The following is a 72,089-nucleotide window of genomic DNA, read 5'->3' as shown; positions in this document are numbered from 1 at the left end:
CTATCGTGGTGTTGCGCTGTACTGAGAGTGAACTGCGGCGCGGGTGCACTGGTTTTGCACCTTTTAGTGTTTTTTGTTAGCCCATAATCAATGGTGTTGTATGCTGCTTGTGGCGTATATGGGATAAAAGAGATCACTTGGCCTTTTCGGTGAAAACCCATTTTGGAATTCTTAGACCGCAACTAAAACCCGAAAAGGTTTATCCTCCAGGCATCAGTTCCCATTTACGATCCCCTCGGTCTTACCTCTCCAGTGACTGTGACAGCTAATTTGATGTTCCAGACACTTTGGGAACTAGGCGTTGACTGGGATGCATGTTGCCTGAAGAGGTACAAACAATATGGCCGAAGTGGCACACAACGCTGCACAACTTAACAGAGAGAACTGTTCCCAAGATGGTGCCATAATGCCGCTGATGACGAATTGGAGATCCACAACTTCACAGATGCAAGCCCCAAGGCATATGGAGTCGTTGCATACGTGCGTTCATGTGGACAGGGCAGGCTGACACTGATCTTGTCCATCCAAATCGAGGGTGGCCCCACTGAAGCAGCTTTCCCTCCAAATATTTTAATTAATGTTAATGCTAATGGGTACCAGGCTAGAAGACTACTTTGACTTGATCGCACAGCCTCAAAGTGGAAAATTGGTTTCTCTGCACAGATTCAACAATCGCACTTCACTGGGTGAGGGGTTCTGCTAAACAGCGAAAACCTTTCGTCACCAACCGCGTGTTGGAAACCCAGACATCTGATCCAGATCCATACTCCTGGAACTACTGTTCAGGAGCAGAAATCGCGGCTGACCTCCTTACTCGGCGAATTTCCCCCGAGGTGCTCATATCAACAACGATTTGGTGGTGAGGGACTCCTTGGCTCCATGAACCCACTACTAACTGGCCACATTACTAAATCATCAGTGAGAATAAAACCGCAGATGAAGAAAAGAAGCCAGTTCATGTTTACAGTGTGACACAAAAGGCGGGAGAATCTGTTTTGCTTTTTAAACAAAAGAGCTCCCCTGTCCAAGCTGGTCTGAGTTGTCACCTCGGTGAGATGATTTCTACACAACTAGAGGCATGCTACCAAGAGAAAGAAGGGAAATCTGACAGCAGAAGACAGCACTCAAATATATCTGATCAGAGAGGTACAATGCGAGGACTTCTTCGAAGAACCGCGTTGAATTCATAGCTCAGCACAAATACCGAACTGCTTTCCAAAGCATGACCTCAATGTCTTCTTAGATAGTTATGAAATATTAAGAGTTGGGGAACGTCTCAAGTATGCCGAGCTTTCCTACAATGCAAAGCATCTGGTTGTTCTCCCAACACACCATCTGTTCATCGAGCGATTAGTTCATGGAATGCACAGACACCGTTTACATGCTCGTCTACAGAGAGCAGCTCTGGGTAAATAAGGGTAGTCAAATGGTAAAAAAGGTGCTCAAAAAATGTGTGACCTGTGACCGCCGAAAGAAACAGTAGAGCAGTCACTGAAGCAGCTGCTCCTTTACCTCTCGAAAGAGTAACACAATCGCTGCCTTTCTAGGGGACAGGCACATACATTGCCTTGCTGGTCCACTCAACTATAAAGATCAAGGCAGAAACGAATAGCCACACATTCTCCTCTTCACATGTGCTGTCACATGAACAACACGTCTTGAACAAGTAACAAATGTGTCGACTGCCAGCTTCCTTCAAGCGTTCAGGAGATTTGTGATTTCTCTTCTCTGTCCACAGGGTTAATTGGAGAGACATTGAAGAGGCCTTTGCCCTGCAGTGGGCGTAGTCAGACTGACGATAATTATGATTCCCTGATAATCTCACCAAGCATGCCAATGTATTCATGACCAATGCATCCACTTTTGTGTCAGCTGATGTCTTTTTATTGACTTTGCATGTAAGACCAGCAAGTTCAATGTCAGTTCCTCCTAACACATTTGAGTCTTTCTACTGAACCATGTCACCTTGAATGCTCTAATAGTGTCTCAGGCCCATTCACAAGGAATGAATTGTCATATGCAGATGACAAAACAGCAAATGGATCCTCACTGACTGGCTCATGAACTGTTTCATCCCTTTTCCACAGACCCTACTGCACAACCGCATGCATATGATGTCCAGTCGTGCGCATAAGAAAAAATCCGTACATGTGCACTGGAGATTTCCACACCTGCAGCATGCTTCTTGAAACAGACTGCTATGTCATGGTCTGCTCCGCGCTTTTACTGCTGTAATCTCGTTTTTGGCTCGTTGCAAATGGAAGGTTGGCATACACCAGCATCAAAAAACAAAATAAATGTGCCTGAACTTACGCAAAACTGCATTATGTGTCTATTTTCTTTATAACAACCCTTTCGCCAACTTCCTGCAAAATTGTCTCCTAGTCGGACCAATCACAACAAATGCGCAGCTTGTGCAGTCTTCTCTACTACCGTACATTACTACAACCTATTGACACAAAACACTGGGGGGCCTTCTTGCACAAGATGAACATTATTTTTATAGCTTACATGCCAAGGAAGAGAACTTGAGCTTGATATACACCTAAGAACAAGCCCGTGGACCTACTCGGGGTGCCGCAACAAGCCACCACGGTGGAGAGCAAATACCACATGCTAACGAGGCAACGTCAAGATGCTGTTTTCGTACGTGCCGCCTCCGTGTGCTCTTATAGGTGAACACAGCATTGCACACCAGGCAGAGGTACTTATCTTGTTCAGCAGAGTTCACAGCAGTGCATTCCGCACTGCTTGAACTTCAACGACAACGATGACGACGGAAACGGCAGCAGAGACGACCAGCCGAAGGGCCAAATCATGGAGCCAAAGGAACGTAGTCACATGGCAAACGTATTTACTACCTCGCCGATAGCCAATAATTTGTTATTTAGAATATATGGCGCAAAAAAAGAACTCAGATGTTGAGATAAGATATAAAACATTACCTTTACGCACCTTTGTGGATACTTATAGTAAGCAAAATACAACAGACATAAGAACGCAGGGACGGCCGGGACGGCCAGGGCACGCCTCCTCTATGGATATCCGCGACTGAGCCGAACCTAAGTATTCTTCAGCAGCCGTGGGGAAAGAAGGCGGAGCCTCGCGGGTTCAGCTTGGTTCAGCTCGGTTTTTAAGAGCACGTTTTTCGCGTCCTTGGGGTCTGCTACCACCTCCATTCGGCGTGAAATTTTTCAAGTCCGAGGAATTCAAGATGGCGGCGCCCATAGTAAATCGATATAGCAACCTAATTGGCGATTGTTTGGTGACGTCATCAGTATATCGAATTGGTGATTGATTGGTGAGGTCACTGATTTTGTGGCGTCATAATTAACTAGCCACGTGACTATGTTTGCTCGCTTATAGCTTAGTAATTAATGAAGTCATCATAAAACGAATTAGATATTTGGAATCCCCCGGATGAATCGAACACGTTAGACACCAATGTTAATTAATGAAGTTAACATTTAGTTACGGTTAGGTTTCACTGCATATAATTAAGTGACCGATGACGTCATGGTATAATTATTAGCTATTCGTAACGGGCTCTATGAGTACATGTTAGGCACTAATATCGCCTAATTAGGTTAATATTTAGGTATTGTTAGGCTTAACATGGCGCCTGCGACGTCAGCCATAGCCGCCGATATTTTGGACCGCATGGACGATAGATTACGCTATCAAACAGCTAACGCTCGTTACTTCAACGTCTTCCAGACAGTGGCGGCATATTTTCATTACGCTCCGGAGGTATTCTAGGCACTGTACCGGAGGCATGACCGCAGTATGTGTACGTTCATTTGTCTGTTCGTTTTGAAGCGAAAAGCTTCACTACGCCAGCTTTTTGAGCCGTCAGCGGGGCCGAAAGTTTGACCTTGAATTTGAGAGAGAGAGAGAGAGAGAGAGAGAGAGAGAAAGAGAGAGGACTTATTGACGGGAAGGCAGAGAGGCTGGACGGAAAAAGGAATATCTGGCCTGCTACTCTGCACTAGGGAACGGGAAGAGGAGAAAAAAGAGGGTCACGATGGGGGGTGATCATGATAGAAGGCAGATGAAAAAAGACGGCACATTTCTTAACATTAAAAGTGCGAGTCAAGGCCCGTTTCGCTTAAAAAGCGTGGGAGCGCCCACGTTGCCTTTAGAGTTTTCGAATTATCTGGCCAAGCACCGAGCATCAAATCCACCCAGAGGGGCCTGGTGTCAAAAGATTTCAAAGTAGATTCTATATAGCATGAGTCTTTCTCGAGCATATGCTGGGCACGCCACTAAAACATGCTCTGCACCCTCTAGCACGCCACATGTGGAACAGTCTGGGTAGTCCGCTTGTCCAATTAAGTGCAAGGACTTTGCGCGTGAAGGCGACGTTTAAACGTAACCTATGTATTATGCATGCAATAGGGCGCGGTATTCCGCGAGGAACAGAAAAGGCCCTTGCCGGATCTAGCCGTTTAAGGCGGATGTGTCGAGTGTCTGGCAGGGCCAAGTATCTAGCCATCGCATTCCTCATAGATCCCGAAAGGAGACATGTGGTGTTGGTCTAGAGAATGGCACATCTGTGCGCAGGCCACTGCTGAAGGCGCTCCTTGCTTCAGTGTCGGCGGTCTCATTTCCATCGAGTCCGCAGTGTCCAGGGATCCACTGGAACACTATACGGTGGTCTTTTTCCTGAGCGGATGAAAAGACTCGAGAGATATCAAGAGCCAGAGACTGGTAGGCGGTATGGCGTAGGAAGCATCCCAAAATTTGTAGCGCAGGTTTATAGTCTGTGAATGCATCACTCCTGAGGCGGTTCTTCGCAGATGTGGCGAATCGCTTCCCGAAGGGCCGTTAGCTCTGCAGCGGTTGAACCAGAATTGTGCCCTAAAAAATCTCCGAGTCGTCTGCTGAGTGGGGATTACCAAAGCTGCTGTCGATGCCTTTAGTGACGCAGATCCATCAGTGTATACGTGCACACAGCTTTGGTATTCTGACCAGATGTAGGCAAGAGCAAGTTAATTGCTACAGTCCGCTAACAGGCATCACAGATTTCTTTAGTATGCCAGGCACATAGACAGTCCTCTGACAGTGCTCCTTTGTTACAGTAAAGCTCTCAGACCTTTTAATATGAGATTCCTACCTCGGTAGCTAATCCCATTCCTGCAGTGCAATCGTCTTCAGTCGGAAGGCGAGATGATTACGTACGCGTTCAAATTCCGACTGACGTGCCCAGTCAAAATGCTACGCTTACAGCACCGACTGCTGAGGGCTCCATAGGATCTGAGGAATATTCTATTCAGGCACCAGTTCTACATCCAGCTGTGGTGCCCAGCCAACATGATGCTCTTCTTTCGCCTGATAGGCGTGTAACTGATCCTAATGTGTCAATACAGGCACCTTCACAACGAATGAGTGATGTGCGCAGTCCCCATGCTTTCTCTTAAACACCTAACACTCACGTCTCTGAGCCTTCGTGCTCACATGCAGTTTTTCATAAGTCATCGCTCCCAGCTGTTCCTGAAGGGCGCGCCACTGAATCTTCGGACTCGTTTGAATCTTGTTCTTCGTCTTCAAAGTCGTCTGAGGGGCACTTCAGTGAGCGGGGAAGCTCAGATGTCAAGGCGCTACCCCCGCCCGCAGTTTTGCCTGGTGGGTGCTTGTCACGGATCTCTCCGGAGAACACTCGGACCGAAAGAATGGACTAGGCGACGGGTGCACCCACACAAACGCACATTTAATACACCCTACGTGGCACACACACACTAGAACACAAAACTAACAAAACTAACACAAAACACAGACTACAAATACACACGACCCGGGCACACTGCTACTAGCGTCTACTACTAGTGTTCTATTAGCGGTCGGCGTTCGTGCTCACGGTTGGTTCGGTGTGGCTGCGGCGTTGTATGGATCCAGCAGGCGGCGTCGAGGCGGCGTTCGCCGTACTTGGGCTGGCGTCGCTGGCGGCGTTCGACGCGCTTGGTCTGGCCTCGCTGGCGGCGTCGCTGGCTGTGTCGTACAAGCTCCCGGTCCAAGCGCCCGTGGAGGTGATGTCGGTGTTGTTGGCGTTGGGGGCACCACCCGGATGGGTGGCAACAGCGCTGGAGACACCCCTGGCCATAGCAGGTGGTAGCGTCCTCTGTTGACTCCGCGGAATGGGCGCAGGCACGGCAGGAAGTCCACGATGCGGAGTCGTAGAACGCGAGCTCACCGGAGCAGTAGCCGGCGTCGCTCTCTTCCAGCCAAAGTGTCCCTGACCCGCCGGAGCCTCCGCTTCTCTGCTGCCCCCCCCCCACCCGGGCCTCGCTCTCACTCGCCCTTTTATAGCCTCGGTGTTAGTCCAAGTATGCCTTGTCGTCGTCGTCTTCTCTTCTCCACCAATCATCTCTCTCCACCTCACCGAATGCTTCTCCACCAATCATCTCCCTCCACCTCACCGAATGCTTCTTCTTCCTCTTCTTTATTCTTCAGTTAATTCGCGTCGTCTTCTTCACACCTTTTTACTTTAAAATTTAATTTAGGCTCCTTAAATATGTGACAGTGCTTAACTAAGCAGCAAAGCTCGAAAGCAACTTCGCAGCCATTGCTGGCACCTATAGTGGGTACGCACCTTCATGTATCGCAGTTGCCTCGGCGGTCAAAAAGGCGGCACCAGAAACCGCGCCACCTAAAAGATTTTGTTCCATGATTATGTGTCGTGCTCATATTTCTCATGTGTTCATATTAAGGCGAAAAGCTTTAATGGCTCATACTCGCAGCGACCGTCCATCCGGTCACGTGACCTCGCGATGTCCGTCCGTTACATCCTACATCACGTGACCGTGTCCGTCCGTTACATCCTAGGCGGCCTCACAGTGTCCGTCCGTTGCATCCTAGGTCACGTGATCGTGTCCGTCCGTTACATAGGTCACGTGACGTTGTAACGTGATCACAACCTGCCAACTGGACTGTGAGCAAACTGCCCACTGTGGCGGGGGGTGCGATCCGCCGCCAAGCAACAACTGCGCATTCGCAGCGTGACGTCATCGCTCAAATTCAAATCAGTGCAATGAGATGCAAACGGCTGTCGCCTTCCCGCAGTTAAGAGATATCTAAGTGCCTCCAACGAATTTTTACTTGCATTTCCATGTGCCACACCTAGACAGGTGTTCAGATATGTTTGTGGGCTAGCAGTCCACTGGGTTGCCACATGTTAATTTTTTTTTCTTTTTACCGAGTGCTATATTTTGTGCTTTTTGTTCCACAAGGGGGGAGAGATTTGCAGTTACAATGTCAAATGAATGTATATCATTAATAGATGTATAAGGATGTTGCTTCCCCGACCTTCTGTTAAAAAAGTATTACTATTGTATAATTTTTTCCGTTAACAAATGTATAAGTTTGCTGCTTCCACAATTATTTTTAAAAAAAGAGGGGAATGATATATCGTGGTTTCGGTTTCGAGACCATAGATTACTCACCTCAAGAGGCTCTGTATTAGCGGCTCTTAGTCTATTTAAGGCGCCGAGCTCTGAATAAAAGGGGCTCTCAACGTCGGTCCGCGTCTGTGTCCGTATGTGTCTCTTCTTTTTCAGGCCGCCGTCCCGGCGTGCCCCAGCGTGCTCCGGCGTGGTGTTCGTGGCGGCTGTGCCGACGCAACACCATCACCCATGGTGGCTGCAAGGGATGATGCGGCAGGGTATAGTCTGGTGGCAATTGGGATTGATGGCAGCGCAGTGCGCGTGCTAAACTGCTGACCGGTCGCTCATCAAAAATCTTCATGAGCTGGTGACAGCGGTGCCGTGTAAGCGCGCGTAAATATACACGAAGTCGCTCGTGGGAGAGGTAGATCGAGATTGGGCATGAACGAGCTTCCTCAATCGTGCCTTTGTTCGAAGCACAACGTGGTAATCTGAGGCACACATTGAGCGCCTGTGCTTGAACACTCTGTAATGTCTGCAAGCAGGATATGCTCATGGTAGAGAGTACAGGAAGGCTGTAACGAATGCAACCTAGCTATAAAGAGAGTATAGTAAAGTTTTAGCAAGAAGCGCTCCGTTGGGCTTCGTTTAATGCCTGCTACGAAGCGAAGGACATGGCAAAAGAGAGAGTCTTTTCTTTAGCATATTTATATGCTTCGACTATGACAGATCGCGGTCAATGATAATGCCCAAAAATCTAGCTGTGGTGGGTAGTGTTACCGGGTAGCGGCAGACAGACTTGCGTGTGAATGCGACCGCAGCACATTTTTCAGCTGCTAAGTGCAAACCCAGACGGCGTAGCTGCCTTGAAGTAGATGACACGGCATGTTGTAATCTCGCGCGCATTTGCGGACGTGTCGAACCCGAAGCCCAGATGCAGATATCATCAGCATATGCACTGATGTGGATGTGAGTGGGAAGTTCACTCACCAGTCCAATCAACGCCACGTTAAGTAGCGTTGGGCTGAGAACTCATCCCTGAGGAACTCCACGGCAAGCCTGACGACGGTAGTCTCTCCATCAAGCGTGGACATGTAAACGGATCGGCCGTTGAGGTAGCTCACAGTCCACGAGTACATCCGACCGCCAACGCCCATGTCGTTAAGGGCATCGAGAATGGCGTCATGAAGTACGTTATCGTAGGCCCCTTTGTTGTCTAAGAAGACAGCAGCGACGAGTCGGCGACTACGTTTTCCATGTTCCACTGTCGATATGAGGCCGGTTACGCTGTCAATCGAAGAACGACCCCGCCGGAACGCAGTCATCATGTCTGGATAGAGAGCATTCTGCTCTAAAAACCATTCTAGCCGCGCCAGCACCATTCGCTCTATAACCTTACCGACGCAGCTTGCTAATGTAACTGGCCGGTATGAGGTAAGCTCATAAGCAGGCTTTCCAGGCTTCAAAAGAGCAATCAGGCGGCTGATCTTCCAGTGTTCTGGAACAATTCCGGAAGCCCAAGTACCATTGTAGTAACTGAGTAGCACAGTTCGGCCTTCCATGCAAAGGTGAGAGAGAGATGAACGCCTACACGAAGAAAGAGCAGCGTCTAGTTCAGGCATCGTGAATAGCATGTTTTAGTGATCGTCTGGTGAAGGTGGCACAAAAACCTCCAAACTGTTTGATGCTGCCGGAGTTGTGCTACCTCTACATTACTACGGCTTTGGTAAAGGGACTTGTGGCACTGAACAGGCCTTGGAACAGACAGGTGGACAGGATGCCTAACATAGTCCACCTTGACGTAAGATATGGGAGAGAGTCAGTTTCAGAAATCAACTTGGCACACTTGGAGCGGCCGAAACGATGAATGTAAACCATCCGGGCCGTAGAACTGACCAGCGTCCAGAGGTCCTTGTCATCTGTCCCCGGGCCAACATCATGCGATAACTCCGGTTGTAGTCCGCTTCCCGTGAGCAACGTAGGAGCGGACCGTCATGCCACCGAGGACACCAGTTTCTTTCAACTTGTCCACTGATGCCTGAGATTTCACATCTACGGTTTCTTCCATGCATTGATTCTGACTTCACAGAATTGTCCCGGAACCACCCGATCGAAAGACGGGGTTAGCCGCTGTCTCTTAATGTTCAGATTAGCCGTCTGCGTTGTAGGAAAGAAAGCCACTGAGAAAACTCTTGGCTTGTCAACAGTCCTCGTATGCAGTGCCGGCCTTTGGGGTGGGCGACCAGTGCGGTCGCACAGGTCGCCAGCATGAAGGGGGCGCCGAGTGAAGCATTAGGTTCGGCCGACTCCGAAGGACCCGCACAAAAGATCAGTCAGTGCCGCTGTCTTACACGAACGGAGCCTCTCATCCACTCATCCCGAACGGGGCCTCAGAAAACGTAATTCCCGCCTTCCCAGAAATCACGAATTACTACAGGGGGGTAAGGAAAAGATATCCGGAACCGCACTCTAGCCTCACTCAGGAAGAGGCGGTCCTATGGAGGAGAATCCAAACAGAAACCCTAGCTAATCTTTTTAAATAAGATGTATCCAACGCAGTACAGGGACACGTGCCCCAAATGCGGAGGCAGACCCACGGTGTATCACACAACGTGAGAGTGCAAGGACAATTATAGTTTCCATAATCAGAAAGAACCGTGTCGGGAGCAGTGGGAGGAAGCGCTTTCCAGCCACAATCCAGCCTTCCAACGAAGGCTGGTACAACATGCTGTGAAAGCTGCCAGATCCAATGGGCCCCCGAAGAGGGCCCCGCTGAAGAGGGTGAAGACCCGCTGAAGAGGGCGAAGACATCGCAAGATGAAGACGACCTCTGAACTCTGATGTGTACAGAAACTAGAGCAATAAAGTTTATCCTATCCTATCCTATCGCTTGCATGTGAAACAGGCTTTAAGGGCGGTTCACATGCAAGTGATTCAGCGAATAGAGCGAACAGCGGCGCGGCGCTGCGAAGCGTTTCGCGAGCTATGTGTTTTTTTACGACATAGATATTCTTGATGTTTATCCTGATTTGCTAGTCTGCATTTCGTTTCACATGCGTCGCCACTGCGCGCCTCCCACCGCTGCGAAAACCAACGTTGCTGGTAAAAGATATACTCTTATAGCAACTGGTTTTGGTGGCCTGCAAGCACACACACAAAAAAAGCTTAATATATAAGCATTATTTTGTCATTTATTTTCATAATTTATTTAAACAAATATCAAACTCCCGTTTTAAGCATTCAACACCCCTTTAAATAATTTCTTTTTTGAACAATATTTCGTACGCAAGGGACGGCTGGTCCTTCCTTTCAAGTCGGGGATTAAGTATTGAAGCAGACAGCCAATATTTCCGCTTTGCTCGTGCGCGCAACCTTCTTGAGGAATAACTGAAGCTGTTTGGAAATGCAAATAAACCTAATTTTCACTGAGAAGCCTCTTTGCGTATGCGTTTTTAGACCGTAACAGCTGCTTGTAATGTTAGCGGTCTGTGACCCGTTGGGACCTAGGTATAACCTAGGGCGGAGTCATGGTGAGGACTTCTGGCTGGCTCTATTGATTCGCGGTCTCCCTTCAGGCTTCAGCCATTGATATACACAGGTCATGCTAATGAACTGTCAAAACAATTTTGTTTTAATATCAGGCGTCTCCCAGAAAAAAAAAATGAATGTAGAAAAGGTAAATCTAAAGAAAAAATTAGTTGCGTTTGACGGCCGAAAGGGCGGGGGGCGCCTCGGCAGGATTTCACACAGGGCGCCGAATGAGCTCGGAAATGTCGACCCTGCTCGTAGGCAATTAACTCACCCGCTGTGGATGCCTGGCGCAACATCCTTTTCAGGCGGCACGACTCAACAAGCGCGAAGTTGCTGCTGTCAGATTCCATATCTGTGTCACCGTGGATTCATCAGACGAATCTGGAAGCTCCACATCAGCGACGTTCGTGGCACTGAAGTTGCCAGCTGGAATAGCCGCAGTCTGCTCGCCGATGACGACGGGAGGGCTAGGAGATGTGCGCCCGTCAACCCTAAAGACGACGAGGACACGGTGAGCGCACAAAAGTAAAAAAAAAACTGCAGTAAACTTGTTGTTGCCTCAAATACGATGGCACATACCCATACCCATTCCCAGTCAAGTGGAAGAGCTGCAAACAAGGGACGTTCTTTTTCTTCGTCTCCCCGAATGTAGCTATATAGCGGTCAAACCATGAGCATAACTGGCGGTAGTCAGGTTCGACATCAATGTGATCCATAAGGTCAAGGTGAAAGGTCAAAGTCAAGATAGTTGGTGTAATAGCCGCTGGTGTCGCTGCTGTTGCTGACATAAAGGAGGAGCAAGAAGTCGAGGGGCATATAAGAAGCATAAGCCGGGGTATATAAGCGCGTGTGCGCGCGCTCACTACCGGCAGTGGTGGTGGTGTTTTAACACCAGTCACAGGCCCGTGCATTTTCCTTTCCTCTTCCCTTTACATCCACTTACTACTACTACTACTCACTACCAGAAAAGGGGATGCAGGTGGCTTCCTGGCCTTACGGGGCTGGGGTGTAGGGGCTCTCGCACATGTTGCGAGGGCTCCTTGTCACCGGGGGTATGTTGCTAAATCGTCGTCACCGCTTCAGATGGAGTGGTTGTTACGACGCGCGTTCTTTCTTTCAATCTTTCCTCTCACGTCTCTTTCAACTTTCTGTCTGCACATGGCAGCGATTGTGGCTCAGATTGAGCCAGTGGGCAGGCCCGTGCACTTTCCTTTTCATTCTTCCTTCAGTCGCAACAACAGCAGCAGCAGCTCACTGCCAGACGCCTGGGGCGTTGGAGGAAGGTGAAAAATTAACATCCTCGAAGAAAGCAAGATGCTTAACAAATAAAAAAAATGCCTACTACTGTGTGTGTGTCAGTATGGCTATCTATGGAAACCGCCAGTCTCTTGACCACAAACGTAGCCAGGGAGACGCAGATTTTCGTTTTTTAACAGTGGAGGGCTCCGGAATAATTTCGATCACCTGGGGATCTTTAACGTGCACTGACATCGCACAGCCCGTGTGCTGTGCGATGTCAGTGCACGTTAAAGATCCCCAGGTGGTCGAAATTATTCCGGAGCCCTCCACTACGGCACCTCTTCTTCCTTTCTTCTTTCACTCCCTCCTTTATCCCTTCCCTTACGGCGCGGTTCAGGTGTCCAACGATATATGAGACAGATACTGCGCCATTTCCTTGCCCCCAAAAACCAATTATTATTATTATTATTAACCAGGGTTAACCAGAGCTTAATATCGTGATGCTGCGTTTTAAACTCTTTCGTTAGCAAGTCATATTTTTCTAACGCTTACGTACATTATTCAAGCAATAAAGAAAAAATTTAAGTACGTTATATATTTTGTACATTGTGAATTGTATCAACGGTTTTGCAGAAAATTTTGTGAGCCCGTTTGTGGCGCCACTTCTACGAACTGGTGTTTTGGTCACGTTGTATCAAAGCGTGCACCCCGCGCCCCGCGCCCTCTGCGCACTCAGTTGACGAAGGCCGAGCCAGCTGAGCGGTTGGGTGCGGTGCACTTGGCGGCGCAGTACTCGGGGAGCAGAGTGACACCCGGGAACCGGTGCTGAGTGCATGCGCTGCATCAAGTAACTTGTTTTCGTCAGTCCGCTTTGCCATATTTTTAAAAGTATATCATATCGAAATTCGACGAATTTCACCATGGCTGTAGAAGATCAGTCGTCGGCGGAGCTTTCCAAGGGGTGAGTTTCTACGATCTTAAGAATGAATGACAATGCTATGTGCGCGTTCATAGCCTGGCGCGGTTCGTCTGCGGCGAGGTGTTTGAGGTGAAAGTCGCTTTGCGCTGGTAATTTATTTCACGGAATCCAAAAGAGAAGTAACGTATTTGTTCACTTGTCAACTTTTTTTGTGTGTGTACAGAGACGAGGCGGAATGAATTTAGGGTACTCTCGCAGTCTCTTAGGGGAAAGGTCCGAGTTATTGAGCTTTCAAGGCCGGTTTCGTAATCCCTTAGATAGAAGGTTTTTCCGGCGAACAAAATGACGGCTCGTGTGTATTTCGCTGGTTTCTCTGTTCGAGTTGAAGCGAACGGCACGGTCACTATATATTGGTTTCGTCTCGCCGGATGTCCTTGTTAATGTGTGTAGCTAATTCGTACGCAGTGGTTATCAGCAGGTATTTCGTTCATTTCAATTGCATTACGTGCGATCAGGTGTGTCGTTTCCGGTGATTTCAACAGCATTACGTGTGATCAGGTGTGTCGTTTCCGGTGGTTGACAAGTTGTTCGTTTCTTCAGCTAGAAATTGTCAAGTATTTTTTCGCTTCATTTCTCCGAATATACTCAGCGTTTTGTCAGTGGCATGAATTAAGCGATGCCAAAAGCAGCTGAAATCAACAACGTGGATGAAGCAATAGACTGCTCGTGTGTGTGGTGCCTCTATGGCACTGTAACCTGGCGCACGCTTCATATTCATGAGGCGATCGAAGCATTTATGAATGTACTTTGAACGAGCTGTTGCACGTTTTTGCGGCTTACCTTCTAGTTATTCCCTGTGCAATGAATGCAGAGCCAGGAAAATGCCCGGAAAAATGCGCGCTAGTGTTGCTTCATTGTGCAGTGCAGTCCTGAAACTTCTACGTTTTCCTATTATTGAATTTGTTAAATATGTGAGGTCCAGCAGAGATGGTTTTTGTTCACATACTGCTTGAGTTAGTTTCTTGTGTTATAGCTGATGCCTGAAATGCAGCTCCTTGAGATAACTGAATTTGAATCTGCAATTATTTCCACTGCACTGAAACTTCTGCTTGAGGGCAAAAGACCAACCTTTCACCTAAGCTTCAGCAAGACTGTTGTCCATGTCCATAGTTTTTTCTTTTGTTTCAGTTACTGTTAACTTTAATCTACGCTTCAGGCAGTTTGTCTTTTTCATAGACCATGGCTCTGGGGCACACATTATGCGTTGGCGATAAGTTTTTCCATAGCTCTTGAGGCATGTGGTTTTTGGAATATGGGAACACTGGGTAAGCATGCGGCCACATCACGCCAAAATACATGTACTTTCGAGAAGCTTGCGGGCAAATCAACGCCTCCAGTGCATGTAACTCATCGAAATATCTAAGAAATGTTGGGACACAGCACTGGGTAACTGCGTTTTCAAAATTCTGAAAACTGATATGTATATTACTTGAGGTGGGCTACACGCCTCTATAAAAATAAGGACTAACAGTAACAGTTGAAAGGCCAACTACTCAATATTAGTTAACCAGTTTACTGGTTAACACATCTTAGTTGTATTCTTATGCACTACACTGCGGTGGACAGTGCTATGCAAAAAAAAACTCTTCTAACTCAAAAAGCCTATTTTTAAAAATTACGGAACATCTTGTGGAACACCCTGTATATGGGTGGGTTCAGGTAAGGACGGTAATTTAGGTCTCATGGCAATTTTTTGTTTTCAGTTAAATTTGTATACGTGATAGGAAAATGTGCCTTCACAAAGGAGTGGTACTTAGTTTTGCAAGAAACGCTGCAGTTTTCTTGGAAAAAAATTATATCACCAGAGGTGGAAGCTTTTGCAATTTTGCAAATCGCAAGTTTAGATCCCCAAAGAAAGAACAATAGAATTTTATGGAACCTGAATATTTTTTCAGTAACTATATGCAGACATTTCTGTTGGAAAGAGTGCAAAAACATTTTTTGGGTCTTAAAATTTCACAGCAAAAAACTTGCAAACATTGTTGCAAAAGTAATGCATTCCAAGAAGGCCAGTTTTTAGAATAATAATGGGACAATAAGTTGTAAGAACTTCAGGCTGAAATTTTTTGTCAGTATTGATCGGTCCTTCCTACTATCTTTTTTTTTTATTGCACAAATATGCCCTTTGGCATAAAAGGGTTATAGGTACAGGCGTGGCCAGAATAATACGGAGCACAGGAATGGTCGCAGAACTGCGGAGAACTGCTTATGTGCGCTACCTAGCATGAGCGTCGGGAACTATGTGTGTCGGCACCTGCAGAGTTGCGCCGGGGCACGGACCCACTTTTTTGCTGCAGGCCTATCGGCGTCACTGCTTAACGTATAGTCTGCATGCCTGCAGCGAAGGAAAGGCTGCGCTTCGTAGCACAACACAGCTTGGCGCGCGACATCAACGATGAACTCAGCCCGCTTGGAGGAAGGCATCATCTGGTGGAATTTGCTTGGAACAGCTCAGCATCTTTCGAGCAAAGATAAAGCCAGGGTTGAACCAAAGAGTGAGGCTCGATGGCGGGTACTCTCGCTGCGCGGGGAGGGCCAAGTGTTTCTTTCTGTCGTTGATAGGTGGTGCTTAGGTGCAGTTTCTCCTTGATGCGTCACCTGTCGCGGGCTCTGTATTATTGTGGCCACACCTGTACATGTGCAGTATGTTGTCGACTATGAATGCCAACAAGGCCAGGTATTGGGGCCCGTGGGTCCAGATTTGAGTGTCTGGTGGTTGTCTGGAATGGTAACCCTGAATGCCGAGGTGTCGCTTGCGTGCCTCCTGAAGTCCGGGGCAAGTTAGCATAAAGTGAGGTTACGTCGCCTCTGTAGCAGAAGTGGGGCAGCTCGGAAGTGGGGTCTGCAATGTCCAGGAGGCCCTGACCACAGGTGTCGCCACAGGATCCACCCGGATTCTCCTCAGCGCCATCTCCTCATGGCGAGTTAAACCGCCGGGAAGGTTGGATTCACGTGGTGGAATTAAAGCACGCTTAGAGTGGCAGAGAAATTCTTTTTTAGGCAGTACAACGTCTCCTGCAGATAATTTCAGTAGAGGAAGCGGGTATGGCACTTGCAGTGGATGGAACGCACTGTGCGCTTCCCTAAGATGGTGCGTATTGCGCGAGCCCGTACAGCTCGGGCAGGGCATGGATATGATTCCACGATGGAGCACACATCGACAACAATGCCCAGAGGACAGGCTACGTGCCATAGAACCCCTACTGCTTGTGTTGAGTCGGTATATAGGAGAAGACAGTTACAAAGGAGGTCCCTTAGAGTGGACAAGCCATCACAAATGGCAATGAGCTCTGCTATCACAGAGGGAAGCGGCACCTCTGCGTTGTATGAACATGTCTGGCGTGCGTTAGGTTGACCTGGACAGAGAAGACTGGTGTGCAGCATATTATCTTTTGTGCTTGCATCCACATAAGCTTGAAGTGTGCCTATGGAGTCTGCTGGGAGAGGAGGCTGTTTCTCTCATTGAACGATGAGTGTAGCACATGGCATGTAGGGGTCGATTGTCATTGACCTGGTGATGCTGCCAAGGAGGAGGTTTCAACGGTGCTGCGTGAAGAAGTGGATAAGTAGGATCAAAGTAATTTGCCTGGGCAGGTGCCACAGGGGTTGCTGATACTTTCAGGTTGTTGCGCATTACGGCGCTGCTCCACAAGCTCATGAGTGGTATCCAGCTGAGCTTCCGCTTGTATTGTGTGAATAGGGGTCAAGAGAGAAAAGCCCATGATAACTCGCATGACCCCTCTGTTGACTATTTCCAATCAGTCCCAATCTCTTAAGTAAGGCGTTGGAACTGTGCTTGATAAACGAGCCAAGGCTACAACACAGAATGGACTAATGTTCGAGCTATATAAAAGCATTCACCACCTGTTTTCGGGACAATTTGGCGAAATAGGTGCAGCATACTGGCGGCCTTCTGTCGGACAGATCAAACCCATGGTGCTGCAGATCCAGAGCTCTCCAAGTCGACACCTGGCACCCGCATCGATGAGGTTGTAGTAAAGAGTTGGCAGTTTAAGGACAGCTGTATAGGTGTGAGCAAAAGGCGGCATCTACCCCATCGGTTTGTGATAGCCATAAAGTTTGTCTTTTGAACCGACAGTGCCAGGCCAATCTTGCTGCACCACTGAGAGGTCTTGTCCAGAGCGGTCTGAAGGCCTACTTCTTGGTGGTTAAGGTCTGTGTGTAGTGACCAAACCGTTACATCATCCGTATACATCAAATAAAAGTGACACACTATGCTGGCGGCCGTATTTAGTATGACTTCGTGTGCTTCTTCCTACGTTTCGGTTTCCTGGCGTACGATATAGTGCATTTACCTTCACCTACACCATTAAACCAAAACGTAGGAAGAAGCACACGAAGTCATACTAAATACGGCCGCCAGCATGGTGCCTCACTTTATGCGAATGGTCGTCTGCACCGCGACGCGCTGCACCACAGCCGAATACGGAGAGCGAAGAGCGAACGCTGCAGGCGTACGCCGCACTATTTTTTTCACTGCTTCGTTATCGAAGAGAGCGAGAGAGAGGGGGAATCACCCCCTCTCTGCGCATTCCCTGGAAACACAAGCGCGGCGAGACAAGCGTGCGATAACAGCTCCCCGATAGCGGAGAGGAGCCGCTCCGCGGCCGTTCGGAGCGGCCTGGGATTTTTTTACTACCCTTGTACATACGGATGTGAGCAACGTCAGTCTTGGCGTTGTTCTCGTCCAGTGGCAAGACTGTGTCGACAAAGTAATTGCCTACGCCAGCCGCACACTCTCGTGCGCTGAGTTGAACTACTCTACCACCGAAAAAGAATGTTGAGTGGTAGTCTGGGCAGCAGCTAAGTTCCGCCCATACCTGTATGGCAGACCGTTTTGCATCGTCACCGAGCACCACTCGCTGTGCTGGCTGAAAAATTTAAAGGACCCTTGCGGCTGCCTCGCACATTGAGCATTACGCTTGCAGGAGTTCGATTTCACCGTCGCCTATAAGTCCGGCCGGAAACACACCGACGCTGATAGCCTGTCACGCGCTCCCGTCGAACCTCCTCCACAAGACACCATCGACGATGATAGCTTCCTTGGAGCGGCCAGCACGTCTGAGCTCGTTTCTATACAGCGTGCTGACGCCGAGCTGCGTCTGGTCATAGAACATCTCTAAGGCAGGCACCCCGAGATACCGCAGTACCTGGCTCGTGGGCTATCATCGTTCTGCCTCCTGAGGGGGGTGCTTTATAAAAAGAACTCTACTTCCAGTCCGACAACTTACCCGCTCGGCATACCGCCTGATTTACGAGATGAAGTTCTCCTTGCCTGCCATGATGAACCGACTTCCGGCCACCTTGGTGTTACACGCACCTTGTCCTGAATCTGGCAGAACTACTACTGGCCCCAGCTCACATCAAGCGTTATGTCTGGACATGCCGGCAATGCCAGCGGCGGGAAAAAAACGGTGCTCAAGCCTCCCGGACTGTTTCAGTGCATCGAGCCACCACAAATACCATTCGACAAAGTTGGCATGGACCTTCTGGGGCCCTTCCCTCTCTCGTCGACCGGCCACAAGTGGATTGTAGTCGCCACAGACTACTTGACCTGTTACACTGAAACGAAGGCCCTTGCGCGAGGTACTGCTGCCAAAGTTGCCCACTTCTTTATGCACGACATCGTGCTTAGACATGGCGCCCCATCGACCATCCTTACTGACCGAGGCAAGGCGTTTACAGCCCGGCTCTTACGTGATGTCTTAACGCTTAGCCATACAGCTCACTGACCAACCACAGCGTATCATCCCCAAACCAATGGTCTAACGGAACAGCTCAACAAAACATTAGCGGACATGATCTCGATGTGCGTTGACGTTGAACATAAAATGTGGGATGAGATCTTGCCGTACGTTACCTTCGCATATAATACAGCAACGCAGGAAACCACCAAGTTTACCCCGTTCCGTCTCGTCTATGGCAGAGAGTTCCGCATGATGTTGGATGCGATGCTCCCGTACAGCGATGCAGAGGTACCCCCTGAAGCAGGCCACTTCGTGGAACAAGCAGAGCAAGCCCGTCGGCTGGCCCGCTTGAACATCAAGGACCAGCAGTCCATCGATGCTCGACACGGCACAGGGACGTGCACGACAAGCTGGGTGACCAGGTAGGGTTATGGACACCCGTGCGCCGCAAGGGGTTGTGCGAAAAGCTTATCAATAGGTATTTCGGCCCGTACAAAGTCCTGCACCGCCTGAACAGCGTCAACTACGAAGTTGTTCCCGATGGAACTGTGGTCGCCAGCCGTCAGCGTCAACGCCTGAAGTCGTCCATGTAGTACGCCTAAAACAATACTTTTCGCATGACTGAACATTGTGTGCATGCTGTGTTTCGTACCTTTATCTCCTTACCCCATGTGCGAACTTGACTTTCCTCACCTCTCAACTAGCGCCAGATGTATAGTTCACCTCACCCCTATTTTTCGTTTTTTTCCTTCTCTCTCTGTACATAACCCATTCCACATCGAGACGATGTTTGCTTTTGCGGGGGGGAATAATGCCACGTGCCTAATGCGCTGCGCGGCCTCCACGCTTAGTCGAAATGACGATGAAGTGGTGGTTGGCTCTCGAGGTGCTTTGGCTCTGTGACCTGGACCCTGGCTCTCTTATTACAAGCTCTGTCTTGGGTTCTCCTCGAAGCCTACCTGCACGGATCCTCAAGTCGTGACAATATTACTAGAGAAACACCGCCCACAGCTGTTGTGTCTTCAGGAAACACTGTTGAACAACACTCTTAACAATATATTCAAACATTACATACTTTTTCGCAAAGACCACGTTGGCGGTGCTGGTGGTGGTGTGGCCGTTAACGCACATTCGGGCGTCATAGTCGAGGTGCTGTGCTTGAACACTCCTTTAGAAGCAGTCGCAGTAAGGGTTCAACTGAAGTCTCTAACTACCGTGGTTTCTCTTTATCTGCTGCCAAATAGTTGTTCTTTGGTTAATGACCTGCTAGACTTGGTGAGTCAACTGCCTAAACCCTTCCTCATCCTTGGAGACATGAATGCTTATCAACCACTGTGGGGCAGTGATAAAATAAACATACATAGGAAAATGATCGAACAGCTGCTAATCACAACGAACATCGTTGTCTTGAACAATGGTGGCTCTACTCATTCCAGCCCTGCAAGTAGAACTTACTCCTGTATAGATCCATCTCTTGCATCACCTGGATTATATTTACATTACTCATGGGCTCATGGGTGGCTCAATCGTTATGGCGCTCGGCTGCTGACCCGAAAGACATGGGTTCGTTGCCGGCCGCGGTAGTCGAATTTTGATGGAGGCGGAATTCTAGAAGCCCATGTACTGTGCGATGTCCCCAGGCGGTCGAAATTTCCGGACCCCTTCACTATGGCGTCCTTCATAGCCTGAGTCGCTTTGGGACATTAAACCCCCAAAAACAATAAACATTACTCATGGGATGCAATTCAGAATCCTTTTGTAAGCGATCATTTCTCCATCCTCCTACAAGCCGGAACTCCAGGCCCAACTCTTTGCGTTATACCTCCTCGATGGGAGTTAGGACAAGCAAATGGGACCTTTTAAAAAATATGCTATAATAATACATGAAGATGTGGCAAAATTAACTGTGAAGTAAATACTATGATCGTCAAAGTAATCATCTATATAGCTTCAAGATCTATCCCCATGGGAATCTTCCAAAACATCCAAAGCCGTGGTGGAACAAAGATGAGAAAGGCATAAAATAAGGCATGGAAGGTCTTCAAACGATATCCGACCGTTACTAATCTCATAACATTTAAAAAAACTAAAGCAAAGGGGCGGTTTGTTTGGCGAAAGGCAAAGAACAGGTCTTGGAAAAATAATGTTTCCGGTGTAAATAGTCAGACTCCAGATAAATTAGTGTGGGAAAAAATACCCAAGATGGATGGAGAAAATCAGGCATTTACTATCCCTCTTCTTAATACAAAATGATTCCGGAAGTATGTCCCTTAAAGAACAGGCTGATATTTTGGGTCAACATTTTTACAAAGTACCGAGTTTTGCAGGATATACGGATGAGTTTCTGATACCTAAAAAGAATTCTGTGCGTGAGAAACTTCCACACTTAAGCTCAAGCGAAGACTACAACTGCAAGTTTACATTGTATGAACTAAAACTCATAACTAGCAAACTGCAAAGCTACCGCGGTTAGTCCATGCGAATTCATTACGGCATGCTGCAAAACCTTCCTCCTCCTTCCCTTGAATCATTACTGTCCTTTTTCAACCACACTTGGAAGGAAAATGAACTACCTACGGACTGAAAAACAGCAATAGTAATTCCAGTTCTTAAGCCTGGAAATACGGATGCCGTGCAGGGAGCTCTGTCGTCCGATAACCCTGATCAGTTGTCTCTGCAAAACCTTTCAGCATCTCATCAATACACTAATAGTACGCGTGTTAGAAATGAACAAGAGCATATGCGGAGTCTGGCGCCATCAACCTACAGTTGACCTGTTGTTGTGTATTGAAACACAAATATGGGAGGTGCACACAAATCGCCAATATTGTCTTTTGGTATTTTTTGACCTAGAAAAAGCATATGACACAACCTGCAGGTATGCAGTCCTCCAGGACCTTGTCAACAATGGAATCGGTGGGAACATTCTTCACTGTATTGAAGACTTTCTTTCGTGCCGTATTTTTAGTCAGACTGGGGAACACTCTTTCTGACTTTTCGTTCAAGAAATGGGGTGTCCCAAGGCAGTGTGCTAAGTGTGACGCTCTTTTCTCTCGAAATATATTAAATAGCTAATATTATCCCGCCCAGTGTGCAGTACTCGTTGTGCATAGACAATTTACAAATAAGTTTCAAGTCCTGTAACTTCGCTATCTGCGAATGGCAGGTACAAATATTTATCAGTCGCCTTACCAATTGGGCTAATGAAAACGGGTTTAGATTCTCTTTTGAAAAAACCATTTCAGTCTGTTTTTCACGCAAGCAAGGCCTGCTCCCGCAACCATCCTTTAACATCAATGGGAAACCTATCCCTGTGAAAATGGAACAGAAGTTTCTTGGTTTTCTTTTTGATACAAAACTGACATTTGGGCCACACATTAAACAGTTGAATGCAGTTGAATTGCAGTAAGTTTGTTAAAAACTTACTGCAATTTTATCCCACAAGACATGGGGTGCAGACAGTATTTGCTTACTCCGGTTGTACCGGTCGCTAATTCGCTCAAATAGGGACTATGGGTGTATTGTCTATAGTTCAGCCCGACCGTCCACTGTGGGGGCTCTGAACCCGGTTCATCATTCTGAATTAAGGATTGCCTTGGGTGCATACTGAATGTCACCTATTCATAGCCTTTATGTGGAATGCAGTGAATCATCCTTGCAAGCACGAAGAATGCTCTTAACTCTCACATACACGCAGAAGGTACTTGCATTTTCGGATCACCCTTGTGAACTTATTTTCGTAAATAAGCATATGGCGACATTTTCTAGAACAAACGAAACTGCGTACCGACCATAGGAACCAAGGTAAATCAGATTGCAGAATCGTGTGAATCTGACCTTTCCGTAGAGCATCTCTTTCAATATGAAAGCAACGTTCCACCGGGGTTGAGAATGCTCGTACAATGAAACTTTACACTTGCCAAGTACAATAAGAAAGTGTCACCTTTGGCAGTGATAAAAAGTGAGTTCCTGGAAATTGAAGAAAAATAGTGATTTTTTTAGCTTTCTACATGGACGGCTACAAAAAACATGACCGTGTTAGTGGAGCTGCTGTGCAGAAGGGTTCAAATGGTAACGCCTTCATCATTAACCCAAAAGGAAGTGTTTACTCTGCTGAATTGTATAGCATATTAACGGCACTGGAAATAATAAGTAATGAAAACAATAAAAAGGCGGTAATTTACACAGACCCGAGGAGTGCTGTGACCGCAATTATTTCAAAACAAAGACATAAAAAACCCTCTTTTACTATACCTCTTTCGATAACTTCATCAACTTGCAATACGTGATTACAGTGTGCACTTCTGCTGGGTTTCAAGCCATGTTGGTATTGCTGGGAATGAGCTTACTGATTGCATAGCAGGAAATGCAACTGTGTGTGATACCTGCAAGATTAGAATTCCTTGCAAGGACTATAAGGGAACAATTAAACGAGCGTTAATGCCTATGTGGCAGCTCAATTGAAACTGTGAACAAATTAACAAATTACATCTTGTGAAACCAAATATAAATGAATGTAAGGATTGCCATCACAAAAACGGATTTTGCGAAGTCATACATTCAAGACCACGAATCAGACACACACATACTTGCTTTTGGGAGCACAGCTGCCTGAATGTGAGCACTGCAATGGCCCACTTTCAGTTATTCATATTCTTTTTAACCTGTCCATTTTATGAAACTCGTCTCACGCAGTTTCGAAAATTTTATGAGTACCACATACCATTTCATCCTTCTCTTTTATTAGGGGATGACATCGTGCATTATTGAAATAGAGTCTGAATTTTAATGAGCATATAAAGTTTTATTTGATCAGCACAACTTTTGAAAAGGGTACCCTGGAACCGACAAGAGGGCGCCTTAGCCAAGCACGGTGAGAGGGAACTGCTCGCACCCTTGCTTGTGGCAAAATCCAGCCATGAACTTCCTTTTAAATTTAAAATTTTATATTTTTAGCCACCTCACAACACCTCATTTATGTTATTTTAGATTTCATTTATTTCGTTTCAGCAGTCTTGTTTTCACAGTGTATAATTATCCTGTCAGTTTTCCTAATATAACACAGACTTACACATTTCCCTGGCGCTCTTTGGCCTAGTCATCCTTGTGCCATTAAACTCCTAACTAACCATCACAGCTTCAGTGCTGCAAAGAAGTGCCATAGCCACAGGCACACTGCAGTAATCAAATCAACTGAAAAAGGATGTTGGAAAGCTGTTTGTTGGTTCCTTTTTCTTCACTTCAGCCTCCTTACTCTTGGCACTTTTAAGTCTTGTTTCACCTGTGTTGTGTCCTTCAGTTTAATGAAATTTTTGGGTAAGTGTGTGCATGCCCAGTGTGTGCATGAATTCTTAAACCTATATTTACAACTTTGGACAAATGCTTATATTGTTAGTATGCTCAGATTATCAGTAACTGTGAAAATAAACTTAAAATGGATGTCTATAACCTTTCCATTTGTTGTGTTCTTTGGAAAGCTCATATCGTGGAATTGTTTCTTCAGAAGTGTTGAAAAGTTATTAGAGTGACAAATTTGCAAGTTTTATAGAAATGTATTGGCTGTCTTTCACTGACATCGACAAATTGTCTTAGTGACAGCTGTACAGGGGACTTTCTCACAGTATTGGCATAACGTTCTGTAACCTAAAGCTTTCTGTGTTCACCTGTTAGTCCATGAGAAAGCCATCCAGGTGGACAAAGGAGTGGGTGGTGTTGATTTTGCACCCTATGTGGACATGCGATTGAGGTTTTCCTGGCTGATGTGACCCATAAAGTGGGTCCTTCATCAGGCAGGTTAGGAGATATGCAGCTCTCATCCTCCCAATGCTCCAAAATGGGTAGAAAAGCCCAGAAAACCCTCGGAAGGTTACCTCATCTGAAGGTTTAAGATGGGTTCATTCATTATACATGAGAGCACTTTGTGAATAAAAAAAAATAAATCGCCGTCCGGGATAACAATGGGCATGATATAACTGCTAGGCCGCGCCTCCTGCTGGCACACAGGGCTCTTTCCTTTTCTTAATGGATGCCAACGTCTTTCTTGATAGATGTACCAAAACAGTGTTTTTCAGCTAAAGATTACCGCTGACCCAGTCAGCCTAGGGCCATGGGAGCTGGCACAGCACTGTCTTTTACTACACACGTGGTGGTGAGAGCCACACACATCTGCCATCATTTCATGCAGCTATGAGATCCCCTTTTGCAAAAGTGCGTGATGATCTCTTTAATTAACTGGCTTGGCGTAGCCACAAAAAGTATGCCTCTGCGATATAACTTTACAGATGAAAAGAGATGGAAAACAGATTGTGCAATGTCAGTGTAACGGGGATGGCAAATAATTTTGTAGCCATAGAAGGCACACTTTAATCCATGCTGCGTGCAAGTGGGCGACAGGAGCATTATTTTGGAAGATAGCCCTATCTAGCTCATTGCGTAGGCTGCGACTTTTTATTTTTAATTCCTTTATAATGTTTCACCATAGTTTTTGTCCAGCACATCATCCTTATGTCTTTTGATGGATTCTGATAATTTTACTGAGACAAAAGCCTAATAGAGTTTCCTTATTGCACTACCTTTTTGGAAACAAAGCTTTCATTGTCATGGCCCACTGGTTCCAAAAGACGGAGCACCATGTCATGAACTGGGTGTTAGATTAAGCTTTTTTGTGGATGGTTAAGCTTCCATTGTGTGAACTGTGCTCTAGTGTGGGTCATGAGGAATGGCATGTGGCTTAAAGGCACTGAGGACAGCTTCATGTAATTATTGTTCTCAGTAATAATTTATTCTCTTGCTCTTTCTTGCTGTGTTGGATTTTGTCCGGCAGCAAAATATGCATTTATTGGCGAGAGAATTAGATTTAAAAATCTTCCCGCCAGTTGACTAAAACTTGACAACCTTGTCAATAAGGGCGGGTTGGTACTGTTTTGAAGCAACTGACCAGGAAGTGTAGCTTCTGGGCTCCAAGCCAAAAAATTGGTGTTGATGCATGCTTGTGAAATTGGCCTGTGGTGCCGACACCTTATTTTGTTTTCGGTATATTCTGGCTTATAAAAGCTCAGTTTTCAGTGCAAGTGTGATTAGGCCATGGTACCCTATCATTACAGGTCAAATTCCATTTTTCCTCAGTGTACCTTTAAAGGGACTTACAACTCACCAGAACGCGTCATGAGACTGTGGTGAAGATTAAAAGATCTTGCCTCATACTGAAAAAAACTGAGTACTTTAATATAAATGAAATGATTGTTTATAATTTTAACTTGGCATTGAAAATTGCACAAAACAAGATGATGCAACATTTCAAGGTAAAACTTTCCATTAGCAGTGTATCTTACCACATGACCACATCTCAGTAAGATACAACTCGTATGCTGTTAAATGCAGCCTTTTTTTTTTTAAGGAAGTGTTCGTCATATTTTATTCATCATCATTTATTACCCTTAAGGATCCCGTATGGACATTACATAAAGGGGGGGGGGATATAAGAGTGTCCGGTGGTCATACTTACATGACCTTTACACTGTCTTCAGTTCATTCTTCGATGAAAAGCGATGCTCCCTTTGCATCCCTGATGCGCTTTAAGGTGTCACAAGATGATGCCACAGTGTTTTGTATTTCTAACTTGCATGTGACTGGCTTGTTCTGTGAACTATGGTACTTCTCCCTCCCACGTCTGCAGGGACCATTACTCTGATAGTCTCTGCCGCCTCTAATCTAGTCGTTCGGACTTTGCGATATGCAGAGTATAGCACTTACTTCTTGCAATCATTGTTTGTGCAATGGCAATGCTGCTGTGAGCTTGCATAATGATCCTTATTGCTTGTTTTCTTTTTTCTGATTTATGGCAAATCCTTGTCAGTGTATTCTGACTCATTGCCGTGTCAGTTGAACTATTACGTGTAAATGTGCTAGGTTGGCCTCTTGTTTGCAGACCTCTTTCTCAGCCAGAGAGGGTGCCGTAAAGTTAAAACTTCCTCCTTGAAGTATGAAACGTGCAACCATAAGTGTAGTACTTTGGTTTCAGCTCTGCTGTGCACAGTATATGAGGAATCTGATATTAGTTGATCAAATTGCTCTATAGCTCTGTAGCTGTTTTAAAGTTACAGGGCTCCATTTATTTTAAGAATCTAGTTGTCTCTGTTCAAGAATTTCATTATGCACTGACACAAGTGACCATATACAATCACTATAAGCTCATTGCTGCATGTCATGCAAAAAGATGGGTCAATGACCTATCTTGCTTGAGAGGCACACTTTTCTGCATTTCACACTTTTTCCCATAAGTTCACCAGGTACTTTGCAAACAAGCTGCATAACTGCATTCCTAGCCTGTCAGGCAAGCTAGTCATTGATGAGTCCTCCTTAGAATGCACTCCGCATGTGTGCAGGTTATGTAGCAGTTGATAGAGAAGAGCACCATGTGATTCTTGTGTGTGTCTGTGTGTGTGTGTGTGTGGGGTGCACAGGTTGCGCCTGCTGAAGCACACGTGCCTGCTGGCGGACACCTTGTTGAGCAGCTTGATTGACCTTGTTCCCAGTTGGATCTCCAGCTACATCCGATGGTGCCCCACTTCAGCAGAGCACCTTGAAGAGGCCGAGCGAAAACTACTTTCCTGTGAGTTGCTGTGCTTGTTTTAGGTGTTCATTACCTGAGTGGAGCTGTCCCTTGTTTTTTTTTCTTGTTTTCTCACAGATAACGTTGTGTTCCAACAGGGAAATTTGGTGTGCTTTCTAAATGTCTTTTTTCTCTAAAGGGAAGCACAAAGCTTTCTCAGGAGCCTACGTCATGTACCTTGTCTGTGCCATAGCAGGTGTTTGTTAGCACTTGCTGCCTGGTGTTGCACAGCAGTATTATAACGCAACTATTATAACAGAGCTGTAGAGTCTGGTAGTGCATGAACAGGTGAATTCAGAATGTGGCTGTACATGTATTCACTGCAGGGGTACTGTACTTGCAGCCGCATGATGAAGCTGTGGCACACGGAAGTGTATCACCGGTCAGCCTGGGTAACTGACAGATGTAATTGTCTTCGTGATTTACGCAGAATCTAAACAACAACTTTTGCAGCATGCATGGCTGCAATATTTTGCAAAGATGATTGTAATGGCTTGATCTGAACATTGCACTTGTCTGCAGTGTCTAGACTCGGTCGTAGGCTCATTGAGGCCTGTGCAATTGAACTGCCTATAAACCCTTTGGCATTCTGCGTTGTACATGTGCCCATGAAAGTTTTCTTAATGTGGAAATTACAAAAAATTTTAATTGCTTGGCACCTCATCATGGTGGCTCAGTGGTTAAGGTGCTCGGCTGCTGAGCCCGAGGATGCGGATTCGATCCTGGCCATGGTGTCCACATTCTGGCGGTGAAACGCAAGGCGCCCATGTATTGTGTGATGTCAGGGCACGTTAACCCATACATGGCTAGCGTCCTACATGTAGGGCACCACTGTTCTATGCAGTAACTTTAAAAGTTCATTGTGTAAAAGCTTACACCTGCTAGCTTAGGTTCAAGAGGGTATAAACTATTCCTGCGTAAGGGTTGTGTTGTGTGTGTGCAGTTTTGTGCATTGTGTGCATTCAGAAAGATCCTCCACTCTTCGTTGGAGGACGTTTAAGGCCTCTCGGTGGAGGCAACACACCACTTTGGTCCCAGCTTCCTGTAGACGGCACCTCCGGCCTGACACGACCGGGGAAAATCGGTAGTCGCCTTATCCTGTCCTCCCCTTAATCTTTACTTTCCTATCCTCTGTCTCACAGCCGTCTTGTCTTCTCCTCTCTTATTGACTTTTTCCAGGCGCCAAGGGTTAACCTTGTGTGGTGGACTACTTTGCGTTATGTCATATGGGGTTATAGTTGCGGTGTACAGTTGGTGAGGGCAGGGCTTGCTTTCAAGTTCCTGCCCCATCCCCTTGTTGGGCTCCATGGTGGTTGGCTAGCACCACGGCCGAAAAACACATACATTTTATGGCTTCCCCTCTCCTGCAAAACGATCGCCTTCAGTAAAAGAGTGCGAACCGAAGTAACGGCTCAGTTCATAACAAAAAAACAAGAAGTGTTCCCGAAATATCATGTGATACACAGTGAGGAAGCAGGAAAGCTAGCCAGAAAAATATCCCCCTTCTTAGTTTCTAAATCTCTGATTGATGCCTTGGGTCTTGGCTACAAGGTGACAAAACTAGCCAGCAGCAATCTACTTCTCCATATCCGTGACCAAGCACAATATTCGAAAGCCGCCGTGGTGGCTCAGTGGTTATGGCGCTCGGCAGCTGACCTGAAAAATGCAGGTTCGCTCCCGGCTGCGACGGTCGAATTTCGCTGGAGGTGAAATTCTAGAGGCCCGTGTATTGCGCGATGTCAGTGCACGTTAAAGATCTCCAGGTGGTCAAAATTTCTGGAGCCCTTCACTACGGCGTCCCTCATAGCCTGAGTTGCTTTGGGACGTTTAACCGTCATAAACCAAACCAAACAATATACGAAACTCACAAATGTAACAAACTTTGGGAACATTGCTGTCTCTGATAGTCTGCATCGATCCCTGAGCACGAAGGTGTCATTTCAGAATACAATTTCCTGACTCTCACCGAGGAAGAAATCTTGGAAGGTTTTCGAGAACAAAACGTTACTGAAGTCCGCCAAATAAACATCTGTAAAGATGATAAGGAAGTACCCACAAAGCACGTACTCCTGATTTTTGCCTCTAGCCAGCTCCCAGAATTCATAGAAGTAGGATATGCCAAGTTAATTGTACGACCCTTTGTTCCAAATCCTCGATGCTGCTTCAACTGTCAAAAATTTGGCCATGGCTCTGAGAGTTCTCGTGGCTGCAAAACCTGCGCCAGATGTGCATCACGTGATCATGAATCCGAGAATTCCAACACTGCACCACAGTGCCCAAATTGTGAAGGGGATCACCTCGCGTACTCGAGATCGTATCCGACCCGGAAGAAAGACAAGGAGATAATAACCATGAAAACAAAATAAAATTTAATTTCAAGGAAGCATGTCAGCGATTCAGACAGACACAAGACACATTCCTGTTCACAGCAAGAACAAATTTCACCGATGTGGTGCGACAGAGTGGTGCACCACACCGGACTTCGGCACCTGCCCCGGCCACACAGTGAGCCTGAGGCAGACCCACCCATGCCCCTGGCAGACGCAGTGCAGGCTGCCCTGCCGTCTCTAAAACAGGGAGCGCTGGCCCATGGGTCGGCGCCCCGCTGGACTTCCCTCCGCCGGGGGAGGCCTGAAACTCGCACACCCGCTGCTTCTCCATGGTCTTCCAGCACCTCTGGTGAGGTGATGGATGTAACTCCCAGTCTGCCGACGTTGCAGCGGCGGAACACCTCTCTTGAGTAGAAAAATGACGGACCTCTGATTACGAGCCCAAAACCAAAGTAAACATGACATTTTAGCACATTGGAACTGTAAAGGACTACTGAGAAATTAGTGACATAATACATATTCTAGGGTCAGTGTTGCCTCTAGCTTTATGCCTTAAGGAAACCAATCTCGGTCTACATGTAAATATTCTTAGACATTATAAAACTTTCCGACGCAATCATGAGCAGGCAAAATAGACTGTCTGGAGGCGTTGCAATTGTCATTCAAAGCGGCGCACCTGCTCAAAAAATCTAACATAAAACAAAACTTGAAGTGGTTGCAGTCAACGCCATCAGCTACAAAACAATAACAATATGTTCTGTATGTTCTACACATTGCATTAACAGTCCAAGATTTAGAAGGCTTGATCGATGAACTGCTGGAGCCATATCTGGTAGTTGGCGATCTTGACGCTCACTCCCTATTTTGAGGAAGCGAACACTGGGACTGTAGGGGCCAAATAATCGAATATTTTATCCTTGCAAAAATGATCTCTTTTAAATATGGGAAAAGCCACATATTGTTGACCAAGCTCCAGAAAAATGAGCTTCCTCAATCTAGCTTTCGCATCATCATCTGTTTTTAACGATTTTAAATGGGATATTTTAAATGACCCTCCTGGAAGTGATCACCTACCTTCTGTCCTAAGTCTAGGATCGTCTACTCCAATCATCCCCACAAGGCTGTGGTGTTGGAAACTTCACCTCGCCGATTGGTCACGTTTTAGAACAAATACCACCCTGGAAATGGAATTTTCCAGAGACCTTGCCCTAGACTAAATTAATCAAAGGTTTACTACATGCATAATATCGGCTACAACACTAACCATCCCACAAACCACAGGACTCGCACAGAAGAAACACAAAGTACGGTGAGCACAATAATGCACATTGGCAAGAAAAAAAACTGCAAAACAAATCCTGGGGCACTCTTCATTGGTATCCCTCTGCAGAGAACTTGCTTACCTTTAAGAGGGCCAAGGCCAGAGCACGGTACGTTTGAAGACATGCAGAGAAATCCTCCTGGCACAAATATGTGTCCTGAATAAGCAGTTAAGTACACTCAAAGAAAATGTGGGAAAAAGTTGGTCAATTCACTGGCGACCATACTTCTTTCACACTTTCACTTTTGACAACACCCGGTACACAAACATCATTAGAAGAACAGGCCAATATATTGGGCGAGCATTTTGCTGAATTCTGTAGGTCATCCAACTACACATCTTCCAGAAGCACAAAGCAGGAGCAGAAAAACAAAAACTTCCATCTGGACAGGCATGCATGCATGAGGACTGCAACCAGCCTATCACACTGAATTAAATAGGGTATTATCTTCCGGTAAGAAGAAAGCACAAGGCCCGGACAAAGTGCATTACACAATGCTTTCCCATCTCTGTGAGGCTGCCTTAGAGGCACTGTTGAAATTCTTTAATAAAATATGGATAACTGGTAAAATACCTGAGGAGTGGAAAAAATGCAGTCATAGTACCTTTTCTAAAACCTGGTAAACCACCAAATCCTACAGTTACAGACCAATAGCCCTCACCAGCTGCATTGCTGAACCTTTTGAAAGTGTAGTAAACATTAGACTCACCTTCATACTTGAATCCCGGCAACTTTTAGACATATATTGTTGTGGATTTAAAAAAGCATATTCGACCACTGATCACCTTGTCTGCCTAGAAAACGCCATCCTGGAGGCGTTCATCCACAAGCAGCACTGTATCGGGGTCTTCTTCGACCTGGAGAAGGCCTGTGATACCACATCGAAGTTCGGGATCCTCCGTGACCTAGCAGAGCTAGTACCCGCGGCAGGATGCTGAACTGCTTGAACGACTACCTGGCTGACCGTACATTCAAAGTCCGCCTAGGAGGAACTCTCTCCATGGCTTTCACCCAAGAGAATGGTGCACTGCAGGGGTGTATTCTAAGCGTGATATTCCTTATAGTAAAAATGAATTCCTTAGCTAAACTAACTGTCATAAGAAAACCACCGTGCATGTTACGAGATGTGATTTTAAAGTCGTTGTCAAATGAAGCTTTACTACACGTAACAGGTAGTGTATTTGTGTAGTATCCTATACTGCAGGAATGCTCAAAAGTCAATGTTGAGAAAAATATTTTTACCAATAAAAGGATGATTCTTAATTAGTGAAATGAATATTTTATAAAAAAAATATTTAAAATTTTTCAAATTCCTGAAGTTTTGGCATGTATGGGTAAAAGAACCCCTGGTGCTTGGAATTAATCTGGAGCCTCTGTTACAGCGTTCCTTATAACCCATGTCACTTTGGGATATTAAACCCCATATACCATACCTCATTTTCTTGGCAGTCTAAGCACGCAGCCATGAAGTTAAGGGCATGCTGTGCAGTGTCCTGTGCGATATGCACAGTGCATTCCTCAATGCTAGGCAGAACCTTCAGGCTTCAAAGAAATTCAACTTTCGATGGCTTACATGTTCTGAAAACCTTTGTGGGCACCTATACATATCAAATGCTTCACTTGGTGCTTGCATTGCCTGGGTTGGTATTAAGCCTGAACCTTGTTCTGCGCTTGCTTCATAGTATTTTAGCTAGAAAGGGTTTTTTTTGTTTTTTGGCTATTTGGGTGGGACCAAGCACGACACAGGTAAACTTGTACGCTGTAATGTCACCTGCCTGGTTTGCCTTAGTAAGTTCTTTATGGTGGTGTGCGGTCGGGAAGATGTTCTGGCAATGGGAGCCAGTAGTCTCGAGACTGAAGAAGGAAAAGCAGTGTGCATGAGTGAGTGTTTATGACCCTTCTGTCTAATATATGCTTCATGAAAGGCATTAGATGTATAGCACCCTGTTGATTTATAAAAACGTAACTTTCGTGGTGCACTTTGTAAAGAGAACACATGATAGATTTTACTGGCTGAATGCAGTCTCTTGTTATTTTGCTATAAGCACGATGAAATTAATCTCAAGCAAGTCACTCACAGTGTCACATCTAGTATATCTGAGAGGTCATAACGGAAAAGAATTTTATATGCGGTGGGCTCTAACAAGTTCATTGTTATCGGCTCTTGCCACATCTACTGCAGAACAAAGGTTCTCCAATTAACCCTGTCCTGTGCCAGCTACAGCCACCTTATGCCCACAAACGACCATTATCTGCTCTTTTTTATATCGTGCCTTGGTGGCAGTACTGCTCATATGCATTTTCTATTCCTAATTGCAGCTAGGATTCCATTAAATCATGCTTATTTGCAAATTAACTCTGCCTTCTTCCTGTCTCCTTATGTTACCTGGCCTAATGTGTGCTGGTTCTTGTAGGCATGGAAAATAACCAACTAACTCAACAGCAAGTGTTGTTTCACAGGAATTCGTGCTGCGTATCGTGTGCTGTGGTTGCTGCAGATTCCCAGGATAGAGGGCATGTGATCACACAGTAATATAAAAAAAATCCAGCTAGTGAGTGTTCCTCATAAAAAGGAATTAAGACAAGGATTTAAATCACCTTGAATGCACTGCGAAAACAACTGTGAGGGTGCTGCTTACTTAAATACAGTGATCAGCAGTTCTTATGTTAAAATGAAGCTCCTGCTTGTGGTTCATACAGATGTGACACTACCCATCCGCTCCATGTTTGTGGACGTTGACTCAATCCTGGGCTGCAAGGGCAAGCACCAGATCCGCACTCTTCAACTTGGTCCTGGTAGGAGCGCAGCTGCAGATGAGGAACGGGTGCCGTTGGTGCTGGTACATGGCTTTGCCTCAGGCGTGGCCCTCTGGCTGCTTAACCTGGACCACCTGGCACAGGACCGCACCACATACTGTTTCGACTTGTTGGGCTTTGGCCGTAGCTCTCGACCACGCCTCTCGAGAGACCCCCTGGAGGCCGAATACCAATTTGTGCAAAGTAAGCACACCTCTGGCAACCTTGCCTTCTTGTAGTGTCAGGTGGCCTAGGTAATGGAATCCTCCCCATCTGTATTCTTACAAAGCCTAAGCTTGTTCATGCTCACCAGTGGCTGGGCTGTCTCACTAGAAAATTTTAATGGTGGTATGTGTGTGTGACAGCCTATATGAAAATTAAGGTGGAGGCAAACATGTGTACTGCACTGCATTTGCACTTGTGTACTAAATTGCATGCAGGCAGAATGGCACTGTGCATTAGCCTTTTTCATTTAACAGCATATACTTAATTTTGGTGTTGTGCAACTATTACTACGCAGGTCTAGAAATGCCTGAGTGCCTTGGTATTTGCCTCTCCTGTTACATAAGCAGCATCAACCAATGCTTGCTAATGTGATTGAAAACTGTTGACCAGCTACGGTGGGTCAGTGGCTTTGGCGTTCGCCTGCTGTTCCCAAGGTCATGGGCTCGATGCTGGCCGCAGCAGTCATATTTCGATGGAGGCGAAATTCAAAAATGCTCGTGTGCTCTTGGATGTCAGCGCATGTAAAGAACTCCAGGTTATCTATAGAGCTGCCGGGGTGACTCAGTGGTTATGAGGCTCGGCTGCTGACCTGAAAGACGCGGGTTCGATCTCTGCTGCGGCGGCCCTTCACTACGGTGTCCCTCATAGCCTCAGTCGCTTTGAGACGTTAAATCCCCGTGAGCCAAACCATCCAGGTGACCTGTATTAATTGAGAGTCCTCCACTACAGGGTCCCTCTCAGCTCTGTTGCTTTGGGGTGTTAACTTACATTTAAAAATGTCTTGAGTAGAAGCAATACTTGTGTGTGGACTAATGGCAACCATCAGTTATCAATTGATCAGAGAACCACAAATCTTCCTGTTTTCACTCAGCAGGCTTATTTCAAATGTAGGGATATTAAAGGGACACCAACAAATGCACCATGCTTAGTGTTGAGTGTATGGAACACTTCAAGGATTTCTCAGATCTGTCTTCTTTGTGGTATTGCAAGAATCGTAGTGCAGTAAAACTGGGCTGCACACAAGAGTGGATTTAAAGGGACCTCCCCTCCTAAGTAGGAAATTTTCTATGCAAAAACAGCATTGACCCCAATTTTGTGACAAAAAAACAGTTCAAGAAATGCACTGTGCACATGGAACCCCCCGCTGCCCCCTCCAGGAGCTGCCCATAAAGCTACTCCTGACCTTGAAGCTATACAAAGGCATAGCCGTGCTCCCTGAGGTAATCCTTCAACCACCTGCCTGTTCTTTTAACATGTGTGGCATCGCTTGTCAGTGGTATCTTTTATTATTTATATTGTTGTTTTAAGGGGGGACACTGCTTTCAGCACCAACTTTCTTACTTTTTTCATGAGTTTTGATTAAACTTTTTATGCATGTTAGTAATGCTTTCAAACATAATAAAACTTAAAAGGAGGACGCCGACCAAAAGTAAAAACCGAAAAAACAACAAAATGACTTTTCAAACGTAAGTGCACGAAATTTCAAAATGCTTTCACTGTTTTTGTTATGTATTGCATGTGCCTTCCATTTTTGGTGTACGTGTATACTTTATGTAATTTGCTTACCGTTTGTTGCTTGAGTGTTTTGTGTATTCGGAAAAGGGACTGACACTTAGTCAGACATTCGTTGCCTTTTTGTCAGCCTCCTCGACAGAGTTTCCTTGTATTTCTGTCAAACATACATACAATACATTACAATACATACATACATACATACATACATACATACATACATACATACATACATACATACATACATACATGCATGCATACATACATGCATACATACATACATACATGCATACATACATTCATACATACATACACACGCGCGCGCGCGCGCACACACACACACATGCACGCACACACACATCTGGAGAACATTTTTAGACAAATTTTTTTTCTACACCTCATGAAATGCCTGTAGGCTAGACAAATGGTGGTTGAAGACTGGTTCAACATTCACTGCATTTCTGAATTCATGCTACACGTGATGACATTTTAGTTTTTTTTTTTTGTGGCACTTTTTTTTTTTCATTTTTTACAAAGCTTTGCATAGACTAGTCTGAGCTGTCAACAAGATGTCACACCAAAAGTCTACAATTGATCAGAATGAAAAAGCAAGAACGTCATAGCATAAGGTGGAGTTCAGTAAGCGCAACAAAAGATACGGGGTTTGTGAAGAATTTTCCTGCAAAAAGGGAGCACTTAATTAGAAATTTGTAACAAAGAAAAACAACTATTTTTCAAGCATTTCCCTGATATGCAGTGCCACTGCAGTGCACAAAACAATTTTGGTAAGAGTATTTCCTGGTGGATTTCAGTAGTGAAACTTCGGGACAGCATAGAAAAAGAAAACAAGGCAAACGAGCGGATAAAAAGATTTTTTTAAAAATTGGGGCCATTTTTTTGTGATTTGAAAGCCACGTTTCCCCTCAAGTACTTGCAATCTACTTATCAGTTTGGTGCCTTTTGCAAGCCATGAGTAGAAGAATTTAATTGTTCAATAAATATTCACTTGGGCAGCTAAATATAGCATTTGTGGAACTGAATATGTAGTGGTGTCATTGCCTTATGATGTTTAAGGCAGTTGCAAACTCTTCTCTTGCAGTGCAATGTCATGTCCTTGTTTTCTTTTCCCAGGCATTGAAGAGTGGAGAGCTCAGGTGGGCCTTGACCGCTTTGTGCTGCTGGGACACAGCATGGGTGGCTTCCTGGCTGCCTCGTACGCATTGCGCTTTCCCGAGCGTGTCGCCCACCTTGTCCTTGCTGACCCATGGGGCTTCCCTGAAAGAAACACTCCACGGCCGGCACTGCAGCTCCCAAGTTGGGTCCGTGTGGTCTCTACCTTGCTGAGCCCCTTCAATCCTTTGGCAGCTGTGCGGATTGCAGGACCGTGGGGTCAGTTTGCACTTTCTGTGGAGCTCTTATTCTCTCCTTCATTGGTGCAAAATATGAGCAAGGCGAAAGGCCTGACTCGATTTAGTGTGATACACAGCGCTTTTCTTGCCTACATTGTGAACACTGTAGAAACGATAATGTTGTGATAAGTTTTTGGAGATATGGTTGCAGGAGGACCTTGTATCAAGCTAGCCTTTGCTTTTCATCAATACTACAGAAGTAAGCCTGAGAGTGGATGTGCTGTAGTCTGCTGATGTGAAGGTACAGTAATACAAATTTCAAAGTGTGTACATCGTCATACCCATCTCAGATATGTCACATTCAGATCTGTCAACTGGAACCATTGCTGCTTGTGGAAGAAAGAAAAAATGACCCTGTTTAAGTAGTTGCTAAAAGTGTTTTCACTAAATGGATCTCCTAACAAATGAGTGATAATGGTAAGGATAAGGGGGAAAGTAAATGAAAAAAAATCGACAGCATCCGATGGAGACTGTAATGCGTGAGCATTATATTTTAAAAATGTTTCTGTTCGCTTTTAATGATTAATTATCACATCAACTATTAATTATTGTGAATTAAGAGCATGCAAATAATTACCACTTAATACCTAGTCTTAACATGTTCATTATTGTAACATTGATGAATGTTTGTTACCAAATTACATTCATTAAGATCAGTCACTATATATTATCGCATCAAGTAAGCACATCCTTCATTAAATCCTTGTTTCCGTTACAACCTTTTCATTGCAAATGATCAATTACATTTCCTTATTTCCACTCCTTACACTATTTCCAGTACCTAGGCATGGCTTTGGTTGACACCGGGTGGTTGAGAATTTTCACAATGGCTGTTCTAATGCTCACGAATTAATAAATGCATGAATGTAGGGGCTGGAGATGGTACTTGATACTGCGTCAGCAGTGATGGTCAGTGAGCATATTAAAGGGACCCTGAGGAGAACTCTTTCAATTTTTTTTTGTTAGCAAAATCTGATAGTTCGGCATTTCATGGCTTTGTTGCCGCATGTCCGGGAGCAAAAGATGCATTTATTTCAAAGAAATTTGGATTTGAAGTTGAAAAAGTTTTTCCCGCCGCTTTGATTCAAACTCGAGAACTCTTATGACATCACGGAGAACTCTTATGACGTCATAGGACGAAGTGACATGAAACGTGACGTAAACACAGACTCCGTGATTTGTGGTGGCTAGCGGTGCGGTCTAGCAGCTGCCGAAATGAAGGCTACCGTCGCCGCACGTTGAAGGCATCTATTTGGGTTCGCTACCATCGCTTCGTTTACGTTTGCACTGGCGTCTTGCCAGCGTTACGATGGATCCCGTTCCCGAACCCGACGTTGTAGTTCTCGCAAAAACTCTGGCCTGCATTTCAGCGACCTCAGCCCCACAGAGTGTGCGATGCTTTTGAGGGAGCATGGTTAGGTTAGGCGCCGGCGGGTCGTTTCCCCCCTTCGCCGTGAGCACCCATTGCAAACTAAATATCATAACCCCAGTGCGGGGAGTCGTGAGGGGCCAGGACAAGGTCGGCGCGTTGCGCCCATCGGAGGCTGGCTGGGGCTTTGGGGCCAACGGATTGTGATTCCTTGAACGACGCGGTTGCACGGTGCAGCAGGCGGCGTCGAGGTCTCCCACGGTTGCAAGGGCTAAGTTATTTATTAATTTTTTTGCCACAAAAAACAGATGGGTGCTCAAGGGTGGTCGCGTTTAAAGTTGGCGGCTTGAAACTAAAGCCGACGCACGACGGTTCAACGGCTTCCACTAGATCCAACGTGTCCACTCGATCGGGCTCTCTCGCCCACTTGCATGTACCTTCAGATGTGCACTGCGAATGGATTAAATTAGCTGAGAGCTCGAAAAAAACGGCTCCGCCCAACTGCCGAAGCTATTGAATGACGTCACAACGCGCACCTCGCCGCGGAGCCGGATCAGTCTGGCCGGGCCGACGGCAGCTGGCGCACTCAGCGCGAAACAGAGACATGCTCCAAGTCTCCGCCAGTGCGGTCAGAGTGCGCCGAAACCGCCGAACGCGTCGGGGGTCAAGCGCAGTCGGAGTGTAGAGGGTCTCGCTTTGGCCGACATGACGTCACCATGCAGCGCGCGCGCGCGTTACAACGGAGTATAAACGCGCCTTAACAGAACCTGCGCTAACCGCTTACCAATGTATTCGGTGGCGCCATCTATGGGAGCCACTGCCCCCTGCCCACTCACTGAATAAAAAAAAAATCCTGTGCCGAGGCTCGGAATCGAACCAGGGCTTTTGGCGTTTAAGGCGGAGACGCTACAACTCCGCCACGACGGCTCATGGTATAACCATCAATAAAGGCGCATCTAGTGAATGCACTCTTCCGATGCAGAAGTCTTCGCACTTTCGCTGCGTATATCCTGGCCTAACAGAGCTAGGCCGTCAGCAATTTTTCTTAACTGCCTTGTACCTTGTCTCTCGTCCCTAATAAATGGTTTCCGTTAAGTAGTTTGACGTTTACTGGCACAGCCGGGAATGTTTCGCTGGGCGAGCTTGCGAAGACACAAGTGCTCTTTATACTGCGAACTGCCTTGTACGATCACCGACCATCGTGCCATCACAGTTTTTCATCGACTGTGGCGATCATCTGACAAGCCTTAACAGGCTCCTTCAAAGGTTAACTAGCACTTGAAGCGGCACTTGGAGTTCCTCTGCTGTTCTGCGCTTGTATATCAAGGTGCGTCAAAAACAAAACCACGGGACACGCAAAGCTCATAGACGCGAAGTGCCATAACAAATCGAAACTCTCCTGGCCGCCTGTGTCGCCACCAAGCATCGGTTTTCTTTGCTTCCAACATTCAGGTTGTCTTTTGTCTGCCTTTCTTGTGTGATAAAAGTGCACTATCGGTTTAAAAACAAAACTTACTTCAATATTGAATCGCGCAACCTTCCTTTGTCAGCCTCAGAGATTCGCAGCCCCATGTAGGAAAAAAAATTCCTCCAAGGTGGCGTCTCTTGTCCTATAACGTGACCACGCTTGTACTTGCGAGATTGGCCTGTGGCGGCAATACCTGTACTTTGGTTCTTGCTATTTTCTACCTTACAAGAGCTTTGTTTTCAGTAAGAGCGGCATTTTTGTGATCAGGAGCTGGTATTCTATCGATACAAGCCAACTTCAATTTCTCCTCAGTGTCCCTTTAACTGTTTCCTTGCAGTGACTGTTCAAATCGTCCAATTTGAACAATGGCCTGAAAATACCCGTTCTGAGCAATCCTGGCAACTTCTGGTCAAATATTGCTATTCAGTATGTTGCAGAGGAAGTGTACTTGTTTCTGAATTTTTTTTTTTTTTTGTCAGCTACATGGGGGAGTTTTTTTTTAACTTTGCACGAAACCTGCTAAGACAGAGCGATGGCAGCAGGCATGGTGCCTGAGGTGGCGCACTCATACTTGCAACTGACCCTGCTCAGCAGCGACAGTGTTCTCGCGATTTCACAACATCGACACACGACTTAGGATTTGCAAGTGGCAGCCTTGTGCAAAAAGATGGCTTCCGTTTGCCTTATGATCGCTCTGGCCAACCTGGCCTATTGACAGGTGCCCATCTGTAGCACTCTTCTGTTGTTGCCACGGGGATTCACTGCTTTCTAGGCCTATCTGAAGATACCGGGCATGTTCTAAATGACTCCAGGCCACCACCAGTGTAGTGGAAACAGCTTTCCACAAAGACAGCTTGGAGTCGACTTGGGCACTGCACTGTAGATTAGCTGAAAGCGGTGCTTGAGCAATTTTTTTTTTGCTGGCTGGAAAGTTTAGGGTGAAGGGTTCTGCAAATTTGGATAGTTGCTTCTAACATAGTAGCACAAAAACTTATATTCTATATTTTTTATTTCTGTTTTCTGACTGGACATATTTGATATATTTGTGAATTTTATGTGAGTTGCTCAAATTTTTTCAGTTAGATTTTTTCTTTAGTAAGCAGTATATATTGTTTTTTTTTTCTTTATGGTATTGAAAAGAAAGTTTTATTAGCTAAACTATGATGTCCTGCAATTAAGGAGAAGTCTTAAATTTACAGGGGAAAGTTTTTACGAATGCCACCTTGAAATTGCCCGTTTTTCCATGGTAAGAAAAGAGTTGAGAGTTAAGAAAGCAGCATGTTTGTAGTGTTCTGCATCCTGGGGCATTAAGAATTTTTGGGCGGCCTCGGTTATGCAGTGGCTGCATTTTTTTGGATGTGAAATGCAAAAACACCCAGATAGTGAGACTGGGAACATTAAAGAACCCAAGGTGGTCAAAAATGATCTACTGTCCTCATCTGTGTTATGCCTTATAGCCTCCAGTGCAGCTTTGGGATGTTAAACATTCAATGACATCCATCCCCCACATACACACATGCATTTGCACACCCAGCAATATGCATTGTTTGTCTAGTTTATATATGGAGTGTTTCACGTAACATGAACTAAGTAATGAAAGTGGCTTATCGGAGCTGGCCGAAACCAACGATTTATTGTATCCCGTCGTGTGTTGCTCCTCATAGTATTTTTTAAATTTTGCTTAATTAGTTAATTAGGTAAGATTAATTATGCAAATTTTCTGTTATTAACTTTAAGGTCACATGCATTCTCTTCAGTTGTAGAGGGGGTTAAGACAGAATCGATCCAGTTCTTTGCACCAACATATCTCCTATGTGGTCCTTTTTTCTGGAATTTAAAGAAAGCCTGCGAAATAGGAAAAAAACCACGTGACCATGCTCATGCATGGTCACACTCCAGCGATCCTATTCGTGTTTTCAGCGAACGAAATGTGTGCACTGACAATGCTTACTGAGCATCCACCACTCAATTCGATGGGCCGCAAAAGGATAAGAATAAAAAAAAATGGAAGCTTCCTTGAAATATACGGCTTCACTGCATTCCCTTCCTTTTTTTGTTTTGCCTATGCGATGGCTCAATAGAACCTCTGTCTGAATTGGCTGTCAATGGTCTGCCTATCGCTTATCGCAGATCAGGGCGTGCACTTTCCATGTTCAGGAACAATCTGCTGACGCACTTTCAAGTGTATGCTGCCACTCCTAGACGGTGAGCGCGCACGCTTCATTCAGTCAGGACGCGCTTGGCAGCTGTACAGTATGGTAGCACAAGAGTGCAATCGCATGGCTTTTTTTCATATTTCGCGGGCTTTCTTCAGATGCTGGAAAAAAGGACCACGTGGGAGATACTATATTGCTACAAAAAACTGGATCTGTTGATTCGTAACCCTCTCTACAACTTGACGAAATGCAAGTGACCCTAAAGTGAATATTAAAATTTTTGCATAATTAATGAAGGGTAATTATCTAATAAAGAGGAATTTAAAAATACTGTGAGGAGCACCACATGACGAGAAACAATATGTGTTTGGTTTCATCCAGCTTCGGTGCACCACTTTTTTAAATCCTTGGTTCAAGTTACATGAAACGCCCTGTATAGGCAGTGTATATAGCACAACATAAATGCTAAATAATCCCACTAGCGTGTGCTTGTGTTGTCTAATTTTTGTTGTTAACTCTGTTAGTGAAAAACACTGCCTTGAGTGCATGCAATCTCTGTACATGGTGTGCAACAATGCACCTTTCTTGATCGAAATAGGGATAAGCAGATTTTCATGGCCTCAATTGTAGTGCGTCAAGGGATTGCTGCTTTCCTGTAAGGTTCAGAACACTGATCTTGCATGTTTGTCCTCTGTGGCTTAACACAGTGTTATGGGCTAACCTTTCTCGCTCTCTTTCCTTTTTTTTTTTTGCCCACCAGGTCCACGGCTCGTAGAAAAAATCAGGCCGGATATCGGAAGGAAGTATGGACACATAGTAAATGATGATCAAGCAGTGCCACATTACATATACCACTGCAATGCTCAAACACCCAGGTTAGATGTCCCCTTAAGTGTGTTGATTATGGTCAAGACTTCCACCTGGTTTTCACCATAGTCATGTTTCTGCATTGGCATTTTCTGAAAATTCCAGCTCTCCGCAAATGATATATGGAGCTTTTTTATCCTTGATTTGTTTCTTTATGTCGGCTAACTTCGTTAGAGCTTTGCACATCAATTTTGCTATTTTAATTTTACTCCACGAATGGTTTAAATAATTTCAAGGGGTTGAGACATCAAATTTTGGGGCTATAATAAGCTTGTTATGGGCTTCCTCTGTATGTAAAATCACCCACGGTGATATATTTTATGCAACAAATGCTTAAAAAATTTTAATTCAGCTCCAAAGAGTCCCTAAATGCTCTTTCTCACAATCGAGACCCATTGCTAGCACTATAGTTTGTGACATAGAACTGTGGAACGATATCAATGAGTAGTAGTGACATCACAGCACAGTAACGTGACGTACTAAGAACGACGATGTGCGACATCGGCGAGGAGCTGTGTCAGCAACTCGGCGGTCGGTGTGCTGATCGGCGTCAGTAACGCACCAGCCGGCACTATATATCGGCGGCCAAGCAAAACATTCATGTTGATGAGATGATGACTATAGTTGCTCTTGTTTACACCTTCTCCGTAATACAAATAAGCAAAACAAGCGACTATACATTTCAAATGTTCACCCTTCAGCTCACCTGCAGTACGAATAGGCCTAGCGAGTCTGCCGGGTTCGTATGTACGATGTCCGCAGTCGTGGAGAGCGAGTTCACTAGTTTTAGCAAATCGAGCATCATCGAGCGTAGTTATGACAACAGTGACCTGAAATTGAGGATTGCTTGCATCTTAGGATGCAAATACATCGAGTGGAAGGCACCGCTCCTAGGCGGTGTGACCAATATTGCAGGCTCCCTTGGCAGCAGCTAGCAGTTGTTGGCGTCGCTTGAAAGTTAAGCCATTTTATTCGTTGCAAATGGCCGCCAAACATACCTCTAGGTAAACCAATTTAAATTCAAGTACTGGATACATTGGAAAGAGCAAAAAAGCAGTTACAACGAATCAGAAACGCCGGTCCTACGCTGTGTCAACAACCTGGCTATGAAGCGTTCCCCAGGCTGGCGCTCGCATTCTTCGGCAATTCTTGCTTATCGCACTGTGCAAACAATTAAACGCACAACCGGCGCAAAAGATTAGAGCTTGCTTAACCTGAGTAAAATGCAGCTTGCAATTCATGCCGAACTAACGCACAATTGCTGCCTGTATACAGATGTAGATATGTAAACAAAAGTAGCGGCAAGATGCAGTCGTCGTCATGGGTGCATTCCTGGGGGAGTTACGTACCTGTGCGGTAAATTCTGAATCCTGTGCAATTGTCTGGAAGCATTCATTTAGCGAATACGTGGATTAATTGCTAAACAAGCAGCAGATATCGCAATCAGCAGCCACGGAACCCTGAGCAGTCGCGCAGAAGTGAAGACAGGGACGGGTATTGTTCGGCAGGAAAAGTGAGGCGTCGTGTCGCTGTAATGTGACCAGGGTCAGCTACGGACCACCGACACAGACGTCCGCCAAGCATTGGTGTCGGCGTGGCAAAGCGAAATACAATGCAGAAACCGCGTTGGCATACGCGAGGTATGCCGATTGAGATCGGCTAAAGCGAGCCACTTGGTTTCATGACTAAGTGTCGTCCCTAGCTCACTTGGCTTTTCTCAGCATATCGCAGTACCGACCAAGTTTGCCGGCACATGATTTCTAAAGGCGCTGCTATGCACAGCATGTGTACGAGAGCAGACAACGCAGCAATCCGTGCGTCACAACTTTCGGGGCCCATGTGACCAGAGTTGCTGCTCTTCCGTAGTAGTGCCGTCGCACAACACCCCGGCGCTCAGAAACCGAAATCGCTCTGTATAAAGAATGCAGTAATTAATTATTTACCGCACATATATGAATTGTGCAGCGTGTATCGCATGTCCTGGGGCAATACGCAACGCTTGAAACAAAGAACACGCCAACCAAAAATTTGGTGTCTCCACCCCTTTAATTTAATTTAAAAACCTTTCACCCCCTGTCTCCCTTGATGTGTTTGGTAGTCTCTTGTTCAGTAGCCCTTTTACAACATTGTTGCAAGAAGGTGTAATGAGAAGTTTGTCGTTAACTAGATGAAAGTTAATGCTGGAAACCTGTATGGTATGATTGCGTTGGTCTTGGCATTATTTTTACACATGGTCTTGGCGTCATATGATAATGGGTTGGACTTTTCAGTTTTTATTTTTTAAAATTATGTGGTTTTTCAATGTTTATATAAGAGTGCAACTTTTTTTTTTTTTTCCGGTGTTATGTGTGACATGCCTGTGCACTGAATACTCGCATAAAGTTTATCTTGGTTCATTTATCAAGAACAGTCAGCTTATATACGAGTAATTACAAAGAAATGGCGATGTTTAGAGTAGTAGTTACAATGCAATACAGTCGAACCCGGATGTATCGAATTCTAAGGGGATCGGAAAATAGTTCGATATAGCAAAAATTCGATATACAGACAGAGGCTTAACCCGCACTCGAGATCATGACAAATTGTGTCTTACCGATTGCAAGAGTCATGAACTGCAAATTCCGGGCACACAACCTGAAAGCACTTCTCCAATTTTTGACTGGTTTTTGCTGTGAATAATGAAGTTGAAAGCACTAGTCACAATCTTCTCGAGGCTATCCAGGTGCGACAGCCCGGTATCTTCCATTTTGCCGCAGCAACGTTGAATGAGGCTAAATGCTGATGCCAGTTCAGCGGCTGTGCACGGGCACATCTCGTCAGTTGTCCTCGTCGTCGCTGGAATTGTCTTCTTGGGTGCCAGCTATTTTGGCCACAATATCCTCATCAGCGAGGTCAGCTACAGCCTGAACTTTGCTGTCAGCGTTGATGAACTCCTTAATGGTAAGTTCAGGCGGGACGACGCTGGGAAAATGGCACAAGCACGGAACACGTCCTCCAAGCATTCATCATCGTCATCCAAAGCTTCAGGACATTCATCTCAAGCCACTTCAAGGCCTGCTTTGCCGAAACAATTGGCTACTGTGGCCTGTTTTATGTCGTTCCAAGCACCGGTAATCATCTGGATAGCACCGAGCAGGTCAATCTTGAGATCAGTTCCCACGCGGAGGTTTATAAGGAGTCGCTGAACAAGTCGCCTTCTGTAGCCTACCTTGAAAGCCTTTATGCTACCCTGGTCCATGAGCTGCAGTCTCGCTGTGGTGTTCGGCGGCAGTTCAATGTTCTGCAGCTTGCAAGTTGTTTAATGGGCTGAGCAGATGTCTAATAGAAGGCATACTTGGCAGCCTCTCCTGCCCAACTCGGCATCCAAAGCCTGCAGCCATTCAACAAAAAGTTGGCGTGTCATCCAAACCTTTTTATTTCAGCCGTAGCGGACAGGAAGTTGCTTGCAATTCTTGAAGCAGCGCAGTGACGTGCTCTTTCTGGTAACAAACGAACGCAGCTTGCCCGAGCCATCCATGTTTGCCACAAGCAGAACTGTAACACGCGCTTTGCTCATTTTCTCACCATGACGTGAGTTCCACGGAGATCGAGTGTCTTAATTGGCAGCATTTGCCAAAAGAGACCAGTCTCATCTGCACTGAAGATTTCGGCAGGCGAAAACTTTGCAGCAATCTTTGACCGCTCTTCTGAAAGCCACTGCTGCATCTCCTGTCTGCTGACAGCCCCACTTTCGTCTGAAATGGGTTTTTCCACAATGCCGTGGCAGTATTTAAACCGTTGCAGCCACCCAGTGCCACCGCGAAAGTTCTCTTCGCTAAGGGCCGTGGCAAACCATTTAGCCTTCTCCTAACACGGGGCCATCCACAGGGATGTTTTTCGCTCGGACTTCGAGAGGCCACGCATACAGAGCCTCCTCAACTTTGTCGAAAGCAGCAGAGCGCACACGACATGCTGCCAAGCGACTTTGCTCACTTGCTTTGAGTGTGATGTTCTGCTTGTTTTTTAACAGCGTACTTAGAGTGCTCCACGGAATGCCGAATGCGTGTGCCACAGAGGACTTCTTTTTGCCATTCTCGATGCGCCAGATCACCTCAAGCTTTGTTGCGAAGTGCAGATTTTTTGTGTCCATAGATGCCATAGCTCACTAGATGACAGCAGTCACGCACGCTACAATCGACACGTTGAGACACACACAAGATAAATGTGACACGCTCCGCACTGGCCGATGAGTCGACTGGCATCGGTCGAGGAGGCACAAAGAGAAATGAAGGAGAGAGAGGGAGTAAACTCAGCGCAAATGTGCCATTGGTGCTAGTTGTGCCAGTCGTGGGGCGCTGCGGGCGCAACCACCGCCTGGCTCGTGGCCTCCGCGACCGGGTCCGGCGGCGCGCGCACGTGCTCTGTTGCGGAGGCCACGCGTGGCTCTTTCCAGTTCTCTCGTCTCCCTCTTCAGTGAGGAGGTGCTGCCCTCACTTATGACCGGTTTTCCCTCTTTCCTGAGGAGGCATGGCTTGCAAACGTCGTCGCTCACCTCCTGCGCCGCGCGTTGTACGAGCGGAGATGCGAGTGTCTTTGGGGAAAGCATGCCTCCCAGGGGCCCGGCGCAGCATTCGAAATATCTAATGGCCGGCGAAACTGGAGGTCGATATAGTACACAACTGTCCTATACTTTTATATAGTATTTTCAAGGGATAATCTTCGTGTCCAATATAGCCAATAATTCGAAATGTGCGGGTTCGATATATCCGGGTTCGACTGTATACTATCATCTAAAGTAAACAGTGTAGAATTTAAGTGATCTAGAAGTAAGACCAAAATGTAATAGACTCTTTATTTCTAAAAACGGTTGTGCAAGAACTGCGATGAACAAGAAAAGAACTGGTAAAAGCAGCAGGGGGTAACACACATATACATTTTCATCACTTGGGCAAGTAAAACTAGGCCTTTCTGCCAAGTTTCCTTTATGTTGGAATAGCTTTATCTGATTATGATAAATGCAAGTGTATTTGTTGCTTTCACTCACAGACCAAACTGCGAAAGTAGCAGACACATCGTAAGAACAAAGTTTATGCTTGGAAAAAAATTAAGTGACTGCAGCCAAAATCCAGAAACCAGAAAAGCCGGTTCACCAGTGTGACATAGCCAATGAGCATGCTTATGAAGCAAGTGGCATCATGGGTGAAATGTTACCACGACCAGCATGATGTCTTCTTGCATAGGCTTTGTCACTTGGAGCAGTAGCCTACGGCAAAGGACCAAATGAATGGAAAATGAAGTCTATCGTTCGAAAATGCGGCCCTTGGATTATTTGTCCCAAAGATCCTGCTGTCTTATCGCACTCCTGGCTTTCGCATTGTTAATCTCTCTCTTGACCGATTGTAACTTGTATTGAGTAGCCAGAAAAGTATGGAATACTTCTGAAGAATACTGACATTTTTCAGTCAAAACTGAATTTTAAAAAATTTATTGGATACATGTTTGTTGTTTTTTTCCGTTTAAACTGAAAACTCCAACCCCTACATATGATGAAGAGCTCCTGCAATAGGTGGCCACAATGCCACATATGTGGCCACATTGTTTGCTTAGCTTTGTACAAATGTTGCAGTAGCACAGTGTAGTGGCTTAAGCTGTTCAGCTTGCCCTGTGATGTAACGAGCATCTTAGAAAATTTTCATGTTAAGATTCTTGGGTGAGGTTTGTTGTGCTGTGATAGTTGGAGGAAATTGAGCTTCACATGCAGTGAAAGTGCAGATAATTAGTATTGGCTAAAAATAAGTTAGAGCTCATTTGTGTAAGTCTGGGGGTGTTATAAGAATCAAAAATAAAGGTATTAAGACAATTGTATGTGGGGCTTTTACAAATATCTGCAAGTAGGAGGCGGTGGTAGGTTGTCGCTATATTACTTTTCACATTTAAATTTATTTAAATTTTTGGTCTTAATTTCATATTGAAAGAAAAGCAAAGCAGGATGCAGCCAATAGGGTAAGAATTTCATGGGCTAATGATTAGATTACCCTTTTCATGTGATTTGTTGTTTTTCTTGATCATATGGCTCGTTGTTGTTTCGTTAACTGCACTGACCATCACAGTGTTGTGCAGTGCTTTATAAAGTTTTCATGTAACTTTCAGCGGAGAATCTGCATTTAAAGCCATGATGACACAGTATGGGTGGGCCCGACATCCAATGATTAGCCGTATTGGAGAGCTGCATCAAGGTGTACCTATGACATTCATCTATGGCTCAAGGTCAGTGACAACTTCGATTATGGCCTAGTTTGTGAAAGCCAGCTGGTTGCTTTTTTTTTTTTTTCTGTAGCGGCATTTGACTTCCTTGCATCAAAAGGTGAATACTGCAAGGCTACTACTGCTCTGATTTGTAATGAGTGGCATCAGAGAACACAATCTGCACATGTACTGTGTCTGTTTGTAGGAGGGATATTTGCTGCAGCATACCTGTAGCATGCCAGGACATACAGATTTTCTTTTGAATACTCATTGCTGGAGGGGAAGAATGTCCACTTTAAGGAAGTCTTTGCTTGTCTTTGCTTATCTTGCTTGTGCACCTCCTGCACTTTTCTGACAGTGTATGCTTTTGCTGACTGACACCTACTAGCAAAACAGATGCGTGGCTTTCACTGAATGTGAGGTAGAAATGAGTGCAAATTTCCGGAAATTGAGGCTGATTGTGTCTAGATCAGGTAGTAGTTCTAAGCCATTTAGGTAGCTTTGTTAACTGAGGTGGAATAGCTGGGCTAGCTTGTACCATGTTTAAGTCAGATGTCATTATAGTGAAAATGCAGTTATACCCAATATTCACCTTAGAAGTGGATGCTGAAATTTCTGTGAACAATATGCAGGCGAGCCCAAGCAAAGGGCATCAAAATATAGAGAGCTCAATGTACAAAAAAGAACTATTTCTGAAGCTTGAAGCTTGGTAAAGGATGTGAAACTTTACCTTCCAGTGTGTGGTGGCAAAACATAAAATGAGCGTGACTTTAGTTCGCGGAACAATAGTAGCCAACTATCCAAGCCAAATGCGTAGTGTGCATTCTCCGGCATTCCTGTGCCTACTGGCGGTGGATGAACGACTGCAGTACCTCTTTTCTCTTGGATGATTTTGAGAAACTGTATGGTATCTGTGACTTTTGGCTTCTTTCGTATATATCTTAAACGGGTTGAGTCACCAAATTTTGAGGCTATAAAAGCTTGTTAATTATGGGCTTCCTCTGTATGTAAGGTCACCCATAACAGAGTATTGGATGCGACCAACACTTAAAATATATTTTACTTCAGCTCCAAAGAGTCCTTAAATGCTCTTTCTCACGATCAAGACCCATTGCTAGCATGGTAGTTGCTGACGTATAGCCGTGGGAACTAGACGTACGTGGGAACGATATCAATAAATATTAGTGACATAATAGCACAGTAAAGTGGTGTACTATGAATGGCGACGTGTGACATTGGCCAGGCACTGCGTCAGCGATTCGGCAGTTGGTGTGCTGATCGGCAAATACGCCTTTGCTGACGCACCAGCCAGTGCCAGCATTCAGCAGCCAAGCAAAACCTTCACGTCGATAAGACGATGAGTAGTTGCTCTTGTCCAGAGGTGGCCAAATGCCCTCATTTTTACTTTTCCTCCCTCACCCTCACTTTTGAATCCGTGGCCCTTCTCACCCTCACCCTCATTTTGGAAAGTTATCCGGCCCTCCGTCACCCTCACTTCAAAAAGTTCCTGGCCCTCCCTCGCCCTCACATCGTCGGCCCTCCCTCCTCCTCACTAACAGTCGTCGTAACATGGGTCCCACATTTATTTTTTGTAGTCTGCAACTTCTGGCGATATTACTGAGTAATGAACATATAAGATAAGCCCTCAAGGCACTATTGGACAAGAGGCTAAATGCTTAATTTGTTGTGCGTATGTGTGTGTGTGTTGTTTGAGCTAATACGTGAGACAAAACCGAGGCATTTACGAGTTGAGGCCCAAAATAACACTCTGCCTTTACTTCTGCCACGCACTGCATGCATACATGTGCCCTGCACTTATAACATTTCATCGTTTCTATGCACTGCTAAAATGAGTCAGCACTTTGTTGTGTCTCTGTAGAAAAACTAATGTACTCCAAGAATGTTTAGGAAGCAGTGCAGAAGCGTTTAACAAGGCGATTACAGTAAGTGCTAAACAAAGAATAGACTCAGAAGAAGAAAAGTTTGTAGGTCACTTAATTACCACTACCTGATGACATTGCGATATCTCTGGATCTTTTGGATTTCAGTGCTTCCAATCTCCTGCCATTTCGTGTGGTTTGCTGAATACTTGTCTGATGACGCTTCCATGTGCATGAATGGAAGACGATGAAGACGACGCTTTCAAACTACAGTGCGAGAGACTTTCAGTTTAACACGTGTGAACACGCGCACGTGATGAAGATGACGACATTTAGCACAGCTCGAGAGCTCGGTAGTTCATACAGGATGGATGTTAAGATTTCTCCCAACTGATTGTTCATCTGAGGGAAGTGTATGAACCGACCGGAGTGGCACTCCCTCTTGGTGATGTGCTCAGCCTTACCTTGTGGCTGGGGCTCTGTTGCTCTCGTTTTGCAATGTATTTCGTGGTGTTTCCTTAAAGCTTTTGTGCATAAATTAGTTAATATAAATAGAATATATTTTCAATGTAATAAAATAAATACCACGCTTTAAAAAAAGCTGTGGCAATGGCGTAGTGGTCTGAAGCAGCAGCCAGTTGAACTGATTTTTTAGCAGTGCCACGGGTTTGGATCCCGCTCCCCCAGTTATGAAGTTTTTTTCTTTCTTTAGTGTCTGCCCTCAGTGCGATGCTGGCTTTCCGCTGCAATGAGGCTGTTATGCTGTCACTTAAGATAAAACATTAATCATGCCACTTGAATTTCAAACGGGTCGCTAAAATGCAGCATTTGGGCTAAATAATGGTAATCACTAACTCCCTGAGTCTGGAGTGAATGATTCCTGTGGTTGCCATTTTAGAACCCTAGCGCTTCCACTCCTCCGAAAAGCGATTGTCACTCTGTTGGAAGCCTGCTTCTAGCACATGGGGCACCTTGATCACGTGACGTTGTGACGTCATCACTAGCTGTCCACCGGATTGTGAGCAGACTGCCCATCGTGGCAGTTCAATTAATGATTAGTCGCTAGAGATTCCTCAGGAACAACATGGGTCTCAAAAGCCCCTGCGATGCCAGCACCTGCCATCGCAGGGCAGTGGCACGTGGCTTAATCGTTGCACCTCTGCGTCAGAAGCGGAATCAGCACTCCCAGGGATCTGTGAATGTAGAGAATGACCAGTTCTACCGCAGTACAAGTCTAAAATGACGCAATATCACTCACTTAATATGATATATCAACCAAAGTAAGCCAGTTCAGGTCGAGCGAAAGTATAGACAGTCAACGTAAACCATGCAAAACCAGGGCTAATGCTGCCATCGCACGATAATTCGTGGTTAACTCGAAGCTAAACGGGCCGTAATTTTTTTACTTGCACGTCTACGCATTACCGAAACCCTGAGTGTCAATTCCCTACCATGCCTTCTATAAATTTGGTTCATAAAATCAGGCTCGCGATTACGTGGTCACACGTCTCGCCAGGGACAGAAATAAACCAAGAGATGTTTCTTTTATTTGCACAGCAGTACAACTTTTTCTTTTTAGCACATCGTACAATGCAAGGCAGAGCGAGCGATGATTGAGACCAAGATGGTTAAGCTGCTTCTTTATTTCCATGGTAAGACTACAGTGGTTGGCTTTGCCCACCAGATTTTGCGGTACTGCTTTCCTATACCGAAATTTCAGCGAAAATAGAAAGAAGACACGACTGTATTCATCTACTCACTGTGGGAAATGAAAAAATTCCCCACCAACACCGCCAACAGCTTTGATTTGACAGTGGAATGTTGTAGAAGCATTTTGTTTGTGTTGCAGCCAGTCTTTGAAACATCACTAAGCTGAAATCACAATTCGTTCCGGGAAACAAGTCTTAGAACTTAGGAATTCAACAGCCTTACTGGGTATAATTTCCACATGTTTTACTCTGCACTCTGATCATCTGACAGACTTGGGGCTGATAATGAAAATGTTCACTGCGGTACCACGGTTCCCATTGGACCGGCGGCCACCCGCACGGCCCAGTCAGTGCCCCCTTGTTAGTGCACTGCGTCTTCCCCGGGAACCTTTACCCTAAGAACTACCGCTTTAAAACTAGAATTCATAACGGGCTGCACAGACAAAAAACGTTCGCCCGGAACATGGTTCGGGCTACCACCCTCGCCCTCAGACAGTGCATCGTGCCTTCCTCACCCATCGTGTCTTCCCTCCCATGCCCTCACCTCACCGTGTCTCCTCTCTCACCCTCGTTCTCATGAAATTTCATGCGCCCATCCTCCCTCTCGCTCATGTGGGTTCGCCCTCGTGAGGATGGCCACCTCTGCTCTTGCCTACACCTTCTCCGTACTACGAATAAGTGAAACGAATGACTACATTTGATATGTTCGCCTTTCACCGCTAACCAGCGGTACAAATGGACCTAGTGAGTCTGCGGGTGTTGTATGTGCAATGTCGGCAATTGTGGAGAGTTGAGTTCGCAAGTTATAGTGAATATAAATGGTCATCAAGCATAGTTTTGACAACATTCACCTGATATCAAGTATTGCTTGCATTTTAGAACGCAAATATATCAAGCAGGAAGCACCACTCCTAGGCAGTGTGACCCAGTCTGCCAATCAATGCAGACGTCCGGCATGCTAGCAGTCGCTGGTGTTTCTTGAGGACAACAAATGCAGTCATTTTAATTATCGCAAATCGGTGCCGAACATACTTTTAGATAAACCAATTTAAAGTCAAGTACCGGACGCTTTGGAAAAGGCAGTTGCAGCGAGCGAGAAATGCTGTTCCCATGCGGCCAACAACCTGGCGTTGTTGGCCGCAGCGTTCCCCAGGCTGGCACTCTCATTCTTCGGCGATTCTTGCAGAGTTATTGTACCGCGTGAACAAGTAAATTTACAACCAGTGCAAAAGAAAAGAGATTGCTTAACCTAAATAGAATGCAACTTGCAGTCCATGCTGAACGAATGCGCAATTGCTGCCTGTATACAGATGCAGATCTATGTTAACAAATGTAGTGCTGAGGTGCAGTCGTCTTCATGGGCGCATTCCTTGGGGAGTTATGCACTCGCGCATGAAACAATTATCTTGAGGCGTTCATTTAATGAATACATGGGCTGTTTGCTATACAAGCAGCAGAAAAAAGCGGGCAGCTGATACCGTAATCAGCAGCCACGGGACCCTGACCAGTCGCGCAGCGCGGCTGTGTGGGTGAAGCGAAGTTAAGACAGCAACGGGTGTTGGTCGGCACGAATAGTGAGACATCATGTCGCTGTAATGTGGCCACGGCATCGGCCGACTGACGCTTTCAGCCACTGATACAGATGCCCGCCGAGCATCGCTGTAGTGTGGCAAAGCGAAATGCAACGCAGAAACCGCATTAGCATATGCGGTATGCCGTCTGAGATCGGCCCAAGTGAGCCGCTTGGTTTCAGAACTCGGTGTCGTTCCTTGCTCGCTTGGCTTTTCTCAGCATATCGCAGTACCAACCAAGTTTGGTGGCATTTCAAAAGGCGCTGGTATGCGGTACGTTTACGAGAGCAGACGACGCAGCAGTCCGTGTGTCACAACTTTTAGGGCCCACGTGTCCAGGGTTGCTGCTTTTTCCTGATCATGACGTCACAGCAGACCCCGGTGCTCAGAAACCGAAACCGAAATCGCTCAGTACAAATAATGCAATAATAAATTATTTACCACACATATCTGAATTGCGGACCACACATCACGTGTCCTGGAACAATAGCAGTGTTTGAAACAAAGAACACGCTAGCGAAAAATTTGTCATTTCCACCCCTTTAACAGGATGCTCACCGTCTTGCCCTTATTAGCTCAATATTGTAACACTATGTTACTTGAGGTTCCAATATATGTGCTTCTATTTTCTTTGTATGTGCTTTTAGGTCTTGGGTTGACAAACAGCCTGGCATTCGTGTACAGCGTCTTAGGCCAGAAAGTGAAGTGGATGTTGAGGCAAGTTCTGAACCGTTCTATTTTTACTTTTTCTTTTTTTATTGTGTGTAATAGTGATGGGCACAGGCATCTGCATCATTTGAGAGTGTTCTGTGTTGTACATTTTTATTGTGGAGCATTCATAAATACTTGTCTTGCTTTGCTTTGTAGGCAGTGTTATAAATTTTTTTAAAGAGTGCCGAGATCTCAACAACTCTGAGATGAGTGAAAGTGGAGGGAGATCTCTTACAGATAGAAAATGTGGTCACCAAGGACTGGTGTACCATATACATCAAAACTTAATTGGTCATTCTGTACACTGCAAGTACACTGGTATGGCAGCGACGATCAAGCCAGCGAGCCTGCTGAGGTCAACGCGTGCTCCACTGCAATATAAATGAGCCAGCAACCAGCAAGCTGGAAGTGTGAACGATCCAGTTCTGGGCCAAATTAACGCTGTTTATGGAAGACTAAGAGACTAGGCAAGCGCCGAGCCATAGCCTTCTATATTTTCCATGCCTGGTCATCGGCGACAAGATCAAAGAATGCCGATTATCACACTTTTCGTCAAGGCTGCGAGCGCCGCTTCTCGGTGGTCGGCAAAAGTATGCGTGGGGCGATGAATGAGGCACTTGCCCTGAAGAGGTGCTCGCATCGGAAAATACCTGAAACCTCGTTCATCGCCTGCTTCATCGCGGCGCGCCTAGTTTTGCCGCTGGCCGTGATGAGGCGTTCGCATAGCAGACAACCTAAGACAACCCGCTCGCGCCAGAGATATTGAAATTCGTGCGAACCAGCAGCCGGCGCCCATTGGTGCATAGTGAAACCCTCTCCTGACCTCCTCACACTTCATCCGCAAGTAGCACTGGTAGCCTTGATTTTCCTTGGACGGCCACTTTTGAGCCGATGCCCGGGCATGGAAAATATAGGAGGCTATGGCTGAGCCCGCAGCTTTGTGTTCTCACGAAAGTTCATGTACGTCGAGTTTAAATCACCGTGGGTTCAAGCTTAGCGTGAGCTGAACAGCCCCTGCCCAGCCGTCGCAACACACGAGCAAAGGTGGGGCGTGCTTTCAACTTCGACTGGAGTGAACTGCTCGCCGTTAGGAAACCCTTAATGTTCATGGAGCAAACTTCGGCACACAGTAGAAAATCCCATATGTACGTGACGTTAGCATGGAAATAGCCAGGAGTAATATTTTGCAGTTCACACGCTGCAACTGAATGATCGAAGACATGGGAATGCGTGTATAGCAGCACAAGCAGCTCGCTCGCCTTCGCGAAGCGTTTGGAAGTTGAACGCCACATTCGCAACTTTTGAGAAGCTGCAGTTAGAGAAGTTTGGCCATTCTTATATTTCTGGCTGTCACTCAATCGACGCGGCGACGACATAGTTACATTGTCCGCTCGACCGTCGTGACTAAAACCACTGCACATCACGATTATGTCCAGGCGTAGTGAAACACTCCCAGTGCTCCCAAAAATCATGCAGATTAGTGTCTTTATATGTACGCCTGGTTGTGTGTGGTGAGCACCGCAATCACTCGCACATATGCAAGCAGGCGGCCGCAGCTTGCGACGTATGCCAGCAGAGATGCGTGTATTCGCTCGGAGCCTTGGCAGTACAGCTTACTAAACAGTATCGTAATCTGTTATCTGTTTCTCCTCTTAATTAGCTTGCGCTAAGCTCGAACCTATGGGTTTTAACTCGATGTGTGCAAACTTTTACATCTCTTTTAACCAGCGAACAGGGTGCTTTCCTTGTCTTCCCACAAAAAACGTCTGTGTTTTTCCGGAAGTGGCTCGTACATGCTTCCGGCTTTGCGGCTTCTCCTCCGTGTATTGTGGTGGAGCACATCTTCGCCTCAGCAGGCACATCGGCTTGGTTGCCACTGTGCCGCCGTAGGCGTCAAATAAATTCCACACACTATTGCTTTTGCCATTGTGAAGCAGAATTTTAAACTTGAAAGATGAACATCCAATCTGCCAGTAAAGAAGAGCTATACCCCGCTTCAAACATCAAGTGCAACGCTGTCAACGAAATTTGTCAACGTAATATGTTTATTTCACTCCACAATTCAGAATCGTCCTTTTAATGGTGGAAATATTTTTTTCAACATTGACTTTTCTGCCGTCCTACAATGTAAGATACTACGCAGATTTGCTATCTGTTAAGTGTCATAAAGCGTTAGACACTTGACGTCAGCTTTGGAATCACATTTCTCATTATGTGCAGTGGTTTTCATGTGACAATGTGCAAAACTTGCAGAATTACAGTGTAGTCAATGGGATCGAATTAAAAAAAAAACGCACAAAACTCAACGCATACAACACAACCCTTGCTCGTGAGAAGTTTAGGACCGCTTGAACCTGCACTAGCGGGTGCAGAAAGGCAGTGTTTTGCAGGTAGGACACTAGGCATATAATCATTAAATGAAGTTCTACAAGCCACTTGCACATACAGTGTTCGGCATTTGCTTAACCGCGATCGCTTGGGTGCTGTGATGTAGACTGAGACAGAGAGAGAGAGAGAGATAGGTTCATGCACCGTTAATTTGTCACTAACATGATACAATGTGACAAGGGCAATGAACTGGTGGTGAAGTGAGTGGCTCTACATTGTAATGCATGCCACCATTTTTCCGGAACTGGCAGCATATGACGGCACCATCAGGTTGGCGAATTATTTCTCTGACTGTTATTTGGGTACTGTGCATATGTGCTAATGACCTGCAGTTTCTTTGAGCCCATAAAGCAGTTGGGCTTCCTGTCGTCTTGGGACTGTTGTCCTTTGAGTGAAGCTGAAATTTGGGCGAGTTGGTAAGCATTCATGGTGGGTGAACAGCGCAACAAAGGCGGGACAAAGTCAAGACAAGCGCTGACTAGCAACTGAGTCTATTGAAGAACCGAAAGTGGCAATATATAGTGAACATAAACAATAAAATATAAAAAAACAGAAAAACCGACAAAAGGGGGTAAACAACCTATTCCATGTGCAAGTCCAGGTATTGAATTTCCTTGTCACTTAATGTCACAGAAGGATTGCTGATGCACTTTTCTCCTAGATTATGAATGTGATATGCTTCCATAATTTCTCTGGTCACCTTGTTCTTATGGTAGAACAGCACTGCTGTCTTCTTGTACAGTGGTTCGCATTTGCATTTTTTGCAGCGAAACTTTGTCCCAGGAGCCAGGCCATCTTTCTCTGGTTTTCTCTTATGTTCTTTTTCTTTTTCGTGTTTGCACTTACAGCTATTGCTATGGCATGTCGCACGGCCTCAAGAAGGTTGCGGGCAGGTACGACGTCGATGTCGTATTTTCTGCCCCTAGAAAAGTGAATGCATGTGCAAACAAGTCTCGCAGGCACAACAAACAAAGAAGGTTGGTTGCCAGGTTCGACATGTGTCACCCTTCGTTGACTGCAAAGAAAATGTGGTATACCAGATACCCTTCAAGTGCGGTGCCGCCTATGTTGGGCAAACAGGCAGATGCCTGAATAAGAGGTTAATGGAGCACAAATGCACAAGAAAAAATGATCCTCTTTGCCATGTTGCCGCTCATTGCACTAGCTGTAAGTGCAAACATGAAAAAGAAAAACAGAAGAGAAAACCAGAAAAAGATGGCCTGGCTCCTGGGACAAAGTTTCGCTGCAAAAAATGCAAATGCGAACCGCTGTACAAGAAGACAGCAGTGCTGTTCTACCATAAGAACAAGGTGACCCGAGAAATTATGGAAGCATATCACATTCATAATCTAGGAGAAAGGTTTATCAGCAATCCTTCTGTGACATTAAGTGACAAGGAAATTCAATATCTGGACTTGCACATGGCATAGGTTGTTTACCCCCTTTTGTCGTTTTTTCTGTTTTTTTATATATTTTACTGTTTACGGTCGCTATATATTACCACCTTTCGTTCTTCAATAAACTGAGTTGCTAGTCAGGGCTTGTCTTGACTTTGTCCCTCCTTCGTTGCGTTGTTCACCCACCATGACTGTTGTCCTTTTCTGTACTGAAAAAGAGATTTTTTTTCTGTGATGTTGGCTAACTTTGACCTTTCTCTCTTTGCTGTATATTTACTTGCAGATTATTGATGGCGCAGGGCATCACATCTTTGCTGACAAACCTGATCAATTTAACGAGATCGTTATGAAGATCTGCCGTGGTGCAGATGCAGCTGAGAAAACGATTCGGTCCATGGTTGCTGCAAAGGAACAAGAAGAACGTGATCAGAGGGAAATGTTGTCCCAGCTTGCTCACTGAGACGAGGCCTGCTGTAAAACAATGTCTTGCCCTGTTTTGACCACTCAGGAAAGGAGTCTGCGTGAAGTGCTACAGACAGTAGTGTTCAATATTTTCAACTGTAGCAAAGTTCAAAGCTGCGTCATCACTTCGTTTTATTTTTTATTAGTTCATAAGTTTCTCAGGAAACCTAATGCACAGTGAGAAGGCTGTGAAAAATAATTCTAGACTAAACTTTTTCAAGTATTACTGAGAAGGTCAGTACAGGAGGAAAGCATTTTACATGCATGCTATGTAGTTTTGTGTAAAGTTTTTATTGAGAGTAAGGGCTTTCTTAGTTGAGCGGTATGAAAGGCCACATCCTTTGGCCTGTTTTGGAACCTGGATGCTGCAGCTCCAGACAAGAGATTGATACTAAGGAAAATGGCTGTGCTTGAAATTTATCGAATGTGTATGGGAGTGCCTGCAAGGTTGCATTTAGTGCATCTGGTAGACTCCACTATCTTTGGTGCATCAATCTGCTTTTCCTCCTTCCTGTTGCGCACTTTTATATTTCTTCCCTTGAATGCAGAGTTGTGTGAACAGTATTTTTTCACGAGATTAGTCATTCCTGTGACATCTGTGTCTGTTCCGGTGAGGCTTTTTTGGCTGAATCCCTGCTTCTTTGGGATTAAACTGTCCTATCCTGAGGGCTGATTAGGGTGCCAGAGGCAGAGCACGCTACCATCTCATCTTATCTCTCTAATGGAGTCTTGTAAAACATAAAGGTTGCTTGTACATAGATTGCCCTTACTTTGAACCATAGTGTGCAGAAGAAACACAACTACTAAACACAAACTATTAATGTATTGAACAAAATCTATTTTGTTACTTCTTTACATCATTGTTTTATGCTTTTACCATTGTTGCAAAAGTTTTGTTTTAATAGAGAGCTGGTCTCATTTGTTGCAAGTCATGGAAAGTAATAAGTGCACCACCATGCGTTGTTTCTCATGCAGACAAATGGTCTGGTGCTAGTAGCAGCAACCAAATCTGTTTTGTAATAGCAAACTTTCTATTTACACTTTTTGTTGTTACAAACTCTGGTACAGGCTGTTGTAAATGCAAACTTCGTGGATTTGTTTTCATAAGTTATATATTCTAGAAAAGTTTCTTTTTTTACTTCAAGGGATATGCTTGTATTTGCTTTACTTCTGTGTTATGGTGTTTGCTGGATAAGTGCTAAAATGCCAGGAGTGGCCTGGTGAGCTTTGTCCATAACATTCCCTGGAGGTTCAAAGGATAGAGTGCATCAATATGGTTGTTTCTGATTAAGAGTGAAACTTCTGGCAAGTACAAACCTATTGTGGTACTCATAAACCTCTTTTACGTAATTGATGCACTGCTGCTGTATGCTGTACAGAGTTGGCATGGATGGTGGAGAAACGAAAAAAAAATGTACTTTGTTGCATAGTAAGAGAAGTGATGGTGCCATCATGTAATGAAAAGTGAATACTGGCGTGCATGTGCTTTGGAATGCATTAGGACTGTAAACAAGAAACTACTGCTACTTTTTCCGGTGTTGCCCGATCTAACATTTGAGTGCTGCCTGATGTGGTTGTCATGCCCTGGTGTCCTGCAGGTGATGTCAAGGTGAAGCAATCTTCTGGTTTTGTGGCTTGATCAAAGCCACTGGTAATTTTTCTAGAGAATGCATTTGTGCTCACTATATTTTGTAGGTCAGCTCCTGTTTGGTGCTACTTGTCATAAATATGGTGTGTTTCAGTGTGCACATTGCCTGAGATAAGAAATATCTATGTTGAATTTGTCCAGGGCTGTACAAAACCGCAGAAGCCTGAGGCCTTTTTGTTTTTCATTACATTCTTGGGCCCAGGAATTCACATGCTAAGAAGCTGAGTTTTTTTGTAATTGGTCATTATTTCTTTTCTCAAGATGATGCCCTTGCTCATCATATGTGACTGGCAGATTCTCTTTGCCAATAGTGGATTGATCTTGGCTTTTGAAGCACATTGATTTTGGTCATTTTTGATTCAGGAGAAGGGTGAGACTCAGAACAAAGGCAATAAATAGGGGTGTGTGAATAGTACTCCTTCAAAACTGAATCAAATACAAATATTGTCACTAAAAAGCTAATCAAATACAGTCGATTCCCGCTTGAATGAAATTCAGGGGAACCGTGAAAAATTTTGTTGCAGCGGAAGCTTCATTGTCATGAAATCGGGCCACAAATTGACATATTGGACCAGATGGTTCATGAACAACGATTATTTTACACATATTTGTCAGTTTTGGTCTTTCGCCATTTCGAAATCGGCGTCGTGGCGATTTTCTTGGCACTCCGAAAATCTTGAAATCGCGTAATAAATACATCCATGAAAACTTTCGAAAGCGCTGCGACAGGGGACACGAAGGACAAGTGCTACTATCAACTGAAGTTTATTGGAAAAAAACACAAGGCAGCCAGCAGCGCATGCGCCTACCCCCAAAATGACAAAACGAATCACTGTGTTGAACCAAGATACCGAATTTCACAATCATGGATTACAACAGATGGTGCGCTGACGCACATGTCTGAGTTTTTGTGAATATGATAAGCCTCAGATAATTCCCTTGTTAGCTGATTGGAATGCCTGTACAGAATGTTCTATTGAACAGAGGTACACATCCATTTTTGTCCACAGGCTAGAATTGTTAAGTTCGCAGTCTCTGTAATGCAGAGCCAAATTAGAGGAAGGAGCCCCCTTTAAAGACGAATTATGTTGGCGTAGCCGTGTGTTTACACATTTACCAGTTTGACCTATATAACTCTTGCCGCGTGTGAACAGTACCTCATATACCACTCCCTCGGCACAAGGTGCAAACAGCAACCCGTGTTTTATATTGCACTGTTTTTTACTTTCTCCTGACTTTTGTTTTTCTAATCTGGCTCTCCTATCGACCATAGAACAGATTTTTCCATGTTTTTGGGGAGCTGAAAACAGCACCCTTACCCCATACTAGTGCCTACTTGTTTTAATCAGTGGGATAATCTGTGAACATACGGAATTACTGCACACTTTCTTTTCTCGTTACTGGGAGGCTCTGGTGGATAGGGTTTTCCGAATGACTTAAGCTTTTTCAGGAGTTTATTGCAGGCTAGTGTAATCACGTAGTTAGGGAAACCTGCTGACTTAAGCCTCTGGACCTGCTGTTTGAAACTGTTATCAATAGCCTGAACACACGACTTAGCAATTGCTGATCCTAAGCACGACACGCTATGCCGTACTTCAAATACATCCACTACGTTTGCTACCAAAACTATTTTTTTTCCCGAACGCGTTTTAAAAGCGCCCTTGCTTTTGCCGTGCGAGAACCTGTACTTGGACCGCACTGTCTGGAGGCACTTCAGCGTGGAGTATGCGCGCGCCCACCTGCATCACTGCGCGTTGAGTAGCAGTCACATGCACGTCAAAATAAATTCTTTAGACGACGTGCCAGAAATGCAGTTGCTTCGATTCTTCGAAGACGTTTTACGTTCTGCGATGCCAGCTACGAACATACCGGTGGAGTGACGTTTTGTTGAGACATCCGTCAAGGGCCGACACTCGCAGTGGCTATATTCGGTCAATAGCAGAGTGCACCAGTCGAAAAAAAAAACGCTATCACGATGCTTGCCTGTGGCAAAAAAGCGAGACTAGGGCGGCTTAGCTGGCGTCGGGCTTCTTGCAACGACGTGCCGCCCACCGGTGCGCCGTGTGACAGCGATCATTGTGCACTGCTTGCTCGCTGTCGCTAGGCCTAACGCTTAACGTGCTCTGCAAAGCCTCGGAAAAAATGCTTTGGAACTAGCCACTGGTTATCATATAACGTTTTAACATTTTCACCAATTTCCGTTGATACGATTGCTTCACACTGAAATGAATGCTGTAGAACTCATTTCCGTTATGCCTTCGTCAGCGAAGTGAGAGAAAAAGTCGAAAGCTGTCTTGCACCAACGACCGCGGTTCGCAAGCACGGAGTCTGGGCCATAGGCAATACCATCTCATGCAGTCGTGGGCCGCATCGCATCTTTATGCGTACATGACTGCATATTAATTCTGATTCTCCACGGAATGTAAGCTGCGCTATTGAAAGCGCTGTCTTCAGCAGCTGTGTTTGGTGAAACCTAACAAGATACGGGCACGTGTGGACGCGCAGAAAAAAAAAATATCGGCCCTTTACTCGGAAAATTTTGTTGAAGCGGAGCCTCACTTCGAAAATTGTTCGTTGTAGGGGAAAATAATTGCATTGCCTTGTATTGCATGCTAACGGGGAATCGGAAATACTTCGCTGTAGCGGCATTCGTGTTAGCAGGGTTTGACTGTATGAATAAAATATGTTTACGAATATTTGCTACAATCAACAAAGCACTAGTGGCAGTGCTGCAGTACAGTGCTGTAACTAGTTATAGCTATAGCTGTCAAAAGGTGCAAATCTGAGAAAATTACCTTTTGCTACTGATGACTGCAGTGAATAATGTAGTGCCATATCTGAGTAGATCAGAGGGGCCTGAGCTATGGCCTTCGATATTGGGCATCCAATCGGGGTTTGCTGGTCATGGCTGGGCCCTGCTGTGTCGTCCAAACATTGAGGCCATGTATACATCATGAAGGGCGTAACTCAAACGGACCACATCATGGCGTTGTTCCCTCTATCCCACGCAGACTGATGCGGCAGTATCCTGTGTAGCATCGGAGTAGGCCCTGGCTTTGGAACAGTCACTGAAAAAAAATTTCTTTGGGCTTTCCTTGACCTTCACGTCAGTTATTCAAAAGGCATTTGAAAACTTTAGAGCATATTCAGTTCGATTCAAATAATTTTGAACACACACTATTTGATTTGTTTGACAAATCAAATACAAGAATATCCAATTCGCTATTCGAAATTTATAATATTTGCACACCCCTAAAAAACAAGTGCATGTTGCGAGGTTTGGGCATTGCATGATTGCAGTCTCTTTGTGATGATGTGACCTACTTCAGTAGCCTGACATTCTTTGCATCCTTGTTTACCTTTTTCTGTGCTTTATGCTTAATGTTTATGCTTGATTGTGTGTGTAGAGCCTCACTGTAGTAAAGATGGTCTAAGTGGCAAAATTCTGCTAGGATCTGATTTGATGAGCATCTTCTTTTCCTTGTTGATCTAAGTGGCAAAATTTTGCTAGGATCTGATTTGATGAGCCTTTTCTTTTCCTTGTTGCTTGTGAATTGTTTTCGAAAACTGCATTCTCCAAATGTATTATTGTACCACAGGCAAAGCAGATGAACTGAGGCAATGTGTAAAAACAGCTAACCTAAACCCATATGAGAAAAGCATGGTAAGACTTTACTTCCAATTGAAGGCAAGCACATCAATGTAAGAGGGAATTACCAGAGCATCGTTTGATATCAACGCTATGCTCCATTTTGCAGACACTGCTTTCCATCCTGCATTCTAAATGGCAAATCTGACAGCGCAAAAACTCTTTCTCGGTTATTTTGTAGGCCTTGAATGGGCAATCAAGTACCAATGATCCAGATGACTGTGCAAGCGGAGAAAAGTTTATGGGAGGAAGAAAAGGGGGAAATGTGGATTCGTAAACATTTCCTTGGTACAACATTAGTTTTACACCTTTTGTTTTTGTAGAATTAATTTATTTTAAGCTCCACTAAAAAAAAAGTGCCCATGCCTAAATAAATAAATGCATTTCACGGTTCTGAAATGACACTATGATGCTTTACAAACTGGGACCCAGCATGTTCATTGTTAGGCTGAAAATAATTCAGTTTAAAGGTTAAAAAGGCTCGTAGCATTGCAAAGTATATAGTATTTGTTTCTAGTGTGCACCAGTATGCATGAATGTCTGGAGAAGTTGAAGGGAAAAAGTCATTTAATTATGAAAAGAAAATAGCAGCAGCATAATCAGTTAACACTATCGCTGCCGTAAGATGGAAATCTGTGTGTGTTGTTCCATATCTTGGGAACTGAACAGCGCAAAAGACAGAACAGATGAAAAGGAAAACATGGGACTAGCTCTTGTCCTCTGTCTTTTGCACTCTTCCATTCCAATATGGAGTGCTGTTGCCATTTGAAGCATTGACTTTTGTGCCTGACTGATTTTACACGCTTGATTAACAAGAAAGGAATGCATGCACTTCTGTAGTCCTGGAACCATGAAGTGTTTTGCCATTTAAAACACTGGAGTTCACTACAGTGACGTCTGCTGTGCATATTTTTGGCATGTGTGCACATTGAGAACTGTGTGTAGTTATGAAGTGATTTATAGTTTTTTATTGGTCTAGTTATTACACGGTCCAACCTGGGTCATAAATTTCCGCGACAACTACGTGGTTTCTAAGTACTGGTCTTTACCAGATTTATGCTTGTCAGTAGTGGCTATGAAAAGTACCTGGGCATTATATTTTCAGACAACATTGTTCCTACTGAAGTACAGTGCCTATCCATGTTCTGTATTTTAATAAAAGCGTTGAGACCACTTGAGTGTGTTTGTGCATAGGCCACCAACTGACGATTGGTAGGAGAGGGTTTGAGAATCTTGCATATCCTGTATCATATGACTAGTTACACATGTCCTAACTACAGGAGTTCATATTTGGCTTAAGCAAACATGCTCGTACTATGTAACAGACTTGCTGTTGCATCTGGTCATACCACACCCTGGTTTTCGCAGAAGTGCATGGTGTTGGAATGTGGAACAGCCTGTAATCATTTTAGCACTACTTGTCAGTTTATTTTAGACTAGTTAGCTACAGAAGAACTGCAAAAGCTATGGTATGAAAGCTTAGGCTGACGTGTCAAGGTTGGACTCAAGCAGTTGAGGTCTTGCAACTGATAGTCGAGTAGTTCATTGTTGTGATTAGAGCTCTGGTGTTTTTTGATACCCATAATGGCCAAAGGTGAACACAAGGCAAGGAAGCAGGGCAAGAGTATCTGCTTTTGAATTTTGCAGTAGCCAATTAGGCAAAATTCTCGGTATGGGTAGGCAGATTGTCGATATCTTTAGGTATTCTTTTTATTACATGGTCATGAATAATATGCGCTCTACCGTTGTTGCCTTTTAAGCAGCATGCAATTATTGTTTTATTTAGTACCAAGCACACGCTGAACTTCGCTTGAGAAGAGGCAGAACAAAGCATGGCTTGTAACATCCCACAGTTGGGTTATTCTAAGGCTGCTTTTTTACCGACATCTTTAAAAAAAAACGCCATCTCAGTTACAAAGGCAAGTGCTAGCCAGAAAATAGCAACATTTTTGGCCAGCAGAGGAGGATGTGTGTTACTATTTTTAAAAAGCGCGCTATACATTGTTGAAAATTGTGTTACAAGGGTGGCTTGAGGCATATAAGGTGGCCAAATTTATTGAGCCACAGAGCCGATGGTAACCTCATTTTTGGCAGTCTATGAACTGATATGGCCATAAACGGCCAGCTACAAATCTCCAATTGCTACTAGGGACCTAATTGTTCACAATTCAAAGTAGTGGAAGTTGTGGTATGCTGCAGTACATCGGGTGCAACATCCCGAATCTACTCTGGCTATGAGGGACCTCAGTAGAGCACAAAACCAGCTTCTCAGGTAGCACCTAAACGTTACAACAGTGTTACTTTTTCCTAGTCAAACAAAATATTACTGAGCTGTAGTGCAAGAAAAGATAAAGGACAGTGAAAGAGATGGACACATAATATGAACCAACCAGCCCAAATTTAGACGTTGAAATATTGTTCTTACCGGCCCTTTTTTTTTTCTAGCATTGTGAAATGTTGCTGATAAACATTAAAATAACCTTGCTGTAACCTTGCATTTCAATTCATAAATGCAACATTCCCTAAAATGGTTTAAGTAACCTTGCAAGAGCATGCAGGTCCTTGAATTGTGGGGGTACACAGTGTATGCTTTGCAAGGACCAAAAACTAAGTTGATACTTGAGTTCTACGATACACCGCATCTAATACATGCAACTCCCTCGCCTCCGAACAGATGCCATAGATACAAGCTTACATAGCCATTATTGAAGGGTGTCCCACGCGTGATGGTGAATGGGTAATAACCAGTTTTCTAACAAAATCATGGGGCTGTGCGTGTAATCCATGACAGGCACAAAGTTTTTTTTACTGCTAGTTTTACTGTAAGAGCAGCGGGAAAAGTTTTGGGACAGAGTGCTTGAAATGTATTTGTAATGTTTTCGTTTTATGTGGTTCAACGTCCCAAAGCATTTCTGGCTATGAGGGACGCCGTAGTGGAGGGCTCTGGATAATTTCGACTACCTGAGATTCTTTAACATGCACCGAGATTGCACGGTACACAGGCCCTTAGCATACTGCCTCCATCAGATGTGACCGCCGCAGCTGGAATTGAACCCACGTCTTCCAGGTCGGCAGCCGAGCACCATAACCACTGGGGCACGGCGGCGGCTATTTCTGATGTTTTATAATTGTCATCTTAACATTGTAACATTTAGAATAGTACTAGAACAAAGTTTTTTTGGACATTAGACGAATATTTACATTAGAACATATAACATTGAATAATGTTTTGCGCATAATAGCTTAATGTTTACTTTGAATGTTAAGCTAATGTTGATTATGTAATATTGTTGCTATTTGTTAATTTTTAACATTAAATCTATGTAGCACTAATCGTTAGAACAATGTTTAAAGATGTTATGTTGCAATAACATAAGTTATATTTAAAACTTTTACAAATGTTAAAACTAATCATTCTAATGCTGACTTCTAAATGTTGTTGTTGTATCGTAAGCATTAACTTAATGTTCCAAATCACTATTAGTCTAAACGTTATTATATGTGAATCATAACTAAAAAACATTACAAATGTTTCAAGCACTGGGCCCCATAACTTTTCTCAGCTGTTCTTATAGTTAAGATCTTTTTAACTGGCAGCACTTGGAAACTAAAACTTAGATTGTGCCTGCCATAGGTTGCATGCACAGTCCCATAATTTTGTTAGAACGCTTGGCTTATTACTCATTTGCTACTATCGCTGCTGCGGTGGCCGAGTGGTTGTGGCGCTCGGCTGCTGGCCTGAAAAATGCGGATTCGATCCTGGCAGCGGCGGTCGAATTTCGATGAAGGCGAACTTCTAGAGGCCCGTGTACTGTGCGATGTCAGTTGCACGTTAAAAAAACCCAGGTGGTCGAAATTTCCGGAGCCCTTCACTACGGCGTCTCTCATAGCCTGAGTCGCTTTGGGACGTTACACCCTCATAAACCAAACCATTTGCTACTATAACTCATAGGGCACCCCTCGATAATGGCTATATGAGCTTGACTCCATAATATCCATAGTATAGCACGTTGTGCTATACTATGTGGAGCTGAAATGTCGCCCTCATTGTTGGGCCTTGCAAAACGTTAAGTTCTGTACTTTGAAAACTGGCGGTCCTGCATGCTTGTGCAGGGTTGCTTTACCATTTTCGATAGTGTCACATTTATGTTGTTTGAATGTTTTATGATAAAGAAAGGTTATTCTAGCATTTATTTAACATTAGAGCAGTGTTAAAAAAGACTAAATGTGTTGTATGTTGAAACAAAACTTTGACGAAACAAAGCAACATTATTGTGTTTCAGTGCTAGCTGGGAAATAATACGTTGAGCGTAGCCACACAGCTCTACGGCAAAAACAGTATGTGTCGCCGATGCTGCCATTGCCAGACTTGCCTAGCCACATTTGCCATACAGTTAGTACGTAGACTTCAGTGCTCGTTAATATGCTGAAGCTGCTGTCTTGTATGCTGTCCAAATGGGCAGGTTTAATTTAATGAATACTTAGCAATTCGAAAGTCTTTTTATTAGCAAATCGTTTTAATTATCTGTTATACCATGGAGCATGGCTATTGGAGTACACATGCCCGAAGAAGGATAAGACATCGCATCAGTCAAGACTATTTCGGTAAGTGGTCAGAATGGCCGAGCGGTCTAAGGCGGCAGATTTAAGCTCTGGTCCTCGCAAGAGGTCGTCGGTTCGGACCCCACTTCTGACTATTTCGGTAAATGCACCAGTTTGTTTCTGCTGAGCACTCGAGGTAACCTGGTAATTAAGAAAATATCTAAAAAGGAGCCCAGTTATTAAGGGCTACAAAATGAGCTTTGTTATGGTCTTGGAGCATTTTGACTATGGTGCATGCGATAAATCGAACGTGGAATGCAAGATATCATGATCACTCAGGCTGGGTATTACGTGTGACATATGGTATCTTCAAATGATGTCAGTACAAAACGTAGACAGGCGGAGAGGCTATATATACTAAAGGCCCCGCCTTCTAAAGAACGGGTCTATGAGCCATGGTCTCGGCCGACGAGTGACAAATCCTGTCTTCTAAAAACACCGGTTTATTTCAGATACATGAAAAGCACTTTGCAAGGATACAACATTGGACAACATTGCAATTTCGTTATAAGCAATGGACCATACAAAAAACAAGCTAACAATTTAAAATTTAAAGATGGAATATGAGCTGTTCATGCATCTTTCAAAAATATAAACAAAGACACAAAGAGGAGTGAAAGCTAGAGCAGAAGTTGTAATGGCGAAGTGGCAACACAGAGAATTGAGGGCCGATTTTATGAGAGGGACTAATTTGAGCTCATGGAGAACTTGAAGAAAGCTGGCGTATTTTACTATAATGAACTTCACTGCCCTTCACATTATACAAAATCTACCGCACAATCCAGGATGTGTTTCTTCGCACAGTAGAGCTCTGAATAACGTCCGCGATGTCACAAATTTGTTTTGCAAGCGAGCTAGCTCTTCGGGCCCATGGAGAAGCACTATGTGATTTAATCGAGCTTGTCCTATTGTTGACCTGAGGTGCGTTTTGACGTGACGGAGGCACGAAAACGATATCCCAGATGTGCATGACATGACTGGAATTGTCAAAGCAATTTTGACAATCTTAGCCACCTCGGGCAAAAGATCTCGCAGCTGCTCACCATTATCGCCAGAAAGCGTCTCAACAGTATCCTGAAATGTCTTCAAGTGTGTACTGTGCTGACTTGCAATATCTGTGAGCATACTACAGTGAAGGTTGAGCCGTTCAAGCTCAAGATCTTGCCTGTAGTATTTTAACAGGTATGTGCTATCACCATTTCCTGTCAAAAACTGCTCGATCTCTGCCATATGTGCTGCCACATATCTGGTGGATACCTGTCGTTTAGCGAGGAATGTACCGTGTCCACCACCTTGTAGAACCACTGACGGTACGTGTCCTTGAACGAAGGAAGTACGTGAGGCAGAGATCTGTCGTCATATCATTGTGGAGCCTTCCTTTGCCTTCTTCCTCTTAAAACATGGCACATATCCACATGGAGGGGTTGGCCTTGGCACAGGAGCTCCTTTTTCTTTAATATGCAGTTTCAATTCACACGTACGCCTCTTCTTGAGCCTCGTTCCAAAATGGGCATAATCCTTGCTTTCTAAGTTCACTGAGACTCTCCTTGACAGCCTTGATCATTTTTTCCGCCTGATCAAATCTAAATGCTGCCTTCTACAACACCGTGCTTATATTGTTTCTGATCGCAAAAATATGAGTGTCAGAAGCTTGAGCATGACGTACATGTGTAGAATTTTGACAGCGCTTTCAAAAATCCGCTGGCTTTCGCTCCGGCGTCGTTCCGTTCTTGTGATGCTGGGCCTTGAAGAAATTAACAAGATGAGGTGGCTATAATTCTGAACAACCGACCGCAGTGAAGTGGCCCTGAGCGTCCACCTCGTGGGACAAAACTTTCGCAAGTTTACTCTTGCATCTTTCTGAAATGCCTCGAACAAATTTAGACGTTTTGGGGAGCATGTAACAGAGTTTATTATTTCTGATATCATATGCCCAGGAAATCTCGACATATTTCCATTTTCTGAGACATGTCCTGCAGCACAAGGTTCAGTATGTGCACAAGGCAGTGTACGTACAGTGCTAGCGGCTCCTCCTGCTCTATTAGGGCTTGCAGCCCACTGTGCTGCCCTTATGTTTTCAGTGCCATCGTAGTATTGCCCATGAAAAGTGCCAATTCTCCGATTAAAATGATGGAGGGCACCCTTAAGAACAGCAAAAAGATTGGTCGCTCTGGTGTCAGCAGTGTTATAAAATCCACAGAACAGCTCATGTGTTTCGAAGTTATTTTGAACAATACAAAAACATATCAACACTTGCTCCTTGACTGATATGTCTACTGTTTCGTCTATGATCATGGCATAGTGCCCTGCTTCACGAACCTCATTTGTGAGTGACCGGAGGACATCATGAGCCATTATTTCCAACATTTCGTTTAAAATGTCATGGGAAAGCCACCTGTACTTTGCTCGAAAGCCATGATAGCAGTTCTGGAATGTCATTGGCGCGAAGTTCCAGAGCTGTCTTAGATTACTTTCTGCATCGTCATGATTCACTGCCAGTCCTCGCGCATTGAAGATAATGTCGCTATCAGTGCTTTCATTTCCTTTTGCATCCCAATTGCACAAGCAAATGATACCTTGACTCCCACTTTTATAGCTGCAGTTCCGCCCATGGCCGCACGATGCAGATTCGAGAGCTTTCTTCCAGTTAGGAAAACCATTAGACACAAACACCAATTGAGAGTCGTTTTCCCTGGAAGTACTTGGCAGAGAAATGTCATAGCACATGCAGCGCGACAAGTCTCACAGAATACCTTGTCCACTGACGAATCATAAACAAGCCATTCTTACGCCTTTTTCCATGTTGGTTGGTAACATCGCCACTGTTGTGCTTTAGTAGTAGGGGCTGCATCCCCACGAACAATTTGCATGCGTGCGGGGGCAGTGGTTACAGTGGCAGATGTTGAGCCTGGGCCGCTAAGGCAAACCTCGGTATGCTGAGAGGAG

At 45.0% G+C, this 72,089-nt stretch overlaps 1 protein-coding gene across 6 annotated transcripts; it reads left to right on the top strand.

Moving 5' to 3' along the window:
• The first annotated feature begins 12,877 nt into the window (after nucleotides 1-12,877).
• Nucleotides 12,878-65,719, top strand: LOC144114267 ((Lyso)-N-acylphosphatidylethanolamine lipase-like). Of its 6 annotated transcripts, XR_013310992.1 has the most exons (10): nucleotides 12,884-13,110; nucleotides 27,299-27,447; nucleotides 33,800-34,099; nucleotides 36,764-37,021; nucleotides 42,795-42,909; nucleotides 49,031-49,147; nucleotides 52,586-52,658; nucleotides 54,934-55,003; nucleotides 59,066-60,673; nucleotides 60,746-65,719. XR_013310992.1 is itself a non-coding variant. In XM_077647885.1 (8 exons), exons 1-8 carry the CDS (start codon nucleotides 13,070-13,072, stop codon nucleotides 59,240-59,242), a joined length of 1,227 nt encoding a protein of 408 aa, XP_077504011.1. In that variant the 5' UTR covers nucleotides 12,878-13,069; the 3' UTR covers nucleotides 59,243-65,719. The 6 variants fall into 6 exon arrangements, 2 of the variants coding, with proteins under 2 accessions (XP_077504011.1, XP_077504012.1); XR_013310990.1 differs by lacking the exon at nucleotides 52,586-52,658 and having other exon boundaries at nucleotides 27,371-27,447; XR_013310989.1 differs by lacking the exon at nucleotides 52,586-52,658.
• The last annotated feature ends 6,370 nt before the right edge of the window (nucleotides 65,720-72,089 follow it).

Source organism: Amblyomma americanum, chromosome 1 (genome assembly GCF_052857255.1).
Source record: "Amblyomma americanum isolate KBUSLIRL-KWMA chromosome 1, ASM5285725v1, whole genome shotgun sequence".
Lineage (NCBI taxonomy): Eukaryota > Metazoa > Arthropoda > Arachnida > Ixodida > Ixodidae > Amblyomma > Amblyomma americanum.
Note: the sequence above shows the minus strand (reverse complement) of the source record. Positions and strands in the feature narration are given on the sequence as shown.

Coding starts and splice junctions, on each gene's coding strand:
- LOC144114267 (XM_077647885.1), top strand. CDS start 13,070: ATGGCTGTAGAAGATCAGTCGTCGGCGGAGCTTTCCAAGGG. Junction 34,100..36,763: donor CGAATACCAATTTGTGCAAA/GTAAGCACACCT, acceptor TTCTTTTCCCAG/GCATTGAAGAGTGGAGAGCT. Junction 37,022..42,794: donor GCGGATTGCAGGACCGTGGG/GTCAGTTTGCAC, acceptor TTTGCCCACCAG/GTCCACGGCTCGTAGAAAAA.